Source organism: Lathyrus oleraceus, chromosome 2 (assembly GCF_024323335.1).
Source record: "Lathyrus oleraceus cultivar Zhongwan6 chromosome 2, CAAS_Psat_ZW6_1.0, whole genome shotgun sequence".
Classification (NCBI taxonomy): Eukaryota; Viridiplantae; Streptophyta; class Magnoliopsida; order Fabales; family Fabaceae; genus Lathyrus; species Lathyrus oleraceus.
Genome location: NC_066580.1, coordinates 113,562,457 through 113,634,545, shown reverse-complemented (window position 1 = coordinate 113,634,545; position 72,089 = coordinate 113,562,457). Strand labels below are relative to the sequence as shown.

Sequence of the window (72,089 nt, the reverse complement as noted above, 5' to 3'; positions counted from 1 at the left end):
TATTGTTTCATCCATATTTAATCCGTGTAGTGTGAACTGTCCAAGGATTCGGAGGAGTTCATTGAATTGTTCCATGACAGACCTTGATTCAACCATTTTGTAGTTGTTGAAATCAGTCACCAGAAACTTTTTACTGGATGAGTCCTCTGCCATGTACTTGGATTCGAGACAATCCCACAATTCCTTTGCAGATTCTATGTTTTGGTAAATATCAAATAAGGGATCAGACATACCGTTAAGAATGTGCCCTCTGCATATGTAGTCGTCGTTCTCCCACTTTGATCTGCGTCTCAGATTTTCAACTGTGTCATCTTCCCGAATTTCTGGAATCGGTGTAGATAGGACATGCACCACCTTCAACGTTGTCAACATGAAATGCATCTTCTTCTGCCAACGCCTGAAATCTTGTCCTTGAAACTTGTCCAATTTTCCGAAATTTCTGGTCATCTCCTTGACGGTGTTTCCTCCAGCCATGATTATCAGATGAATACTTTGTTCGTTTGTTAGATAATTAATTGATAATCCTGGATAATCTTCGAAGAATCGTGTTCGTTCACTTTCCGAACAAAGTATTTCGACCCTATTTATGCCTGGGTTCACGAAATCTTTGTGGGGATAATTCTTGAAGAAAGAATGTTTCTGGCAAAAGAAAGATTCTGGAACGTAGAATCGTTTTTGTGTGTAACCCTAAACCGAGGCCAGATTTCCCCCTTTTATAGGAGAACGAAAACTGAAAACGAAAAGTCATACCTTTTCAAGAAAAACGGTAATAACGGTTGGGAAGGTTCAAACGTTCAAAAGTCATACCTTTTCAAGAAAACGGTAATAACGGTTGGGAAGGTTCAAACGTTCAAAAGTCATACCTTTTCAAGAAAACGGTAATAACGGCTTCGCCCCTTGGAACCCAGTTTTCAATTACTTGCAGTCAATTACACGTTGGCTCTACGAGCGTGCACTCCGCACTACTCCTAACTCGTTTCCAAGCTTTAACGCATGATTGCATCGGCCTAGAGTAAATCTCATTACTACTAAAATCATGGGTGATACTAAAATCACCAACATATTTGTCTTTCCCATCTTCAAACTCAAATCCCAATTATATACTTCTTCTCCGCCCCAAACTCAAATGGTGATAAATAAATAAATTCAAAATTTATTCCAATTAGATTCGGGTAATCCGGTTTTGTCCCATCATCACATCGAAATTAATTTTTTAAATTGAAATAATCAACAGTAATTTGTCCTCAACTCTAACAAACATTAAAAATGATAAATTAAAACAATCGTGAATTTTTTTTAATATACATTTCAAATATTAACCATAATATCGATGTATTGACCAAACACTTATTATTATACATTATCAAAATGAAATATTACAAATTATTGATAGAGCGGATTCAAAGATAAATTTGGTGTGGGTACTAGCGAGCCCAACCTTCACTCCATATCCATATTTTAAAATCCAAGAAAATCCAGATTAGAAAACTTGGAAGGAAAATGGTAATTTGCATATAACTCCATTGGCTCCTACCTTCATGCCCATCTAAATTAGTTCTATTTACTTTTGAATTAAAAATAAAAAGTATGTGTTAATAGACACAAACAAATTTATGTGTGTTTTGTTTTGCTAGTCAATCACAAGCCTTCATCGTAATGATTAGGCAAGTGATTTGAATTTTATTTTTTATTAGAAAATAAAGTACGAGACACTAAAATGCAATGTAATTAAAATTGGATTAAACCGGTCGATTGAACAGGAAGCCAAGCCTCCATCTGGTCTAAAGATGCAACAAAACCGCTCAAACTCAAAACTGGTATGCAAACCAGAAAACCAACATGAAATCGATAAAAACTAGAACACCAGTGTTTATGCAATAAGAGAGGTTGGATCACATTTTTAATTTTTAAATAAACAAAAAATATTTTACCCTCATTAAAAAAAGGATTTGTGTGTAGTTGCAGAAGCATTCTGGAAAGGTAAACATTTGAGGAGAAGGAGATGAAGTGCAACAAATATTTTTCTTCATTATCTTAAAATAAAAAATTTGTGTATTGAATAAAAGATGAAGATTTTATTGTTTAGTGGAAATGAATTAAAAATAGAATAGGGGGAATATATTTTGATGGGCGACACTTCAAGCTTGAAATGAGTTGCAATATACTTCACTACTAGGGTGTTTATTGGCTTACAAATATGGGTACATATAATCTTCTTTGATAATTTAAGGTTTACACATAGATGGGCTTTGAAAAAAAATTAGAAATGAGGCTTATAATGTCTATATTCTTTTTTATTAGAAGTTTTTGTATACGCTATTAGAACTCTTTTATCCAAGAAACTAGAAAATGACTCATATGTTTGCATGGAACAGTGCAGAAATGAGAATTAGATCGTAAACATCTTGACGAAAGTTGTGTAGGTCGAATTCTTCAAGAGATTAAGAACTATGATGAATGCATATAGCTTAGACATAATGAATTAGGTGATGTAATAAATATGTAATTTTTTGTGTTAAGCATTCGACATAGTCGAAGTAGATAGTTGTCGAAGGAGTTAACCTCGACAAAGTCAAAACATAGTATTTGTTAGTTGAATTAATTAGAGATTACTTGGTGTGCAAGTAATCTCATATATAAATAGGAAGGTATAGTAAGAATAATGACAGAGAGAAACTCTGTAGAATTGGATCCATCTTCTTTCCCTTTATCCCAAAACTCTCATTTCTCTTTCTTTCTCAATTCACTTTCACGAATTTCTTTTCTTCTCAAATCATTGTGCGGCGGAGTCATCTTACCATTTAAGAGTGGTTGAATCACTCGAATGAAGAGTGAAGAACGAAATAAACGATCAATCAAAAAGACTGATTCTCATTCAATCAAGATTGATTCGGATTATCTTAAACTTTATTCTTTGAATTATAAGATGATAACCGTAATTAAGAATATCATAAATTATATTAATAAAAAAAGTTGGAAAATTTTCAAGTATATATTATAACTAAGAAAATGGGTGGTTGAATTGTTTACTTCTTCTATGCGATCTACCACAATTTTTTATTATATATATTATAATACTAACAAGTAATATTTGTACAAATTCCATATACTATATATGATTTTGCGGTGAGCTCTATCTATGCATCAATGTCCAGGAAACTACCATGTTTACAAGTCAGAATTGGCGTCTCCTGTGCAGTGAACAGAACCTACTACTACTAATTGTTTTACATGCTGCTCAAGTTTCTGACCCTTGAGACGATTTACTAGTCTCTCTAATGCTTCTTTCATCCACCACTGTTGACAAACTTCCCTTGCTTCCGAAACGTTCACCTATATCAAAAAACATACTTAGAAAATTCAAACACTGCTCTATCATTAACCATCATCATTTGGAAAAAGGACAAGTTCAAACCATATGTGTTCCATGCACGCATGCCGGTTTCTTCCAAAAATAATTAAATATTTAAGCATTTGTTCTACGTAACGTACCCATTTTCTTTGACGAAAGTTTTGCTCTGGCCAAATCTCTAATTGTTCTTGAACAAGTAGAGGAAACATGTAGCCTTCATATGAAGAACCATGGTTTTTACTCTTGAACCTCCACTTACCTAGTTTACCCTGCACCAACCCCATCAATATATCAACAAAAAGAAAACTTCAACTTCAACGATTAGTTTTATTTATTTATTCTACTTCACCTCTACAGTGCCTCTTACTCCGGCTTCCTCCATGGTTTCTCGCAAAGCTGCCTCTTTTTTTGATTCGTCAATTTCCCATCCTCCCTATTGTTTTTAACAATATTTGCAAATCAAAATAACATGCAATTGTTTGTTGAAGACTAGCTAGCTTTATTGACAAATATACGCACATGCTTACCTTAGGAAATAACATCCTTTTTCCTTTCTTAGAAGTAATAACCAAAACTTCTAATTCTTCATTTTCCTCTAAAGAAGCTTGGTCAACACTTATGTATCTGTATGGTATGCATCTACACCAACAGTGGCATTTTAGTAGAAAAAAAACAAAAAAGAATGAATATATATATATATATATATATATATATATATATATATATATATATATATATATATATATATATATATATATATATATATATATATATATATGTTGGAGTGAAGAGACAAACCCGACAACTTGACGACGACCTTTACGGTAGCGCTGCAACTCCCTGCCAGTACGAGAAACCAATGTAACAACGTTTTCTTGGGATACAGAAGTTGTCATTGTTTTGTTTTGTTTCGTTTTTAATTTTGGCCTTCGATGCGAGGAGAATATTTTGGAAGAAGAAAAAAAGAGAGAAGAAAGAGGAAATTGATAGTACAAAGTGAATTGTGATTGTTGGTGAATGATGGGATGATATATAGAATAAGGAAGATGGATCATATTAAATACTATTAATAATAGTATTATGGTAATGTTAGTTTGGGATAAGGGCAGGCAAGGACAAACGAGAAGGGCACAAATTTTGACTTACCTTTTTTAAAGAGAGAATTAGGGTGTGTTGGAAAGTTCATTTAATCTTTGATATATATATATTTGATATATTGATGGTTTATAGTAAATGATTTGACGAATTAAAAGTAATAATAATATCACAATGTAAAAAAAAGACTAACTATTTTTTTTTTATAAGCAAAACTTATATTAATGAGAAAGTGTATTAGGGATACTCAATCCTTAAACTAAACCAATAATCTAATCTGATTTGCAAGGCAAAACAACGGATTGGTGCACTAATTGGCCCAACAACAATCAACCGATACTTTGCTTCTAGCTACAGATCAATCCAAAGACAACATTTTGGTACTATTCACCAAATCCTTTACCAGAAAAGAAGTGTCCTTGAAAATCATTTCATTTATGCTAATCCAAATTGACTAACAAACCGCCAACCAAACGAGAAATCAAAGTTGTTTGTTCATCCTACCTTTTATGAAGACAAGAATCAACTAAAGTTTGTGTTTGAAATATCCAACTGATTTTGAAAAGATATATCCAACCATACAAATATCTTTTCCCATACTAACGACACCTTCCTAAATTCAACAAAAAGATTAGCAATGGATTTGTCTTCGACCAAACAAAAAGAACATACCATATAATGCGTTTTGGAGATGATTCCTCTTCTAGCCAACGCTACTCTAGATTATTCAACAATAATCTCCAACCGAAAATCTGGATTTTACTCGGTGCATTTGTGTTAGCTCATAATTTCAACCTCCACTTTAGAATTACCAAAAGGGAAATCCCATGGGAAGATGTTTCGACCAAGTGAAGATGTTTCAACCGAATATGATATTAGGGAGATCCATTCGAAAGTCCCTGGGTGATAAGGGTCAGCGTGCAGTTAGGACTTAGAACTATTTCTTTAAATGTTTTGAAGACAGTTTCAAACTGGAGATTCGAAATTCAAATAAAGGAGGGAACTTTGCTCTTAGCTGAAACTGCTGAAGGTACACGTGGAGCATAATGGATAGTTGCATCCATGCAGAGCTCCATGTGTCTCGATGTGATTGAAGGGTCGTTAGAAATAGTTATTTCGATTTAGTATAAATAGAGGGTCTTAGTGTTAGGATCAGTGTATGTCAAAGTGTGTATAGAGTCTGTAAAATTTACCAAGTACCTGTGTGAAGAGGAACCGTAAATTAAGAAATATACGTTTGTTTACACCATTGTCAGTTATTTTAAAGCAATACAATATACCTTTTACTTTTCCAGAAATACTTCTTTATTTCAAACAGTCTTAATACTTCTTTATTTCAAACATTTGCCTTTGCTATTTGGTTATCATCAATTCTTTTACAGTTTTTCTCTTTAATTCATATTGGTCTTTTATTGTCTGAATTTTACTAGAATTTACTTTAAAACAATTAGCACATGTCCTAGGATCAATATGATTGATCCTATGAATAACCAAATTTAGTAATTTGAAAGATCAACGGTTGTTTACCAATTTTCATGGTAAACAAATTAGCACGCCCAGTGGGACAGTGCTAACGTTTTTTTAGAAAATTGGAGTTGTTTTTATTTCTGGTTGTTAATTCATTTTTCTCCTTTTTCAAAAATAATTCGTTGTATGTTATTAAGGAGTGGTAAAGTAGCCATAAACAACGAACAATGACCAAGGAGAGAATCCACTACGAGGATGGAGAATTCAAATGCGCCAGATAACCAAAATTCTCAAAATCCATCAACCAACAACATAACACCCTTTTCTCCTTCGATAGGGGCGAACACGACCACAATGCACGTGTCTGAAACAATTCCATCTATGGCGAGTTCGATGTCAACGCATTCAATCTCCCATACTCAACCGATTTTAACTTACATTGGGCCTAGGGGGCCTCCACATACTTCCCCCCAATTGGAAATGTTTCAAACATGCCTTTGGTACCTCCTGGTTTCTCGATACCATTTGTTGGTCTAGAACAACCATATGGAATGCCAACTTCAGTGATGGCAAGTTTACATAATGCTGGTTCGACTTTCTCAGAACCAGTGGTTAACATAGACTCTCCAGTAAAAGGGTCTGGGGTTAACATGGTTCGAAATAACCAATCTTCAGGTTTGAGACACCAGACACAACTACCTAGTCTTACCAATAATGATGCAGTAGTGTGGAGACAACAAATGAACGAAAGCAACCATGAGATGGTCCAAATGTTGATCCAAACATTGACCCCCGTATTAAATCTTCTGATTCAAAATATGGATAAGTTGAATCAACAGATGACAATACTGGTGGCGCGAATGTTTGAATTCCTGGGTATACGACAACCCCAGCGACACCCTCATAGGGATTAGATAAGAGAAAACTAGGGGGCAACCTTCGATGAAGACCTTACTATCAACCAGATCCCACAAAATCAACAGCAACCAGAGATGGTGAATCAGGAAGTAGGAGTCAGACCCCCTAGGATCAAACCACAAATACCCAGAGAAAGGGAGCCAAAGGTAGTAATGGTAAATAGAAACCAAAACGCCGATAAAATCATACGGCAAGTTCGACATGACGATTTAGCAGCAGATAATAATCTAGTAGCCATGGTCGAGAGGATTATGGTTTGAAATGGGGTAAACTTTGGCTTTCGAAGGCTGAATTATACATCACCTTTATTAGAGTATATCTTACAGGAAGAAGCACCCTCTAGAACAAAAATCCCCAAATTCACTAAGTTTTCTAGGGATACTACTGAATCCACTGTCGAACACGTGGCTAGATATTTAATTGAGGAAGGAGACATGTCAGACAATGAGAACCTTAGGATAAAGCTTTTCCCAAGTTCTCTCATAAAGAATGCCTTCACATGGTTCACTACCTTGCCACAAAGTTCGATCCATACTTGGATTCAACTAGAGAGAATGTTCCATAAGCAGTTTTACATGGGACAAACGAAGATAAGTCTGAAGGAATTAGCTAGTATCAAACGAAAGTTTACTGAGTCAATTGATGACTATCTGAATAGGTTTTGATTACTCAAAGCTAGGTGTTTTACACAAGTGCCAGAGCATGAACTAGTCGAAATGGCCGCTGGGGGCCTTGACTATTCGATTAGGAAGAAATTAGATACTCAGTATCTGAGAGATATGGCCTAACTGGCTTATAGGGTTCGACAGTTAGAATGCTTGAAGGAAGAAAAGGCTAGAGCAAATAAAAATAAAAGGGTAGCCTATGTCGATTTCAGAAATGATGATGAAGGTTCTTGTAACGTGCTTTCAGACTTCGACGAAAATGAGATCGACCTTGCTGAATTGAAGCAAGGGCCACCTTATGCGTGTAAAGTTTTGGCCCCTTCGAATGGTAAAAACCCTATCGAACCAGAAAAGAATGATAAATTTCCCAAGAAAACTTATACTTTCGACGTTACAAAATGTGATGAAATTTTCAATTTGTTAGTTAAGGATGGTCAAATGATAGTACCACCGGGTGCTAAAGTACCTCCTTTAGAACAAAGAAAGAAAAAAGGGTTTTATAAATACCATGGTTTTCTGGGTCATAAAATATCTCAATGTTTTCTTTTCAGGGATCTTATGCAGAATTCCATCCAAGAAGGGAGACTCAAATTTGGAGACAAAACTCAGAGCCAGATGAAGATCGACTCTGATCCTCTACAAGTGGCTGATGCCCATTATACGGAGCTAGAGGAAGTGAACCTAGTCGAAGTCACTGATGATTTCGACATGACTGAAGTCACTGAAGACTTTGTCAATGAACCTGTTATGGCTAAGGTTTCTGAACGTCTTAATCAGGAATCTCTTAATGACTTCATTCAAAAAGTTATGGGAGATTCCACCAACAAGAACGATGATGTCTCTGACGCTGGAATCACAGACGCTTCCAATCTGATGATAGTCACTAAGGAAACCATTGATGGTTTCGTGCAGATAGATAAGGACACTGAGGGCCTTCAATTACTATTCTAAAAGTTGGACATCACTGAAGATGTCAACATGGAGGTTAACATGGTCGAGATATCCTAGGAGACCTCCATGGAAGTTGACGATGAGTGTCAACAGGAAGAATATAACAAAATCACCTTCCCTAAAGAGGACGAAACACTGTTTAACTTCCTCCGAAGGTTCCAGAAGAAGCAATTGGAATTCATATTGTGCCCTCGGTGCAGTGCTATGTTCGACAAGAAGGTGGCCCAAAATATCGAGGGGGTAAGGAGGGAGAATTACCAAGGAGGTCACAAAGCTTTTCAAAGTCAACCAATTTTTCAGCCCATAAGGGCTTTTGACCCAAGGAGATACCGTGATCCAAGACAGTCGATGGTGACACTTGGTGAAACAAAGCGAAAAGGTGCTGCTACTAAACCCATTTCTTTCAAACCTAGTGCGGGAGTTTCAAATGGGAGGTAGGTAAAGCCAATATATGGCTGGAAACACGATCAAGGGAAATGGCAGAGCTTCGAGGTTGAAAGAGGTTTGTCATTAGCTTACCGTAGGGAATTTCAGGCCAACAAGAGAACCTCCCATGTCTCTAAGAATTATAAGGGAAAAAACCCTATGACAAGGTCTCAATGGAGAAGGGAGAAGAGGAGAAGGAAAGCCCAGAGGGATGTTGGTGAAAAAGACAAAGCTGAGTCTAGCACCAATGTGTCTGCGAGACAAAGGGAAAACTCAAGCTTCGACAAAAGGAAATTTAATGATCCAGCAGAGGTGGCCAGAGAAAGATATAATCAAACGGATGCTGAAGATGCGATGTTGGCTGATAATTTCGACTTAGGATCTGAGGCTTCCCTAAATATCTTAGTCGGTGCGGTGTCTGTGATGCCCAGGGAGTTCGACCGGATCACTGAGGTCGAAGATACCGACAACATTACGGAAAGAGAGATGGCTGCTCATAAGTCAGTATGTTACTACGTGATGAATAATAGTTGCGCCGAAGAGGAAAATGCCTTTTTTGAGAGACCCAACGAGGCTATGAAGAATCACATTAAGCCTCTCTTTATTACTGGAAAGGTCGAAGATCTCCCCATTAATTAAATCTTCGTGGACTATAGCGCGACCGTAAATTTGATTCCTCATCACATGCTGAGGAGAATTGGCAAGCATGACGCTGATGCTAAACCTCATAATATGGTGCTTACCAACTCCGAAGGTAAAGTGAGATCCATCCTTGGTGTCATCCAAGTCGAGTTAACCGTAGAAACGGTCACAAGATCCATAATGTTTATGATTGTGGAAATGAAGGCCAACTATAATTTGTTACTTGTAAGGGAGTGGATACATGAAGTCGGAGTTGTCCCATCCTCAATGCATCAGAGGATCATTATATGGCGTCTATATGGTATCGTGGAAAATATAGAGGTAGATCAAGGGTATTCCAAAACCCCTATCAACCATACCGACAGACGCCAGTTCGACAATCATCTGGCCAATATCGCTCCTTGTGATTTGGCCGATTTTGCATTCACTCCTGATGATAACGCTTACTGTTCCCTGTCGTTGCACCCTTACAATGGCTTTCGTTGGGACAAAGAAGTATTAGGCGAAGACGACTTTGGATACTTAGGAGCGTCTGGAATTGAACCCACAGGTTAGGGAAGTGAATTCAATGTCGATGACTGAGTTCGCAGCATTAAAAAGGATTTCGGTTTACATAGCCGAAAACAAGCAACAATTGGCCTTAGAGGCCGAAGTAAAAAACATGGATGTCAAAGCCAGTGAATTTATTCATCCAATAGGTCCTGGTAACGATTTTTACCCAATGCCACCTGACAAGGCTCAAAACAAAGAGCAAGGCTAGAGGATCGACGCTATCTATGATGATGAGCCTTTGGGTTCTGAGAAGGATCCGCTAGCAATAAATGTTAAAATGTTGGCTCAGGATCCACTAGAGGAAATAGACTTGGGAGATGGATTGATAAAGAGGCCAACTTACATTAGCGCCAATATCCACCCTCAACTAAAAGTCGAAGTGGTCCAGTTATTGAAAGAGTTCAAAGACTGTTTCGTATGGGACTATGACGAGATGCCTGGTTTGAGTAGAGATCTGGTCGAGTTGAAGCTGCCAATCAAGCCTGGAAAGAAGCCCATCAAGCAGAAACCAAGGAAATTTGCACCAACAATACTCTCGAAGATCATAGAAGAGGTCGAAAGGCTCATTCGCTGTAACTTCATTCGCACAGCCAGGTATGTCGAATGGTTAGCTAATATTGTGCCTGCTATAAAAAAGAATGGTACGTTGAGGGTTTGCATAGATTTTAGAGATTTAAATATGCAACCCCAAAGGATGAAAAATGAATTCAATCTTCCATGATTTTATAGAGACTTTTATGCAAATCTACATAGATGATATTGTCATTAAGTCTGTTTCAGGGAAGAGCCATATAGACCATCTTCAAATATCCTTTGAAAGGATGAGAAAGCATGGTCTAAAAATGAATCCTCTCAAATGCGCTTTTTTTTTGTGCAGGCTAGGGATTTCTTAGGCTTTGTGGTCCACAAAAAGGGAATTGAAATAAACCAGAATAAGACCAAGGCTATAATGGAGGCGAAAATGCCATCAACAAAGAAAGAATTGCAGTCACTACTGGGCAAGATCAATTTCCTGCGGAGATTCATCTCAAACCTTAGTGGGAAGACACAAGCTTTTTCACCATTTTTTCGACTAAACAAGGAAGGGTTCGAATGGGGGAAGACTCAACAAGAAGCATTCGATAAGATTAAAGAATACTTGAGTCATCCACCAATCCCGACGCCACCTTATAGAAATAAGAGTATGAGATTGTACATATTTGCATTTGACAAGACTTTAGGGAGCATATTGGCTCAAGAGGATGATAATGGCGTCGAAAGAGCCATCTACTACCTCAGTTGGGTCTTAAATGATGCAAAAACTAGGTATAACATAGTTGAAAAATTGTGTTTATGCTTGTATTTCTCTTGTACAAAGTTGAAGTATTATATAAAACCTATTGATGTTTATGTTTCATCTCATTTCGATATTATTAAACATATGTTGTCCAAACCGATTTTGCATAGTCGAGTTGGGAAGTGGGCATTAGCATTAACCGAATATTCTTTAGCGTACATTCCATTAAAGGTTGTTAAAGGACAAGTGGTAGCAGAATATATATTCGACCACTCCATAGATGCGAATGCACTGGACTATCTTGAGTTAGAACCTTGGAAGTTATATTTCGATGGGTCTAGTCACAAGGATGGAACATGCATATGAGTGCTAATTATTTCTCCTAATAAAATTCCAACAAGACTCAAGTACAGAGTAGAGGGTCTCTGTTCGAACAATGAAGCCGAATATGAAGCCCTCATAGCCGGACTTGAAATATTATTGGAATTGGGGGCAACTCGAGTCGAAATAATGGGTGACTTCGAGTTAGTCATAAAACAAATCACAAAAGAATACATATCTATTAAGGAGAATTTAATTATGTACTTCATAATAGCCAGTCGATTGCTAAAAAGATTCGAGATGGCTAATATTCAACATATACCTCGATTGGAAAATCAAGTGGCTAATGATTTGGCTCAAACTGCATCTGGGTATAAAATTTCAAAAGAAAAATTGCAAAAAGTCATCGAAGTCAGAGGAAAAGTTGTGTCAACCAGATTAACCCCTTTAGACTTTGAAAAGACAAAGCTGGGATATACTAATGATGCAAACTTCAAAATCTTGGCAATAGACAATCTGACAGATGAAGATTGGAGGAAACCAATAGTGGAATATCTACGAAATGCAACGACGTCTTCTGATCGAAAAACCAGGTATCGAGCGTTAAGTTATGTTCTTTTGGGTTCGGAGTTGTTTAAGAAGTCTCCTGAGGGAGTTTTGCTTAAGTGCCTCAGCGAGTCAGAGGCATATTTATCCCTTTCGACTATCCATAGTGGGGGCGTGTGGGGCACACCAAGTTGGCCATAAGATGAAATGGCTTTTATTTCTCCAAGGGATGTATTGGCCTACTATGTTGAAGGATTGCATCTAATTTGCAAAAGGATGCCAAGAATGTCAGGTACATGCAGATATACAACATGTTCCCGCGAGAGAATTGCACTCTATCATCAAGCCTTGTCCATTCAGAGGTTGGGCTTTAGATTTAATTAGGGAAATTCGACCACCATCATCTAAGAGTCAAATATATATCCTGGTGGGCATTGATTATTTACGAAATGGATCGAAGTTATACCTCTACCAAACGTAAATCAGGAAGATGTGATCGATTTTATCCATAAGCATATTATTTATAGATTTGGAATCCCAGAGACCGTCACAACAGATCAAGGGTCAGTATTCACTGGTCAAAATATGCAAGAATTTGCTAAAGAAATGGGTTTCAAACTGTTAACTTCGACGCCATATTATGCTCAGGCCAATGGACACACACTAGGATCGGGAGTCGGTTATGCGAAGGGAAGGTATTAGCACCCCTACGCATCCGTCGTACTCGACGGGATCCACGCACAAAAGGAAGGAAAAAGGTTGCTAAACGCTGCTCAAATAAACACACACTGGCTGAAAGAGACACAAGAAAACAAAGAAACTAACTCGGCAGGATATCGCATCCTGGGCCTACATAGTCTATCAGGCATAGACATCAGAGTCGACGTAGTTCGTGACTGGGGGAAAACATGCTCGCTAGGATGTCGCATCCTATGCATACGTATCTCCTCGGACTAAGAAGAATCAGAGCATTCGTAGCTCGGCTGACGCACGCCAAACAAAACCACACAGGAAACCGATTGCCAATCGCTGGACTTATGTCAGACTCCAACAAGCAAACAAAACACAGGAAACCGACTGCCAATCGCTGGACTTACGTCAGACTCCAGACAAACACAAGAAGAAGAAGGGTCTCGATTGCAACCAGGGCAAGAGAAAGGGAAGGTCTCAATTGCAACGAGGGCGAGAGAAAAGAGTTAGTGTTAGTTGTTAGTCAAACTCGACAAGACATCGCATCTCGTGCCTACGTATCTCATCTGGACATGAGAATCAGAGTTGCCGTAGTTCGGCTAAACTATTCTTGTTGGTTTGTGTTTTTTAAGTGGACGACGTCACTACGCAATCTACCGGACGCTCAACCTTTGGAGACTTACTCACCTGTAGTAGAAGGAGTTGACGTATCCTTAAGAGGGGATAATGTTTGTTTGTGTTTTTAGGAAAGCTCACGCAAGAAAGGAAGTCCTATACGAAGGAACCGTGCTACCTTAATTGACATGCAAACGAGACTACGCAGAGTCTAGCAAACCTAGGGGATACAATCATACCACACAAACACATACATCATGAAGTAAACACACCAGCAAGAGGCTCAAACATCAAGGCTAGGCTTTAGTCGAGGGGTCATGTCAACCTCGACAAACAAGCCACTGTATCAGGGTGATGTTAGCTCTTAACCCTAACATTGAGAGTTAGGGTGAAGCAGATGAAATATGAAGTGAGGGGTGTGCCTCACAGCTCTTATCCCTGACCTGGGAGAGCTTCAGACAGATGAAGTGTGGGTTCAGAAAGTGGGAACCCTTCTACACTTATGACACTGACTCAACTGTACAACTGTACAAGGATCTTGGGTTACTATCCACAATGCATCAACACAGTGGTGTGAGCAAAGGGATGACTCAACTGACTAGCAGAAGATGGATTGCACATCTCTTGTATCTGCCAATTGCCTTATCAAAGGTCTTTTCCTGCTTGGGGACAAAGATAAACAAGCACAAGCATTGCCTCTTAAGGAGGACTTCAGACAGGTGCCTGGCCAAGTAACAGGCCAGGTCTTCCAGACTACATGGAGTTAGAGTCATTATACCTCAATGCTCAAGCTATCAAGCAAAGCAAAAGCAAGTTCACAATGAACTATAGCAACTAAGGTACCTGAAAACAATCCAACATAATCAGTACACAATTCAAAAAAGAAAGTCAACAGACAACAGACAGTCAACTGTACACAAGCAATGCATTAAGCAAAGCACAAGCTCAACTCAAAGGAGCTAATCCACCTACAAAACAACTTAATGTTAATCAACATCAATCAAATGAGTCAACTCAAACCAATGCATCAATTCCTCAAGGCCATATGCTTTTTGTCCTAAAATCACAACTCAAACATAAGCACTAACCACTAGGACATGGCCTAGGGTAAAAGGGGGAGAAATAATTCAAAACAGAACATGAAAATTGGTAAGAATCAAGATTAATCCAATAAGAACAAAATCCAAGTGGTCTCATATCAACAGCATCAACCAATTTCATTTCATAAAGCATTTAGTGCAAAGCATGCAATTTGAAGCTCATAGAACCAAACAGAAAGATTCAATTCAAACCAACTCAAAAATAGTTCAATAAATCCCCAGAAAAATCATGGCTAAACAGCATTCAACAAAGGGTCATAACACCAAAATTCAAGTCATTTGGACAAAGGGAAGCATGTCATTTAAATTCATCACGTCAAAGCATGTTCAAACAAGCTCATACAAGGCACCAAATCATACATCAACTTCAAGCACGCATAAAACAGAATTCAAACATGATAAATGTGTCAAACCAAAGCCATGGAAAACTTCAAGATGTCTAGAATACATATACAAAATTTCAAGTTCATCCAATAAACAACAAGAATTTCACAAATCATATAAGATCATGACTCACAAAAAGTCCACAATTGGTCAGACAGAAGAGAAATTCTCAAACAAATTGGAAATGCACTCAAAAATTCTACAATAATTCACACTCAAACTTAACATCCAGAAGAATCAACATGCAAAAATTCAGGTCATTTCAAGTTCATATGGAATGGTAAATAAATTCCACCAGTTGGACAAGAAATGGTGTGACACAAATTGTCACACCCATATTGATCATAGCATATATCACAAACCAGGAATGCAAAAATCACAAACTTAATGCCAAAATGCTCCTAAAGATGTCTAGTTTATGCATACAAAATTTCAGCTCCATTGAACTAAGCATCAGGATTTCACAAAAGAAATGGAAAGCAATGTGCAAGGAATGACATGCAAGAACAAACCCTAGCCAAAATAAAAATCTACACGTGCACAATTTTTGCAAAAATCACCATAAAATAGTAGACATGGCAAGGATCATGGCACAAAAAATCTCATATTAATTGGATTAATATTTTGTGAGATATGAATTTTTTAACATGGAGAAAAATTAAAAAATGATGAATGGAGACATGTGAGCATGGATGAAGGCAATGTAATAGAATGCTAAAGCCAAAATTGAAAATGCTATCGCCCGGAATCGATCCACTGGCGAGTTTAAAATGAGCGCGCGCCTAATGAAACTATGTGTTTCATTAAAGGAGGTGGTGCGCTGCTATTGGCTGCATGGGCGAGAAACAAAGAAAACATGCACACACACGGCCAGGCGGATCAAACGAGTTTCTGGAATCAAATTCTTAGGGTTCATGTGACATTCATCATGTTCATCATCCATTTTCCAGCTCAAGAATGAAACATCACCAAAATTAAAAATGAACACATCAATAGCTTCATCTTTCCAAGCACAACAACATGCTAACATCCATTAAGCTTAATTCTAACTAATATGGACGGATCAAATCAAAGAAGTTTCACACATCAATTTTAAAATCAGCATAACTCAACCAATTATTGATGAAATTCGATGGTTCAAAGCGCAAATTACTCTACAATCAAAGATCTATAGAATGCACATCATGATTTCAGCAATTGCAATGATCGAATTCTAACCTTTATGAAGGTGCAGAACTGGAATCGTGGTTGTTTGGCCTTGTAGTATTCAAACAGAACTTCTTTGATGCTCCAGTAGATGAATGAGTGAAGATCCAATGCTCAATGATGCTTGATGTAGCTCAAAAATGCAACTGCCATGGAAGATGCTTGATGTAACAGTTCCAAGAAACAACACGAAATTGATGAATCCTTGCTTGCAGAACCTTCAATATTGCTTGTGGATGATGGCACAATGAAGAACTAGGCAAGGTTTTTGGAGAATTCGCAGAAAAATGAGAGAAAAAGTTTTGAGAGAATTTGCAATTTTTGATCTAGATCTGAGATGAATGAATGTTAATCCGAAATTCTGTTAGCATTAGCCTTATATATGTGCTGTTAATCAACTTCCTAATCTCACTTAGCCAAAAATGCAAGGATTAAGGGAAATGCAAGTTTATGTGCAAATTGATCAAACACCCCTCATGTGCATGGAACCTGCTACAGTGCACGAGTTATTAGCCAAACACCCTCTAAATATTGTTTTAGATCAAATGCAAGTGAAATTATGTGTGGAAAATGCATATTTTTGAAAGTCACCTTTTTCCCTCCCTTTTTTAAAATTCAAATCAAGTGAAAAATGCAATTTTTGTGTGATGAGTTTTGATGAAATGTAATGAATGATTATGATAGAGCATGTTAAAAGGAGATTGTAGCAAAAAACCCCACATGATTTGGCCAATTGGTGTGAAAGTTATGCAAGCTTGAACTTCAAAATATCCTGACAATGATTTGATCATAACTTGCCAACCATACATGAGAAATGGATGTTCTTGGACTTTTTGGAAAGGTGAGAGCAAGATATTCAACTTTCATGTTGGACAAAATTCCATTTGAAGCTTTCTTGGACATGTAAATTTGAGGAGAAGACCTTTCCATTTTTGGCAGTTTGAAATTACAGGTCACTTACTATTTTTGGAAACTTTTCATCTGACCTCAAATTCTTCAATCTTGATCTTTGAAATGTCAAATGAGACTTGTATGGACATGAATGAGGCCTTTCAAACCATTTCCCACCTTCAAATCCATGGTTTCATGCACAGTTGACCACAGTTGACTTTTTAGGGTTTCAGATGAAATTCAGCTTGACTGTTGAGCTTTGATCATCCAATCTTTGGCCAAACCACTTCAAAATGATCCCTAGGTCATATGAACTTGTTGAACCAACCTCAGGGCTTTGCTCCAATAGAGAATGCACTTGCTTGCTTGCTTGACTGGATCTCCTGACCAGTTAACTGACGACTTGCACTTGGGCAAAGGACAATGCAATGCTATGCAGTGGACTATGTAATGTTAATGACCTAATGATGAAAATGAATGTACAAAATGGTAGGTGCAAATTTGAGGTGCTACACAAAGAAGCCACTAATTTGACCCCTTTTCGGCTGACCTTTGGTCATGATGCTGTTCTACTAATAGAGATTCACCTACAGTCCACAAGAATTCAAATGCATCATGAAATTCTAGCAGAATCATATTGGAGCATGATGCTGGATGAATTAGTTGATCTAAATGAAGAAAGGTAAAATGCCTTGGAATTATTAAAACGGAAGAAGAAGAGAGTAGAGAACTCTTATAACAAGAAGGTGAAAATCAAAAGTTTTTCTCCTAAAGACTTGGTCTAGAAAGTGATCCTTCCAACGGATCGAAAGGATATGACCTTAGGGAAGTGGTCTCCAAAATGGGAAGGCTCTTTTCAGATTTTGCGAGTATTTTCTAATGGTGCCTATGAAATTGAGGAGCTTAATGAAGACAAGAGGATCTTGAGAGTAAATGGGAAATATTAAAAAAAGTATAGACCAATACTCCAAGAGATAAAAATAAGAGACAAATAGTTATATATAAGTTAATCAGAGGCAATATGATAAAAGTGCCAAAATGGTTTGCATTTGATTTGAAGGCTCAAAGGGCTAATATTCGTTACAATTAAAACTTATATCTCATTACATCAAAAATAAGAAAAATGGAAAGGAGACTAAAATTAGAAAGGAAGGTTGGCCTTGATCTGAAGGTACTTTGCTTTAAGAAGTTCCAGACATTTCTCGCATAAAAATCTCTTCGACCGAAGAAGTTTGATGTAAGACTCAAGTTTCCGAGCCTGTTCAATGAACTCCATGCAAAATTCTATCTCTTTAGCCATTAAGGCATCATCAAACTCTAAAAGTTCACTTTTACTTCTTTCGGCTTCAGAGATCTTTGCTTGAATTTCTTCTATTTGCTTCCTCCAAGAAGCAATATCACGATCATGGCTTTCGATATTTTATTTATTCTTTTGTTTAGATTGCTCCAATTCCATCACATTGTTAGTTGACTCGGTGGTAGCATCCCAGGCAGCTACTTCAGAACCAACTTTCTTTTCGATTTCCCCTGTTAGCTGAGGTAGCAGCTTATGATTTGCGACAACTTGGTCGATCATAGTGCCTATCTCCATTATAACATTGTCAAATTCATGGGAAGTTTCTAGCAGGTAGACTTGATTAAGAAGAGCCTTGAAGGTTAAGGGGGCTGAAGGATCAGCCAACAACAGTAGGAACAAGTCACCCTTAAAGATCTTGTCCTTAATCTTGGAAAACCCATCTGTAGGGGTGCTCGAAGGTTGATCTTCAGACACCGAAGTAGTGCTAAGGATTTTTTCATAAGAACTTTCCCTACAGCTTAACATAGCCTTCAAATATTCAAGGGTTGGCTTCATTTCAGAATAGCCAGTCCTTATGCAGAGAGGCCCCTAATACTACTTGTCGAAACTCTGCCTGTCGGGATAACTGCAATAGTTGGAGTGACAAGAGTTTGGCTCTGAGCCTGCATTTCGCCTGTATCAGCCTCCCTCTCTTCGGAGCCTTCACCATCGTCACCAACAGGGACTGGGGTATGGTTACCTTTGTTCTCTTCCTCCATCACCGTATCTTCGCCGTTGCCACCTTCCTCCTGGGGATTGACTGTTCCTTTGACATTGTATGAATCGTCTCCAGGATTGTCTCCAGCTTGAACTCCTTCATCCACCACCATGGTATCTGGGTTCACTCCAACCTCATCTTCTTCGATCAAAGCAGTTTCATGATCGGAGTCGTTGGTGTGGGAATGTTGAGTAGCAGTCTTTGATGGTGAAGTATCAAGGCCACCAGAAAGAGGCTGATTGATCTTACTCATGGAGTTTTTTTCAGATGATGGTCGATAAGTGGGTTCACCATCACTATTTAAGACATCCGCTATAGAAGCTGGCGGGGAGGAAGTTATGGCTTTGGTTCGAATGAAGGTACTTGGGCCACCCTGAAATCAACACAATCGAAACAATGAGTGGTGAAAGACAATAAATGAACTAAGTAAGGAAGAATGAAGTTTGTTTTACCTTGTCACCTTCGATCCCAGGGCTGGAGTTATCACTCTCACTTTGGGCCGCCGCTATCTTTGCCATTTCTTCAGGAGTAGGCTCTTGGATAATAAGTGTAGAAGGCCTTTTCTTCGGGAGTTTTGTTGGAGGCTGGCTCAAAGCGTCGCTGATATTTGGTTGCTGCTTCCTCTTCCTGGAAGTTAGGTCGAGCACTGGCGACAAATCCTTTTTGTTATATTCTATTATGACGGGGTCTCTGTGGGTTTTTGGATTTTGATGGGAGTTAGAGGAGGTTTTCGAGCAGCCTGAATTAAGAATTAGAATGTCATCATTAAACATAACAAAAAAAAACAAAAAAGAAGGCAAAAGTATACCTTTGTAGGCTTTCTACCTCCCTCAGTCTTTGATTCGACTGGTCTTCTGATGGTGGGTTTCTTAGGAGGAACCCTGATGGTTAAAAGAAAATAACATAAAACAATTAGTGTCAGCTAAGAGTAAATAGCCTAAAAAGGGGGTTTGCTTCGAGGAAAACCTCTTGTATCACACTTTCATATATGTCTGATTCGATGCGAACATCTTTGATCCCTATATGAAGATGCCCTTTGAAACTGTCTAGAGTATGCTTAGTCGCGACCATCCGCTGAGCTTTTTTATGGGACTGTTGTTGAAGTATGTTAATAAAGTCCCCATAAATAAACCAGTCTGGAAATGGAGGGGCAAAGGCCACTCCAAAGTCAGCATTAGGCAGTGGAGGGAATTTTAGGGGAAACAGTTCGAAAGTCATTTCGTAGCGTTTCTCATGAGGAACGTACGAAGGAATTTTTAGACTTTCCATTTTCTTTGAGCGTGATAGCTGCTTCACGGATGGTTCGACTAAGATCATCAGGCCTATAGGCAGTTTCAAAGTAATTTTAAAAAGCTTGTATTTCTTTGATAAGCGTGTAAGTACCTTTTTGGTCTTTTCCTACAAAAGAAGAAAAGCTTTGTCAAAGAGTTGGATAAAGGAAGAGACATCACAAAACTCTTCAATGTAGTATTTGGTCCACCATCTCCCAAACTCTCGAGTGCAGAGGAAGTTAGACTCGAAGTTAAAAGGAGTGAGTTGGGTCCTAGAAGTATATCTGGCTATCTGCTTGAGGGTAGTGGCTTTATTGTGGACTGTATTGTAGAGAAGGAGGCTGCTCTTTTTATCATACAGGCACTTTGGAAGAGCCTAAATTAACCCAAACTATCCATCGACAAGGTTGGGTTGATAGGTGATCAAAGTGACCTAAGTCTTTGAGGGATTAAATTGAAGGGTTAAGATCTTAGGGGTCAAAAAGGCTTCCAAAATCAGTAAAGATTTTGTCTCTCGTTTCTTGGATGGAGATAGGAAAGTCCTGGTAAACCATTCCGGACCATACTTTCTGGAAGCAAACGAGGCCATACTCGAAGTGAAACCATGGCGCTTGGAGAACATCATTATGTAGCCCATGAAAGTTGGTTGAAGGGTTTATCCTTCGTCACTAGGAGTCAGCTGGTCTAGTCGAATGCCTTCGATCCTTGTGTTTTTAACCTCCTCAGCTTCTTCATCAACAAGGTCTTTATTCGGTAGACTAGCCTGGAACGTGGCATTAAGCCAGAGTTATAATAGCCAAAAGGGGCCATAGAGAAGAAGATTCCTTTTTTTCCCCAAATTCTTCAATTGAGCGAATCCATCGCTCAATGACTCATAGAGACTTGCCAGTATCATCTCATTTAGGAAAACATCATGTCCAACATGTAGTTAATTTGCCAAGGTGAGATATTTTTTAGCAACTTGGAGAGACTTTGAGCAGAAGATAGAATGAGACAACTACAGGGCCAAGAAAGCTATGTGCTCCACGTCGGAGACGCTGTCAGTGTCTTTGTCATGATAATGGGCGACATGAGCCGAATATGCTGCTCGAGAGGTCGAAAAGGCTATGGTGTCTTCAGCATCAATCTTAGGGTCGTATGTATGTCCAGTAGGTTTTAGCCCTGTGATAGCGGCTAAGTCGAAGAGTGTTAGTGTGGCCATGCCACATGGGAGGTGAAAGGTATAGTGTGTACTATCCCAAAAGTACAATGAATAAACCAACATGGAAGCACTATACTCCAATCATATCTTCGACAACATGATCAGGTCATAAATTCGCATGTCTTTCCAGTTCTGGGATTTAGTTTTCTCTATTTTCTTTAACCAATCCAAATAATTTGTTGGGTCTTTGAATGTGGGGGTAGCACAGAAAACTATAAATCCATTGTTCATGAACCTTAAATCTATGGTTTCACTAGCATTTGGGTTTTTAGTGGCGGTTATTCTATCCCTAGGATTTTTTGCTTTCCCTATAGGCTTGCATTTATAATAATAGGGGAAATACTCTCTAAGCTTGCTAGAATCAGTGTCTAAATCAGTTAGAGGTCCAGATAATGCATAATTTTTTTCCATAAACAGAAACAGGGATGAGTATCTGAGAAGCATAGATTATGCGTTGTTCCTCCGTTTTGGGTTCTGGGATATATTGTTGGTTACCCACCGTTATTTGAGCAGACAATGTAGTTAAAGGAGGAAGCTCCAAAATCTTCTTGGGAGCTTTTATTTTAGCAGTTGTGGTCTTGGTAGCTATGCTCACTTCTTTAGGGGCTTTGCTTGAAGTTGCCATTTTTGTTGAAAATTGGAAGAGAGAAATCAGGGGTTTATGATTCAAGATTGTTTGAAGAGGAATATCTAGAGTGGTTGGAAGTTCAGAAAGCGTAAAATGTGAAATAAGCAAGTTTGTGGTTTTTATAGGCGTGCTTGGAAGAGCCTATGTGTATCATATTTTACGTAGTGAGAAGGAACACTACTACGGAAAACCTCTTTAACCATGGTTGTAAAAGGTATCCCATCATGCGTGATCAGCCATGGTGAAGTAGGGTGTGGTTGTAAGTTCGTTATTAATTACCACGGGCGTGTAACCATTGTGATATACTAGGTAGTTCGCTACCTATCATCACAGTTATTCTAAATAACCGTTGTTAAATACTTTTAGGTCATGAGTTTGATTCCCATCATTTGTATGGTATATTATATTTGACGCTTTATATATTACCACGGTCCTTTGAATCAACCCTGGTGAAATAAATTTTTAAAAACTTTTTTTATATTATTCCATATATACCCCTTATTTTTGTGTACCTGTATTTTTTTTTACCTAAATATTATTTAAATCAAAAGCCAAAAATGTCATTTACATCAAACCGAAGAAATATTATTTACATCTATCACAAAAATATATCAAACATATATTACAAAATCATGTTTGATCACCCTTTGGCTTAAGATAATTGAAGCAAAACACCCAACGTTTATGTAAGACCCCAATTTTGACCCTAAGATCCCTCATGCTATCTCATCATATGCATTGACTTTGGGATCACACCTTGGCATCCTCCTTACCCCTCATTTATTGGGTTTTCATTGAGAGAGATCACCAAGCATATTTTATTTTTATCATACTTTGTTTTTCTTTGTTTACTAACCAAAATACCAAAAATATGTCCATTTATAGCTTTGTTTCTTTTGAAGGTAGTGTGCGCATCCACCAATGCCTCATCAAGCTCACAACTAAGGTTTGAGACCCTCGGGGCAAGGAGATCAATCAAGAGATGGTTCACAATGGTTATAGGAATCATATATGGATCCCCATGTTCTTTATTTATCATTTGGATCAAGAAATCATCAAGAATTTGAAGCTTGTTGGTCTTGGAAACTCTAATTCATCTGGGTATCTTGTGTGACTTCCTCAATAAGTTTCTTTAACAATTGGTCTAGTATATCAAGTTATACTTCATTTCACATAATATTATACATATATGATCCTCCATGAGTCCCAAATATCAAGAGAACTACAAGTTTGCAAGTAGGTCAAAAGAAGTTGACCAGAGAAAGTCAACTGGCCAAAATTGGGGTTCCCTAGACCATATCTCCTAAACTTTTTGTCATATGAAAATGATTAGAAGAGAAAAGTTACTCATTATGACATTACAAATAACTTTAATGTTGAGGTCAAGAGCTATTTTGGCTTAGAAAGTCATTTTTTATGGTGAAAGATTATAGGTCATTTTGTTTGTGCCCTAGTTAGGAGGTCAACTTCCAAGGACCATAACTTGCTAAATATTTATGAGATGAAGGCCATAAAAGTTTCATGATCAATTTTAAGATGTCCTATACAACTTTTATTCTTTGATAAACGTCAAAATCAACTTGTAAGGGCATGTGCAAAGAGGAAACATTATAGGTCATTTTGGGCCATTACCATTGAACAAGCAATTTTCCTCAACTTCTAAAATGCATAACTCCTTCATGCCTAATCCAAATTAGGTCAAATTTGTGACCAAATTGAATAGTATTGAAAGGGCTACAACATTCATGAAGTAATGTTTTCCATATGAAGCTCATAGGAAAAGTTATTCAAGGTGGAAGTAGTGGATATTTGACTTGGTTATTAGAAAAGTTTCAATTATGTTTGATTTCTCAAACTACCACCTCAAAATTCATCATGATCCAAGCTTCAAATGGAAAAATGTTAAACACTAAAGTTGTTCCCCTTGATGTCACTTTTCCAAAAAGTCCAAAATTACTTCATATGGACAAGGTTTGAATGGCTTGCGCATGGTTACTCTTCATGGTTCCATTTGGATGAATCTCATGATCACTTCTAAATTACAAATGCATGGCCTCATGTTAGACTTTCAGCATTACTCATGATTATTTTTGGACTCAGTTACATCATCTCATGGGCCTATCACACGCTCATGCAAGCATGCACATCACCTTTCCAATTTTGCCCAATTTTTGAAGTGTGTGAAAAGCAATGAACATGATTATAAATACATGACCCTGGTGATCAGAATATGGATCCTCTTGCCCAAGCTTCGACCCCCTTCTTCCCCAAACAGCATTGAAAGGATAATCTTGAAGATTTCTTGAGAAATCGAGTTTCAATTCTTATTCTGCTTTGGAATTGAAGCTCCAAGTGTCCAAGCTTTTTAACCATCAAAATCATCTCATGCAAGCTTCTAGAGTCAAGCCAAGTCAAATTGGAAGCAAGATCAAGTTGATTTGAAGCTCCCCGAAGGTGAGATTTTAGAAACTTCTCTTATCTGATTCTCCTTCATTTCTCATTTATTTTGATTGATTGTTGGTTTGCTGAAGTCCTACCAATGTAGGCAACAAGATTGAGCTGCTTTAAGGTCAAACCAAAGCAACTCAGTTCATGATCCTCAAAATTCAAATCCCTGTATCTTTCAATATACTTGGAATTGGAGAAAATTGAGGCCAGATTCGAGCTCCTGAGCATTTTTTCTTTAAAACCATGTCCTTGTTTTTCATTTTGGTGAGGGTTAGTGGTCATCCAGTCTGGTGAGGTTCACCGGAGCCCTAGCTCCGGTGGTGTGTTGGCGTGTTCCCAACCCTTTGATCCATTCAAAACGTTTTAATCTTGTCCCTTGGTTCTGATTACCACTCATGCAGCGCGTTTTACTAGTGTTTTTGATGGACACCATACGCGTGGCCATCAGATCTGCCACCTCAATTAATGAGGGAGATCTGATGGCCCTTTCTTTTTTTGCATTTTCTGATTTTTCATTTAATTGCTTTATTTTGTTTAATTCATAATAAATCCATTTCTAATCCAAAAAATACGGGACTTTCACCAAAAAAATTTAAATATTTTTCTCTTCCATATTCTAATTTAAAATTATTTTTTTGGATTGATTGTGGTATTTTTCATGAATTAAGTGTTTTTATGCATATTTTTAATTGTTTAAAAATACTTCTGACTTTTTAAAAATCATGAAATTTTTTGTCTAAGGTCCTTTGACCTTGTTTGACCTAGGATAAACCCCTTAGCCATTTATTTGGTGTTTTGAAGGGATTTTAGGTTTTGACCAGATAAAAATGAATTTTAATTCATTTTTAATGTGATTTTTAATTGATTAAATGTTTAAAAATATTTTTGAGCCATTTTTATGGTATTGTGATGTTTGACTTTCTGTTTGGGCATTGGTCATGATTGATTTGACTTTTTTTGGATCAAAACCATTGGATTTAGGGGATTGATGAAATGTACATTTCATCTCCCAAAATGAATGGATGGTTTTGGTTTGATGAAATTCCTCTCATGATCAATTTGTGTTTCTATCTTCCCCTCCCTCTTCATCTTCATCCCTATTCTTTCCCATTCCCTAATTTGAACAATGAAATCTCTAAGGTCTAAATGCTAATTGATTCATCAATGACCTTGTGTCAGATGAATCAATACAAGCATGACTAAGATATGACCCTCCCATTTTCTTTTAGTGTGTGGTATATTTTAGGAGTTTGGTTCTATGTACCAAATCTCTAACATGAATTAACACCTGTAATTTTATTTCCCGTCCTCAGATAGTTGTGACTTCTACATTAAGTCTAATTATGATTGCTTAACATAGAGCTAAATTTGACCCTCAAGGCATATCATTCTATTAAGTGAGATTGTAAGTCTCCCATTCTTCATGGCATTGTGTGGAGACTTGACCTTTTTTCCTTTCATGAGAGCTAGTGGCATACTTGTTGAATTATCCAAGTTGGAGCCCTTCTCATGGATGATGTCTTGGTTCACGGATCCGTACTTGTGAGTGAATGGTCAGATCTTTTCAACTCTTAACTTTTAAGTTTTTCCTTAGGATAGTCTCTTCATCTCCTCCCACTTCTTAAATTTAAAAATCTCTCTCTCCTTTCAAAAACTTTATTTGCTTGTCATTTCAAACATAGACATGTTTTAATAATTAGAAACTTTGGCCTTATGCCAATAAATTTTAAAAATATTTTCTTAATCAAACTTGTGAATGAACTTAACCATATTGACTTAAATTTTAAAAGACAAAGAATTAACAACCCCATTCAAACCTTTGGCCTTTTTGTGCCTTTTTACTTAAACTTTTGTTAAAATCAACTCACCCACTCCTTTGAAATTTTTACCACGAACTCCGAGGTTTTGATCCCTCATTTTTATGTTGGTACGTAGGCACAAGTCTGAAGGTCTTGTCAAACATAAAAATATAATCAATGAATTCTTTTCTCACCCCCACACTCTATTTTTTCTCAAACATCTTTTATACCAAAACATATGCACACATAAAAAGGGCTCCCTAGGAGTACCTAAGACACTTTGGGTGCTAACACCTTCCCTCTGTGTAACAGATACGTCTCGTGACTGTATATAAAATATAGTCTATCAGGTACTTGACTGCAAGTGCACAGTCCAGTCGTTTTAGTTTTAAAAGATATCGAACCCACAGGGACCGATGGTCAAACTAATGCTATTGACGTTACTATGTTTAGCTAAGGAGATGAATTTTAGAGGTTTGGTTGAACAAAAATTAAATCTAAAGGAAGTTAAGTTTTAAGAAAATATTAATAGAGGGATATCAGTATGCAACGCATTAATCGTCAGGGATTCGATAAGTCACCGGTGTGTATTTTAAGTACCAAATATCTTTCAGTAGAAAATACTTATTTAAAAGGCTTTATCTCACACTCTCGTGATTGTTGACTCAGACTATACTTTTAAGTCAGAATGTACGCTCTCGCTGTCCCATTTGAATTTAAAACTAATTTTTGCAAATAAATAAGTTCTAATTGCTTTTAAAGTGCTCTCGCTGTTTTTAAAATCAATGCCTAGTTTTTTAATCCAGTTCGACCCTCACGCTCTCGCGATTGTCGGTTCTCACCCTAGTTAATTTCCCACTCTCGTGGCAAAACCGTATTAAATAGCTTCTCACTCTCATGACAAAGTTAATTAAATTTAAATTAAAACCACATCCAGAAAGATTGTTTGAGAAAAAAAGTTTTCACCGATTATTACTAAATCCCGTCTAATTAAATTGTTTGCATACCGATACCGGTAGTTTAGTCGGACATGTTAAATAACGCAAACACAGACGAGCATAAACAGATTAACAATACAACAAACATAATTATAATAATAATAAAGCAATAACAATAATAATTGAATAAAAACCTGGAAATTGGATTAATCGAATATGCCGAATCTTGAAGTACTTGAGCAGTCCTCCACATGTCGGTAGGATTCTGCTTCTTCAAAATAATTGCTTAAACTAAATTAAATAAATTGCAGTAGTTCCACAGTGTAGGAAACTACTACTTTGGCTAAATGAAAAACGGAAAGGGAAAGGGAAAATCAAAGCTCTGAACGGAACGATAAATAAATGGTGGTAAAAGAAAACAATCTGCTGAAGAAAAATACATAGAAAAACAGAATTGCTGTGGAAAATAAATGCAGAGAAAAATCTCAAAAGCTGGCTTCAGGGAGGAAAGTTAAGTGTCTCCGTAGGTTTCCAACTTCCATCCTTTTATATTCTCCATTTGGTCTTGGCAGTTGAGAGAAATAAGAGTGACTTGGTTGAGTGAGAAATTCACGGGAAAGTGGGCTGAGGAACAAGAAATATGGGTGTGTGGATCACTTCTGTTGACAAATTTAATACGCTGCTTTTGGCCTTGTGACGGTCGTGGTGGGCCTGTGACGGTCGTGACACCCAGGGCGTGACGATCATGACAGGGTTTGTGACGGTCGTCACATGCACATGATTTGTATTTTCTGCTTTTCTACTGTTTTCTCTTCTGTTTCTTCTTCTTTTCCTTCCTTTTCTATACTTTTCTCATTTAAACATGGGAATTGAAATACCTGCAAAAATAACTCGAACACTTGCGGAATAATCGGAATATAAATGAAAGTGGTACGATTTTTTAGTGTAAATCAAGGCAAATATACAATGTATTTTCGCGTTATCAAACTCCCCTAAACTTGAATCTTTGCTTGTCCTCAAGCAAATAATCAGTATAAAATTTGAAAACACTAGTTAAGCGCGAATACATAACACATTTCCAAATCGTACGTGGTTGTTAGGTACTTCGTTAAGATGACAGATACTCAAGTAGAACACTAAAGATACAGTGACGACACAAGCAATAAGCATTAACATAAATCTCTCCTTTGTACAAACCAGTTTGAATCATGCTATTATAGCTAAACCTAATGCTTCTCGTTCCTATTTCACTCGGTTTCATTCTAGCGCAATCACATTAAGCCCTTTGCCTTTACACGCACTTAGTGAAGTAGCCGGTTAGTGGCTTTGATCCTTTTTTAGCATGGAGTCTGGTACACTAGTGTGGTAACCTTTTATATATCCCATTTGAAGGTTGTAGGGGATCGAACCGTAGTTCTCCCTACCGACTCCAGTACCAGGTACCTCTGAACCAACCAGCAACAAGTTTTTCTTTCCTTTTGTATATCTTGCAACCGTTTGTATGGTGCATTTTCAATTTCTCGATAGCAAAAGTATGAAGGATCTTCTTAATTCGTAGGCATCAATTACTTATATTCATCGGCTCTTCACATGGTTTATGTTTAAGACGATGCTGACTGCTAGTATAAACTACTAGGGGTTAATCTAGAACGGAGACTTAAGGTATCGGTTTAATGGGTATTCAAACTGATCTCGCAAAAGTGAGAGATCTAAGGTGTCCGGACGATATTAATATTGTTAGATTTTTCTCATTTTCCTAACAGAACCTCTGTAAGACAACCTATATACTCATAGGGTATTAATTTAACTTAAAAACAAAAAAATAATTGTTATGGCAAATTAGATAGAAATAAATGAACGATTAGATACGAAAAACAAAATTTTTGTTATGGCTAAAAATAGAATCAAATAAAGGAAAGACAAGGATTCCCTCCCCACACTTAAACAAAGCATTATCCTCAATGCGACAATATAAAGAATGAAAAGGGAAGAAACATGAAGGATCACTACTCCTCGTCACGGCATTGGGCTCCGCGCGCTCTAACTCTTGCTCGTGCACGCTCACTTCTACCGTGCTTGGTAGGGTCCAACCCCACATGCTGAGTGTACTCCTGGATGGCATCAACACGATATGTCAGGGCACTCATCTCTTCGGAAAGTTCCGCCATCCCCTAGTCATGCCATTTCGCATTGTCATGCTGATCCCTCTGTATCTGCTGGATCGTTTGCATCATTTTCGTCTGGTGCTCCTCAATCCTCTGGTTATGTCGCAACATCTCAGCATATATGTCTTCCATGGTGGTGGGTCGACACTCATTTCTTCGCTGGCCTCGGGAAGATGTCTCTGCAGCATACTCAGGAGGTGGTTGTGGCATTTGTCGGTCAAGTTCCTCCTCAATTTCATCCGCTCCATTATCAGGATCTCCTTCATTGGGCTCAGGAGCGTTTAGATCAAAAATCCAATTCACCGTATTCTGCGGATCTGTATGGTTCCTGTTGGGCATAATGATGCATCGAACTATCTTGTTCTGAACCACATGGTGGTACTTTCCGTCGTCTCTGACCTTGATGAGGTGCGAGGAACGACAATAGTCGATATTGAGGAACTCGACCGACAAGGCAGGTAAGTTGGCGAGCCTATCCCCCAGATTCAGGCCTAATGCTATGGAGGTGATGATTCCTCCAAAAACAGAACACTGTGTTGCCTCTCATGTAGGCAGCCTATACGTTGGCCAACAAGAATGGGGTGGCATTGAACGCCACCGGAGTGAACACACAGTGAAGAAAGAAGAGCTCCTTAGAGTTTACCTTGTGATTGTTGACTCTTCCAAAAACTGTGTGCCCTAAGACTTAGTGGAAATATCTTATAGCCGGGTTGTGGATGTATGTTGCGTTGAGCGCATCCCAGCTTGTGACGTTCACGTTGGTGAGGCTGCGCCACACTCCAAATGCTATTTCTAACCAACCGTCCGGGATACAGCAGTGAACTCCATCTCCATGTCGAAAACCAAGTATTCGATCTATTTGAGTTTGGGTTAGGGAATACTCGGTACCGAACATTCTAAATGTGGCTGCTCCGGTGAGAAACTGAGTTGCACCAAGAGGGGTAATATAGGAGAACGAACTCAGGAATTCCAGGGTCAGCGCCTCATAAGTTAGTTGCGGGTTGGTGCAGAGCTGCGTCAAACCAGATGTGTTCAACATCCATTCCACACCCTCTGAAAGCCCCAACTCCGTCAGACAGTCATTATCCACGTACCTCATAGCTTGGACTGAACGTTGATAGAACCTGAGGTAGTTGTCTCTCTGTCGCTCGCCGACTTCTCCCTCTCTGGAGATATTTGAAAGGTTGGGAGCAGCTCTCTCTTGACGAGCCATTGAGTGTGCGAATTTGCAAATATAGGTTTTGGAGGAAGAGATGGATTTCGTGAGTTATAGGGAACTCACTCATTTCTTGCTTAAGATAGGATGTGATGGAAGGGTTAATGTAGAAAAAAAGTGGTGTGAGTGGGATGGTTAAGAAAATCAGAAGGATTAGATGAGGAAGAAGAAGAGAAAACGATCGTCACAGGGCTGTTACGGTCGTCACACGTAACGATCTTGCATAACGGTCACATGCAACGGTCGTGTGTAACGGTCATATACTTCATGTGTGATGGGCGTTGCGTTTCTGTGACGGGCGTCACGCCCCTGTGACGGGCGTAACACTGCATGTAACGACCGTCACATGCAACAGTCACAACTTTTGCAAAAAGGCCAAAAAATATAAAAAATTTAACAGCAGTAACACAGTAGTAACGATAGTAGAAACACAGTACGTCAGCAATATAAAATAAAATAAGAGCAGTATGGAATTAACAGCAGTAAAAATAATAAAATTAAACTGACAGAGGTAAATTAGATTGATCATAGAAGCAAAAAGAAATAAAAATGTTATTTAAATTAAATTAAAAGACTAAAGTTAAATGTAATATTAAGCATTAAAAGAAATAATAGCAATAAAAGTGCTCCCTCCCCACACTAAAACATATCAATGTCCTTATTGCTTTAATGTGAGTAGGAGAATTCAACGGTCGATGTAATCAGCCACGGTTCTGTCCCAAAGCAGCTACAACCTGGTTCAAGTGATGAAACTGTTCGACGGCGACATCCATTAAGCCTAATACATCAAGGCGCATGCTCTTTATTTCATCTTTCACATTAGTAATGTCAGTGTGGAAACCATCCAAACGGGTAAGGATTATTGCCAGATTTTCGGAATAGGATGGAATTTCCGGTTCATCTAGGTTTTAGTAGTTTGTAGGGGTTTCAGGGTCAGATTCATCAACAGAGATAGGGTCATCTAAATACTCATAAATAGGCGGTGTCTTAGGAGGTGATGGTGGAGCAATGTGGTGTTCATCTAAATCATAAAGCCAGTTATTTCAGTTATGAACACTTGTTCTCTCATGGTTCGGTAAGGTAAATAGTTGGACAACTTCATTATTGATTAGGTAGTCAATAGTATCTGATCCAAGGTTTCCTATGATTCTTCGGTCGAAGCAAAATTCAATATCCATGGGTCGGATGTGTCCAAAAGGTGCATGCTCGTAAAGTGGGCATCTAAGTCCAATGGCATCAGCTATCATGGTTACTAGGCCGCCTATTATGATTGGGGCGCGATTGTTCTTTGCAAGGTGAACAAATATTTCCATCATAAATGTCACAACATTGACATATCGACCTTGGTCGACATAGAGTAAGATGAAAAGTTCATCCCGTGACACTAAGGCGTTGTTCGCTTCTTTTCCAAATAGGGTGTGGGCTAGTATTTTGTGGAAGTAGCGGATAGCAGGATTGTGTATCATTTGGGAGTGCATCTCGTGTGGGTCAGGGTGGTAGTCTCCAGTTAAACTACCCCAAAAGTAATCTAGGTCGATGTCATCGATTAATTCCTCCCGGCGGATAGTGAAAACAAATGGGCCACTAGGAAATCCTAGGAGGTCAGCAAGGTCTCTACGGTTATAAGTGAAATCCATACTAAACAGCCTAAAGGAAATCAAACCTTTGTTGAGTCTGTAACCATGCTCGGGGTTGTAAACTAGGGAGCTAAGGAATTCTAGGGTAAGCTCACGGTATGTGACAAACCTTCTCTTAATAGCAGCATTCTCTCAACCTAGCTGGTTAAACATAAACAAGATGCTATCTCAGATACCTAACCTATCCATGACAGGTCCATCATAATATATGGATAAAGCCATATCCTTCTGAGCTAAATAATCATAGCACCTTCTCTGAACTCTGCCTCTGAAAACTGTATCTACTGGTTGCATGATGAAAGTTAGTTACTAACTAGTTATAAATTCGCCTGTTAATCAGTATCCAATATTGTTAAGTTAGTAACGAGAAGCAACAAGTACATTACTGCATAGAATCAAGGAAATGAAGCAAAATAAAAGTAAAAGTCAAAGAAGAGAAACGCTTAAAAACAAAAACAACAAATTAAAAAGAGGTGGGTTGTCTCCCACTAATCACTTTGTTTAATGTCGTAAGTTCGACAGTAACGTTGCGATATACTAGTTTTGGGGTTGAGCGGGCAGCTCTATAAGTCTTAGACTATTTGAATAGTCTCTATTGTCAATATTATGATAATGTTTTAATCGCTGCCCGCTTACCATAAACGGTTCTCTATTTCTACCTTTGATTTCTATCGCACCGCTTTTAAAATCTTTTGTAATTTCGAAAGAGCCTGACCACCTAGATTTAAGTTTTCCCAGAAAAAGCTTAAGTCTTTAATCAACTAGTAGCACTATGTCGCCGACATTAAACTCTTTCCTACATATACGTTTATCGTGCCATTTTTTGGTTCGTTCTTTGTATATCTTGGCATTCTCATAGGCGTCTAGTCGAAGTTCTTCCAATTCGTGAATGTCTAAAATCCGCTTCTCGTCTGCGGAAGTATAATTTAAATTTAGGGTCTTAATTGCCCAATAAGCTTTGTGTTCTAATTCCATAGGGAGATGACATAATTTACGATAGACTAATTTAAAGGGTATGGTCCCTATTGGGTCTTGTAGGTTGTCCTATAGGCCCACAGAGCTTCATTTAGTTTAGATGACCAGTCTTTTCTAGATATTCCGATAGTCTTTTCTAGAATTTGTTTGATCTCTCTATTCGAAACATCGACTTGCCTACTGGTTTGTGGGTGATAAGGTGTTGCTACACGGTGTCGGACTCCATACTTCAGAAGAAGTTTTCCAAAGATATTTGATATGAAATGGGAGCCACCGTCACTAACGACTAGTTTTGGCACACCGAATCTAGGAAAGATTATGTTCTTGAACAACTTAATCACTACTCGTGTTTCATTTGTCGGAGAAGCTACAGCCTTGATCCATTTTGAAATGTAATCGACAGCTACGAGTATGTACTTATTACCAAAAGAAGACGGAAATGGTCCCATGAAGTCAATCCCCTACACATCAAAGATTTCCACTTCTAAGATGCTTGTTTGTGGCATTTTGTCGCGTCTTGAAATGTTACCTGTGCGTTGGCACCGGTCGCAATTTATAACCACATTATGGACATCTTTCCATAGAGTAGGCCAAAAGAGGCCCGATTGTAAGATCTTATCACAAGTTTTTGAAGGGCTTGCATGCCCACCATAGGGAGCGGAATGGCAATGAGAGATTATATCGTCTATTTCATCCTCAGGAACACATCGATGGAAAATACCGTCGGTACCTCTTTTGAAAAGCAGAGGTTCATCCCAGTAGTATTGTTTTAGATCATGAAAGAATTTCTTCTTTTGTTGGTATGATAGGTCCGGTGGAAGTACTCCAATAGCTAGGTAGTTGACAAAATCAGCATACCATGGCAGAGTTGCATTCGCATGAATTTCTTCCACGGATTCTTCTATTTCGGTATCATTTAAGGTTAGTTCAGACATGTCGCTTTCCATTTGGGCTATAAGTCATTCGTAAGGGAAATTATCATTGATTGGAATTTGTTCAGGCTTATTCCCTTCGATTTGTGATAAGTGGTCTGCTACTACGCTTTCAGTACCCTTCTTATCTTTTATCTCTAAGTGAAATTCTTGTAAGAGTAGGATCCATCTTAAGAGTCTTGGTTTGGCATCCTTCTTACTTAGCAAATATCTAATAGCAGCGTGATCAGTATAAATGATGATTTTCGCTCTTACTAAGTAAGAACGGAATTTGTCTAAAGCGAACACGACGGCTAGAAGTTCCTTTTCAGTGGTGGCATAGTTCCTTTGGGCAGGATCTAATGTTCTACTTGCGTAGTATATAGCATGAAGTTTTTTATCCTTTCTTTGTCCTAGCACTGTGCCTACGGCATAGTCACTCGCATCACACATGATTTCGAATGGTAATCTCCAGTCAGGTGGTTGCATGATAGGTGCGGTGATTAAAGATGTTTTTAATTGCTCAAACGCTGTTAGACATTTCTCATCAAAGATAAAGTCAACGTCTTTCATTAATAAACCAGTAAGTGGTTTGGTAATTTTCGAGAAATCCTTGATAAAGCGTCGGTAGAAACCGGCATGTCCTAAAAAGCTTCGTATTTCTCGTACGATTTTCGGAGGTTAAAGATTCTCTATAATTTCGATCTTAGCTTTGTCTACTTCAATTCCTTTATCAGATACTATGTGTCCTAACACGATTCCTTGTTGGACCATGAAATGGCATTTCTCCCAGTTCAAGACGAGATTCACCTTTACGCATCTTTTAAGTATCATTTCAAGGTTTGATAGACATCCTTCGAAGCTCTGCCCACAAACAGAAAAATCGTCCATAAAGACTTCCATAATTTCGTCTATAAAGTCGGCAAAGATTGACATCATGCATCTTTGGAATGTTGAGGGAGCGTTGCATAGTCCAAATGGCATTCGTCGATAAACAAATGTACCATAAGGGCATGTGAAGGTTGTTTTTTCTTGGTCGTCAGGATGGATAGGAATTTGAAAGAATCCTGAATAACAGTCTAGATAGCAGAAGTGGGAATGCTTAGCCAATCGTTCGAGCATTTGATCAATGAAAGGCAGAGGAAAATGATCCTTTCGAGTTGCTTTGTTTAGTTTCCTATAATCGATGCACATTCTACTTCCGGTCACAACTCTTTGTGTTATAGATTCACCTTTTTTGTTCTTAACAACTATAACACCCCCTTTCTTGGGTACTACATGAACGAGGCTAACCCATTGACTATCGGAGATCGAGTATATGATTCCTACATCTAATAACTTCTTTACTTCATCCTTAACTATGGTACTTAAGATTGGGTTGATCCTTCTCTGGTGTTCTCTAGAGGTTTTACAATCTTCCTCTAGCATAATGTGATGCATACAGATAGAAGGACTTATTCCTTTTATGTTAGCGATGCTGTAGCATAAGGCAATTGGATATTTTCTTAAAACATCTAGTAACTTTTCAGTTTCAATCTGTCCTAAGTCTGCGTTGACTATTACTGGTCTTTTGAGGTCAGTGTCTAGGAATTTGTATCTTAGGTTCTTTGGTAGTGTTTTTAATTCTAAGTCTGGTTTCTTCGGGCATGGCATGTGGTTGGGTGTAAGTGCTAAGCATTCGCTTAGACTGTCATTTTGGTATGGTTCACGCCAATTATCATCTTCAAAGATTGGAGGGATTTGGATTTTTCATTATATCATAATATGTGGTTTCTTGCATCTCCATCTCTCTTACGCACTCGTCTATGACATCAAGTAGGTAACGGGTATCGTCTATAGCCGGCGCTTGTAACAATTGTGTCAAGATGAATTCAACCTTTTCTTCTCCAACTTCGAATGTTAGCTTACCTCTTTTCACGTCTATTATGGCTCTGGCGGTAGCTAAGAATGGCCTTCCTAATATAATAGGTGTACTGGCATCTTCTTTGATGTCCATGATTATGAAGTCTGTAGGAATGTAGAATTGTCCTACACGTACTGGGACATTCTCTAGTATACCAACATGATATTTCATTGAGCGGTCAACTAGGTGAACAAACATCTTGGTTGGTCTTAGTTCTCCCATGTTGAGCCTTTTACAAATGGTTAAGGGCATTACACTAATGTTGGCTCCTAAGTCGCATAGAGCTTTGTCTATGACGAACTTTCCAATGACACAGGGTATGGAGAAACTACCTGGGTCTTTTAGTTTGGGAGGCATGTTATTTTGGATTATTGCGCTACACTCAGCAGTAAGTGTAACTGTTTTGTTATCCTCGATCTTTTTCTTATTGGATAGGATCTCTTTAAGAAATTTGGCATATGAGGGCATTTGTGTGATGGCTTTTGTAAAGGGAATTGTAATATTCAGTTGCTTCAGAAGTTCAACAAATTTCCTAAATTGCCATACAGTTTTAGAATTTGCGAGTCTTTAAGGATACGGAATGGGTGGTTTATAAGGTGGTGGAGGCACATAAGGTTTTGCTTTCTCTTCGGCCTCTTGGGTATTATCTTCCTTCTCCTTCGGTTCACTTACCTTCTCAGTTGTTGTTTTGTCAGGTTTTTGGTACATGGCAGGATTTTGGAGTCTTGGATCTACGGGTCCGTCTAGTTCTTTTCCACTCCTCAATATAACGACATTTGCATGTCCTTTTGGATTAGGTTGCGGTTGTCCAGGAAATGTGCCAGCGGGAGCAGCAGTAGGTGCTTGTTGTTGAGCCACTTGTGAAATCTGTGTTTCAAGCATTTTGTTGTGGGTGGCTAAGGCGTCTACTTTGCTCGTTAATTGTTTAAGTTGCTCAGTAGTATGTATATTTTGGTTCAAGAAGTCTTTGTTTGTTTGAGCTTGGGTAGCTATGAAGCTTTCCATCATTAGTTCAAGGTTGGACTTCCTAGGCATGTTAGGAGCATTAGTAGCTGGGTTTTGATATCCAGGCGGAACAACGGGTGCTTGGCCAGGTGCATACAGGGCATTGTTATTCTTATACGAAAAGTTAGGATGATTTTTCCAACCTGGGTTGTATGTATTCGAATAAGGATTTCCTTGTGCATAATTTACTTGATCGGTGGGGACTCATGCCAATATTTGACATTCTGGTGCAGTGTGTCCAGGAGTTCCACATAAATCACAGTTTGGAGTCACGGCAACCACGGTGGCTGCGGGTGGTATGGTCAAGTTGTCTAACTTTTGAACAAGGGCATCTACCTTTGCATGGACGTGGGCAAGGCTACCGATTTCGTACATTCCACTCTTTGTTTGGGACTTTTCTATTGGAGTTCTTTCACCTCCCCATTGACAATGGTTTTGGGTCATGTTTTCAATGAGTTGATAGGCTTCGTTGTATGGCTTATCCATAAGTACACCGCCTGCGGCAGCGTCTACTGTCAGTCTTATGTTATACAGAAACCCATTGTAAAATATGTGAATGATCACCCAGTCTTCGAGACCGTGATGTGGACATATCCTTATCATGTCTTTGTATCTCTCCCATGCATAGTAGAGAGATTCTACATCTTTTTGTCGAAATCCATTGATTTGAGCTCTCAGCATAGTAGTTTTGCTTGACGGAAAATATCGGGATAAGAAAACGTTCTTCAGTTCTTTCCATGTAGTAACTGAGTTGGATGACAAGGATTGCAACCAAGCCCAAGCTCTGTCTCGTAGAGAGAAAGGAAAAAGGCGTAGTCTTATCGCATCTTGAGATACATCATTCGCCTTCACAGTGTCTACGTACTACACAAACTTGGTCAAATGTGCATTAGGTCGTCCCTAGGATTTCCAGCAAATTGATGTTGTTGGACATCGGATAACAATGAGGGTTTTAACTCGAAATCATTTCGATTGATAGCAGGGGAAGCAATGCTGCTATGAGGTTCTTGTTGGGATGGGGTAGCGTAGAACTTAAGAAGACGATTTTGTCGTTCCACTGTAGCCATGGTTGGTGATAACATGAAACTATATCACATTTTTAGACTTGATTTAATTAAATTATATCGTTATTTGATTCAATGTATTTTATATTATTCAATATTACTCGGCATTTTCTTATTATTTATTTCACGTATCATTATTTAAAGCACATGTGAAAAAGAAAGAAAAGGGGTGCAAAAAGAAGATTTTCTAGATAAAGCAGCAAGCTGAAGCACCAAAGCCCAGCCCACGTTTGGAACAAAGAAAATTGTTGTCACGACCGCAACAAGCACGTGCCGACCGCCACGTCCTAAGACCTAGTGTTACGACCGTAACACATAGTGTGACGGACGTCACACATTCCACTCCTACATTTTAGGCTTTACGTGCGTAACGGAGTGAACGGTTTCCCCTAAATTCTCTCATGCACTCGGACACGCTTTGAACGATACTGAAGGCACATTCTAGGATACGGTTATCTTGGGAGGTTAATATAAATAAACCTCACAAAAGCCAATTGAGGCTCTCTCTTCTCCGTACAATTTTTCCAGCATTCTAATTTTGCAAGCAATTTATTTCTTTTTTTTTTCTAGTTTAATTTCTGAAGCAGACAATTTACTTTCTCTCGACAGTTTCTACACCGGAAACTATTGTGTAATTTTTACTGGATATAACCTTACGTTAGACCATAGTATTTTATTTCCTTGTTTTTACTTTCCTATCTGATCGAGAATTATGAAGAACAAATCCAACCGACTTGTGATGGAGTGTTCGAGCATCGAAGCGTAGGAGATAAAATCCAGATTTCTAGTATTTTTCCAGGTTCATTAATTAATTGATTTATCGTTTTAATTTACATATGCTTTGTTCCGCTGTTTATATATGTTGTTTGTTTGATATGGCCGTATTTATGCATGATTATTGTTTATGCATGTTCATCATGTCTGGCTAATTAATTTAGATATCGGTATGTAAAGTAAGCGGAATAAAGGAATCAAAGTTGAGTTGGTTTAAATTTATTTCAGAATATAGTCACTCTTTTTCTGGTCTCAATTTACAAAGTTAATACCAAGGTTTTTGTACGAGAGTAAAAGACATAAAGAAGTTAAAATCAATAGAACGACGGTTTGAGTTTTTAACTGGACAGTGTAAATTGAACATTAACTTTAAATCAGGGCGAAAACAATTTTTAAGGTTAATTAAATTCTAATTATTTTCAAAAATTATTTTTAAAAGTTAAATGTGAGGACGAGAGTTAAGCATTTAAGTTTAATCATATAATCTAAGTCAACAGAGCGAGAGTTTGAGACGAGGGCGTTTAAACGGTTAGTATTTTCTCAAAAGGAGTTTCTATAGATTCTATTATTTTCAAAAGTGATTTTAGACTTAACGAAATAGTGAGAGCGTACGTTAAAATATAAAGTCATAGTCTGATTCAACAGAGCGAGAGTTTGAGGAAAAGACTTTTAATTAATAGTGTATACCGAAAATACTTATTTTAAAATTAAGAAAAAGACCAACGAAGATTTGATTCCCCAAATACGACGAACTACATACTGATATCCATATTATTTGATATTTTATCTAGATCCAAATTTAGTTTTATTTTTTCCCCTAATCATTAAAGTATCATCCGCCTTAGCTTTACGCAGTAACCCTAGAATAAACGGTAGAATCGATTCATTAAGTCCCCGTGGGATCGATATCTTTTAAAACTGCGCGATTAGAATGTGCACTTGCAGTTAGTACCCCAATAGACTCATAAAGTCGCGATCAAGTTTTTGGCGCCGTTGCCGGGGACTTTTATTTAGTCGATATCGTAACTCTTCTGTTACGCTGTAGAGACTAAGGCAATTTTTATTTTTTTCCTTTTCCGTTGATTTGTATGCCACACACTCGCTCACAAGGCGAGCCATACTACTTACGAATCAACGACGTCGAACGATATCTCCGATTATTACGACGAATTCGGGAGTATCGTGCTAGAAACAATCTTCCTCCAATCGAAGTTCCTGATCTCAAAAATCTCCTTCCTTTAACGATACCAGCGATGGCCGAACCAGCTCGTGCTCTTCGAGATTACGCTGCTCCATCGCAGGATGAGCCGCATTCGAGTATTGCTCCACCCGCAATCGAAGCGAACAACTTCGAACTTAAACCTTCGTTGTTGCGGGCAGAGCAACATAATCAATTTTCTGGAAATCCTACCGAGGATCCAAACCTTCATTTATCCGTATTTGTCCAATACGCTGACACTGTTAAAGCTAATGGTGTCACTTCAGAGGCAATTTGACTTTGTCTATTTCCTTTCTCGTTAAGAGATAAAGCTAGAAGATGGCTTCAGTCTCTTCCTTCCAACTCAGTCACCACATGGAATAAGTTGAAGAAAGTCTTTCTTGCCCGATATTTTCCTCCAAGCAAAACAACTATGTTGAGAGCCCAGATAAATGGATTTAAGCAAAAAGATAACGAATCTCTTTTCGAAGCATGGGAAAGATACAAGGACATGATGAGACTTTGCCCACACCATGGTTTAGAGGACTGGTTAGTAATTCACACCTTCTACAATGGTCTCTTGTACAACACAAGGTTAACAATAGACGCCACCGCCGGTGGTGCGCTTATGGATAAACCTTACACCGACGCTTATCAACTTATCGAGAGCATGGCCCAAAATCATTATCAGTGGGGAAGCGACCGAACAGTGGTAGAAAAACCTCAAACAAAAGGTGGCATGTACGAGATAAGTAGCCTTGATCATGTTAATGCAAAAGTGGATGCTCTTGCCCAGAAAATTGAAAGTTTAAATGTATCACCTTCAGCCACCGTGGTTGCCGTAACTCAAAATTGCGAGGTCTGTGGAATTCAAGGTCACACTCCTACAGATTGTCAACTCCTAACAGGAATTCAAACAGAACAGGTGAACTATGCTCAAGGAAATCCTTACTCGAATACCTATAACTCAAACTGGAAGAACCATCCTAATTTCTCGTATAAAAGTAACAACGATTTATACGCACCAAGTCAAGCTCCAGTTGTACCACCTGGATATCAAAAGCCGACTCCATCTACACCTAAAATAACGTTCCTAGGAAATCCAACTTGGAAATCATGATGGAGAACTTCATAGCTTCTCAACAGCAAACCAATAAAGAGTTCTTAAACCAGAATGTACACACTAGCGAACAGATTAAACAACTAGCAAGTAAAGTAGATGCCCTGGCTACCCATGACAAAATGCTTGAAACACAAATCTCGCAAGTAGCTCAACAACAAGCGTCTACTGCTGCCCCAACTGGTACATTTCCTGGACAGCCACAACCTAATCCGAAAGGCTACGCTCATGCAATTATATTACGAAGTGGTACAGAGGTAGAAGGACCATCTGACCCAAGGATTGAGAACCAAAACTCTAAAAAGTCAACTGAGGAAGAAGGTAAACCTAAGGAAAAGGAAGAGTGTAATGAGGAAACCGTAGAAAAAAAAGAACCTTATGTACCTCCACCACCTTACAAACCACCTATCCCTTATCCTCAAAGGCTAATTAAAACCAAAAACGCGAACAATTAAACATCACAATTCCTTTTACAGAAGCTATTACACAAATGCCCTCATATGCTAAGTTCTTAAAATAAATTTTATCTAATAAAAAGAAACTTGAAGATAATGAAACTGTTACACTCACTTCTGAGTGTAGCACAATAATCCAAAATATGCCTCCTAAACTTAAAGATCCTGGTAGTTTTTCTATACCCTGTTGTAAGACCCCAATTTTGTCCCTAAGATCCCTCATGGCATCATATCATATCATCACATTGCCCCAAGGATCATTGTGCACCTTGCTTCCTTCCCTGTGGGTGGGTTATTTTTTGAGAGTGATTCTTGATCACCAAGCATGTTTTGCATTTGTATATCATTGCTTTTCCTTTTACCACTAACCAAAAGTACAAAAATATGTCATCTAACCCTTGTCTTGCAGATGAAGCAATCACAAGTCAAGACAATCAAAGGCAGTCATTGAGCAATAGATGGTGGCCATTCTTTAGAATTTGGACCCCATAATCATTCAAAAGAGTTCATATGAACCATGATGTCATTTTGAATCAAAATCCCAAGTGGTAGAGGTTTGAATTTCATTAGAACATTGCCAGGTCAACTGAAAGCCTAGAAAGTCAACTGCCAAGTCAACTGTGGATTTGGAGGTGGGAAGTGATTAGAAATACTTCATTCATGTTCAAACAAGTCTCATTTGACATTTCAAACATCAACATTGAAGAAAATAAAGTCAGGTCAAAACTTTCCAAAAATAGAAAGTGACCTATAATTCAAACTTGCCAAAAATGGAAAGGTTTTAACCTAACTTCAACTTCAAATTACATCATCAAGAAAGCTTCAAATTAAATTTTGTTGAACATGAAAGTTATAGATCTTTCTCTCCCATTTCCAAAAAGTCCAAGATCATCAATTTCTGATGTGTGGTTAAGGAGATATGATCAAAACATGGAAAAGTGTGTATGAAGATTCAAATGGACATAACTTCTCAACCAAAGCTCCAATTCAAGTGGTTCTTTTTGCTAAATTCTCATTTTGACCTCTAGTTTCCAAAACATACATTGCATTGCACAAATTGTCATCACATAATCATTTGCAAATTCTTGAATTTTTGGAGGGAAATTTCAATATTCAAAATTGGTGCATTATTTAAACATTTTGCCTTCACCAATGATTTTAAAATGCATTTTAGGGGAAAAATAAATAAAATTCGTGTACTGTTCATTCATGATTTTCATGCATAAGGGTGAAAGACCAATTTGCACCAACACCTCCAAACTTAATCAATCTCATTAGCATTTGGTTTAAGCCTAATTAAACATGTTTAGGAAGAGGTATATAACACAAAACCTAACTGTTTTTCATAAGAACAATCACAATTTCAGATCTAGATCAAAACACCAAAAAATTTCTCTCACTTTTTTCTTGCATTTTCTTCACATTCAATCCATTCTTCTTGCTTGATTCGTGTTGCTAAGTTGTTCTTGAGCAGATTCACACGTGGAACTGAAGCAAATAGTGCAAGGTTGAAGCATTCTTGAAGCTTGAAGCAACAATGGTGAATCAAGATTTTGGTGAAATCATGCACAATTGAGCTGCGTTTTCTTCTCCAATCACTTGCACAAGCATCATAGAAGAACTGTTGAGCATCACAAGGCCTTGAACTACACGAATTCCAGATCTGCTCTTCAAGAGGTTACAAATCAACTCTCTTGTTTTTGATTTTCCTTGCCATGATATTATAGATCTTAGTATGCTGAACATTTTGAGCTTTGAATCATGAAAATCCATGCTGTTTTGAGTGAGATACGATAGTTTGAAGTCTTGATGATGAACTTTTGATTTCTTCGATCCATGCGTGTTTTGACGTTTTTACATGAAATAATTATGGATCCTTGATGTATATGACATGCTGATTCGAATGCTATGCTTGATTGAGATTTCTGGACATGTTTGAGATTTTCTGGAAAATCCAGATGAAGATCATGATGATCTTCATCTTCAACTTTGAATGTTCATGCGTTTCCAGATTAGCCACGGCCTTGCTTCCATTTTGCTACGAATTTTGAATTTAGCTACGAAATACATTGGCGCGCTAGGGTTTGAGTGGAAACGGCATCGTTTCAAGGCGCGCGCATATTTGAATGTTCCCTGGCTTCGATTCCTGGCCACTTTTTTTTTTCAAATGCCTTCACATATTTTCCATTTTCCCTCCTTATTTCATTACATGCTTCTCATCTTTTTTTTTTTATTTTTCATCATCTTACAAAATTCATATCTAATTGAATAATCATCCAAAAATTATGAGGTTTTTTGCATTGCATTCCTTATCTTGTCTATTATTTTTTTATCATTTTTCCATAAACTGTGCTTGGCTGGATTTTGTTTTGTGCTAGGGAATTTGAACATGTATGCATTTTGTACCTTGCCTTGCTATATCATTTGTGAAATGCTGGTTTTTAATCCAATGAATCTGAAAATTTGCATGATGAAACTAGACTCTTTGATTGACATTTTGGTGTTGATTTGGTATTTTTACCATTTATCATTTCTGTTTTATGATCATGTTAAGATGGTGTGACAATTTGTGTCATACCTTTGCTTGTTCAACTTATGTGATGTGTTTTCCTTGCCAAATGATCTCCATTTGTCCTGATTTTTTATGTGATGCATGTTATGTCTGTTGTGATTGCTCATGAATTTTGTTGGAATTATTTGAATCATTTCTGATTTAATTGAGATTTTTCATTCTGGTTGATCACATTTGAGCTTTAAAATTGCCTTGAACTTCAATTGATCATGAAATGCTTTTGGTTAATGATATTGATGTGAGACCTTTTGGATTGTTTCAAGATGTGTTTGAAGTTGATTCATGTTAATTTTCAGCTTCTGTTTTGAATTTTTTCTCCATCTTTGACCCTAGGCTTTGACCTAGTGGTTTGCCTCTCACATTTGAGCTTTGATTTCAGGTTGAACATCCAAGTTACATGGTTGTTGATGCTCCATCATTTGAGCATTGATGTTTGCCTTTGATTACTAATCTTTGTGTGTTTTGTAGGTTGATGTTGACTCATTTTAGTTTTTTCTTTGGCTTACACATTGTGAACTTTGTCTGTTTGTCTGATATTAACTGTTGATTGTTTGTCTGTATAGTTGTACTGATTTGTTTGATGTTTCCACAGGTACATTAGTTGCTTTAAGTTCACTTTGAACTTGCTTTTTCTTGGTTGCTTAACCACTTAGGTATAACCTCTCTTCTTCATGTAGTCTGGAAGACCTGTCCTGTTATGTGGGCAGGCATCTGTCTGAAGTCCTCCTTAAGAGGCAATGCTTGTGATTGTTTATTCTTTGTGCCAAGCAGGAAAAGTCCTCTTATGAGGTAATTGGTAGATAAAAGAGATGTGTAATCCATCTCCTACTATTCAGTGTGTCATCCACTTTGCTCACATAACATGTTGATGCATTGTGGATATTAACCCAAGATCTTATAGAGTCAAATCACTTGTGGAGAAGAGTTCCAACTTTCTGAACTACCACACATTCTATTGTTTAAAGCTCTCCCTGACCAGGGATAAGAGCTATGAGGCACACCCCTCATCTCCATTTCATCTGCTTCACCCTAACTCTCAATGTTAGGGTTAAGAGCTCATATTACCCCATTCCAGTTGACTGTAAAGTCTAACCTTATTTGAGCCTAATTGGTTGTATATAGTGTATGCTAACTGACTTGATTGTTTGCTTACTTGATTCATCTGTGCATATTTGCTTGAGTGTTCCTTTGTGCATTTTTCATCATCATGTGTATGTCATTTCATAAACTTTGATTTGTAGCATTTTGCTTTGTCCATGGAGGAGACAAGCATAAGTCCATTACTTGGCAGTTGTTCCTATGATATGGTGGGAGACTAGTATAAGTCCATTGATTGGCATCTGGTATCATTGTTTTATTTTAGGAGATTGGTGTAAATCCATTGGTTGGTATCCGGTATCCTTGTTATTTTGTTTTGTGAGACTAGTATAAGTCCATTGATTGGCATCTGGTATCATTGTTTTTGTTTAGGAGATTGGTGTAAATCCATTGATTGGTATCCGGTATCCATGTTTGTTTGTGAGATTGGTATAAGTCCATTGATTGGCATCCGGTATCATTGTTTCGTTTTAGGAGATTGGTGTAAGTCCATTGATTGGCATCTGGTATCCATTTTTCATTTGCTTACTTGCATTGTTGCCTTATTCCAAAGGAATCACTTGAATCATCTACATATGATTTCAAGAGGTGAACATCTAAGAAGTTTTACGCTTCCTCACCCTCCCACCTTTTGGTTCTTTAAACCTCCATCTTTGCATGCTAATCCAAAAACCTGAAAACTATTGTGCAAACATTTTCACTTCTTTCCAAATTAGAAACCTAGGCTTTAGGCCTTTGATTTTTTCAAACTCCATTTCATAATACTTCTTTGAATTGAATTCTAATCATACTTTGACCATTTTTGTAAATAAATTCTAATTGGTTAATTTCACTCATTCAATTGTTTTGTGGCTTTGTCCATTCTTGATAAGTTTTCATACATTAGCCATAGGTTTGATTTATCCTAGTTGGTTGATGTTAATCTCACCTTCTGTCCTTAGTGATTGAATTGTAAGACTTCCTTGCTTATTATAGGGTTAACCCCTCACTAGCAAGTTGAAGCTTTTCTCACATGGTGGACTTGTTGTTTGTATAAGGTTGAGTTTTCTCCCGTGGATAACGAAAGACCTTAGGGCTTTTGTTTAAAATGAATCCACTCATATTTTGGAAATCTTTTAGCCGAACTACGGCGTTTTGATCCTTACCTTCCATGGAAAGGTACGTAGGCAACGGGTTCATCCGTTCAAACACAAAAATAATAACTTGTATATTCTATTCTCATCCCTTCAATCCATGTTTGCACAATAAATATTTCATAAACAAATAACATTTTTGTACAACAAGTGTGAAAAGGGCTCCCTAGGAGTACCTAGGACGTTTTGGGTGCCTAACACCTTCCCATTGCGTAATTAACCCCTTACCCAGATCTCTGATCTTTTCATTAGTTTTCTATGTGTAAAACTTCTTAGACTTTTGTTCGCTTTTTAGCCATTCCTTTGGATAAATAAAAGTGCGGTGGCGACTCGATTCTTTGTATGCTTTGCTTTTGGTTTAATCAATAAATCATAAAGTGACGAATACACCGCTACACCTGTCATATAGGAAAATTTGTCATAGACAAAGCTTTATGCGATTTAGGAGCCGATATTAGTGTTATGCCCTTGTCCATATGCAAGAAACTTGAAATGGGAGAATTAAGACCAACTAAAATGTCTGTGCAATTAGCAGATCGTTCCGTTAAATATCCCGTAGGAATTCTTGAAAACGTTCCCGTACGCATAGGTCAATTCTACATTCCCATCGATTTTATAATTATGGACATAAGAGAAGATGAAGTTACCCCCATTATATTGGGAAGACCCTTCTTAGCAACTGCCGGTGCTATCATTGACGTAAAACGAGGACGACTCACTTTCGAAGTAGGAGAAGAGAAAATTGAGTTTATTCTTTCCCAATTTTTGAAAGCACCTGCGATAGAAGACACATGTTACTTAATGGATATCATCGATGAATGCATAAAAGAAACAGAATTCGAAAATGACGATTTGTGCGACTATCGTGTAGAAGACAGACTGAACCAATGTTTAGCAATAACATCAGATCCTACGTAATGCCTTAAGAAACCAACCCTCGACCTGAAAACACTTCCCAAAAATCTGAGATATGAATTCCTAGACTTAGAACTTGAACGACCAGTAATAGTCAATGCAGACCTAGGAAAAATTGAAACCGAAAAACTCCTACATATCTTAAGAAAATATCCAACCGCATTAGGATACAACATCACCGATCTTAAAGGGATAAGTCCTTCTATTTGTATGCACCGCATCATGCTAGAAGAAGACTATAAGACTTCTAGGGAACATCAGAGGAGACTAAACCCGATCATGAGTGAGGTAGTGAAGAAGGAAGTAACGAAGTTATTAGAGGCAAGTATCATATATCCTATATCCGATAGCAAATGGGTTAGTCCTGTACAGGTAGTACCAAAGAAAGGAGGTATAACAGTGATCGAAAATGAAAAAGGAGAAACTATAACCAAACGAATTGAATCGGGATGGAGAATGTGCATTGATTATAGAAAGCTAAACAAAGCAACCCGAAAAGATCATTTTCCTTTACCATTCATAGACCAGATGTTAGAACGACTAGCCAAGCATTCTCATTTCTGCTATCTGGACGGTTACTCGGGTTTCTTTCAAATACCGATTCATCCTGATGACCAAGAAAAGACAACATTCACATGTCCTTTTGGTACCTTCGCTTATAGACGAATGTCGTTTGGCTTGTGCAATGCTCCTGCAACTTTCCAAAGGTGCATGATGGCAATATTCTCCGATTTTCTCGAAAACATCATGGAAGTCTTTATGGATGACTTTTCCGTATGCGGGCAAAGTTTCGAAGAATGTCTCGAAAACCTAGAAAGAGTTCTAGAACGATGTGCAAAAGTAAACCTAGTACTTAATTGGGAAAAATGTCACTTTATGGTACAAGAAGGAATTGTTTTAGGACACATCATATCAAATAGAGGAATTGAAGTAGACAAAGCCAAAATAGAAGTAATCGAAAACCTTCAACCTCCGAAACTCGTGAGGGAAATACGAAGCTTCTTAGGACATGCCGGTTTTTACCGACGATTTAGTAAAGATTTCTCTAAAATAACTAAACCTTTAACCGAATTATTAATGAAAGACACTGAATTCATCTTCGACAATAAATGTTTAGAAGCATTTCAAACACTTAAACAAGCATTGATCTCCGCGCCCATAATGCAGACCCCGGATTGGAATGAACCTTTTGAAATAATGTGTGACACAAGTGACTACGCCGTAGGCGCTGTTCTAGGACAACGAAAGGATAAAAAACTTCACGTCATATATTATGCGAGTAGAACTCTAGATGAAGCACAAATGAATTACGCCACAACCGAGAAAGAACTTTTAGCAGTAGTATTTGCACTAGATAAATTTCGTTCCTACTTGGTCGGAGCTAAAATAATCGTTTACACTGATCACGCTGCCATTAAGTACCTCTTAACAAAAAAGGACGCTAAACCTAGACTCCTAAGGTGGATCTTGTTGCTACAAGAATTTGATTTGGAAATCAAAGATAAAAGAGGAACTGAAAACGTAGTAGCTGATCACCTCTAAAGACTCGAAAACCTGGAACCGGAAAGAACATCGATCAACGATGATTTCTCGTACGATAAACTTATAGCTAATTTGGAAGAAAATAGAGCTGATAAACAGGTAGAGACCACCTTGGTTGTATGCGTTACACCATGGTACGCTGATTTTGTCAATTATTTAGCCGCCGGAGTGGTTCCACTTGATTTATCCTACCAACAAAAGAAACGATTCTTCCATGACATAAAACATTATTACTGGGACGACCCTTTACTTTTCAAAAGAGGCTCCGATGGTATTTTCCGTCGCTGTATACCTGAAGAAGAGGTAGAAAGTATAATCCAACATTGTCATTCCGCTCCTTATGATGGACATGCAAGTACATCCAAAACCTGCTCTAAAATCCTACAAGCCGGTCTTTATTGGCCAAACATATGGAAGGATGTACATACCGCTGTCAAGAAATGCGATAGGTGTCAACGCACAGGAAACATATCTAGACGTGACAAAATGCCACAAAAAGGCATTTTGGAAGTAGAAATTTTCGATGTGTGGGGAATAGATTTCATGGGACCTTTTCCACCTTCTTTTGGTAACAAGTACATACTCGTAGCGGTTGACTACGTATCAAAATGAATTAAGGCTATAGCTTCTCCAACAAACGACACACGAGTAGTAATTAAACTCTTTAAGAATATAATATTTCCAAGATTTGGTGTCCCAAGAATAGTCATCAGTGACGGTGGATCTCATTTCATATCTAAAATACTCGAAAAATTATTGTTTAAGTATGGTGTAAAACATCGAATAACAACACCTTACCATCCTCAAACTAGTGGACAAGTGGAAGTGTCTAATAGAGAAATTAAACAGATATTGGAAAAAACTGTCGCTACATCGAGGAAAGACTGGTCATCAAAATTACCCGAAGCTTTATGGGCATATCGAACCGCTTACAAAACTCCCATAGGAACAACCCCATTTAAGCTTATTTATGGTAAATCGTGTCACCTCCCAGTGGAGTTAGAACATAAGGCTTATTGGGCTATTAAAAATTTAAATTTAAACTATAAGGCCGCCGGTGAAAAGCGAATTCTAGATATAAACGAATTAGAGGAACTTAGACAAGATGCATACGAAAATGCTAAAATCTACAAGGAAAGAACGAAAAAATGGCATGATAAACGTATATCAAGGAAAACTTTCAAACAAGGCGATGTAGTCCTATTGTTTAATTCTAGACTTAAGTTATTCCCAGGAAAACTACGCTCTAGGTGGTCTGGCCCTTTCAAAGTCACTAATGTCTTTTCTAGTGGGGCTGTAGAAATTAAAGGAAAATCTATTGAATCATTTATCGTAAACGGGCAGCGTCTAAAACATTGTCATTATGCTGAAAACAATGAAGACTCGCAAGTCCTGCACTTAGACGTATTGTCTCCAAAATTAATAGATTAACATTTAATAGTTTTCTGTCGAGCTTGAGACATTAAATAAAGCGCTTCGTGGGAGACAACCCACAAATTTTTATTTTTCTTTGATTATTCTTTTGATTTTATTCAGTTTTCATTCTTCATTTTCTTTATTTTATTAAATTTTTCTTCTTTTCTTCTTTCGGCATCTGGCCAAATCCTGACTAAAATTCTTGTTTTTCTTTTCATTAGTTAACACTGACCTGATGGCACATATTGATCACATGGGTATTAATTTCCGAGGAAGATCTCAGAGACAAAAATTTGAAGAACTTGCTGAGAGAGAGATGCACCCAAATTTTTATGCTGATGATTGTGCAATAACCGTACTTGGGCTAAGAGATAGTGTCCTATATCTGCTGAATCAAATAGGATGGGAAACCACTCCTATTCGGAGACAATTTGTTACTTACCGGAGGCTAACTCTAGAATTCCTTAGCTCCCTGATTTGTTTACCGAACCATGGAAAAGGAATAAACCGAGGTTTCATTCAATTCAGGATGTTCAATATGGAGTATCAGTATAACATTAGAGAATTTACTAACCTCTTAGGGTTCCCTACTTCTTTTGACACATTTACCATGAACCAAGAGGACCTCTTTGAATATCGAGATCTTGAGCATTTTTGGGGAAGTTTGACGGGAAATGACGAACCTGAGGAACATGAGTTTCTTTCTGGAAACATACATAACCCAGCCTTTCGTTATTTCCACAAGATCCTAGCACACACTCTTTTTGGGAAAAGTTCAAACATTACCACAGTATCACGTGATGAACTTTTCATAATATTTTGTGCTTCCCAGAATCGTCCAGTGAATGGTGCCACTTATATGTTGGCAAGTTTTGACCTCCTTATTCAAGATGACCGTGCACCGATTCAAATAGGGGGATTGATAACTATGATTGCTAATGCTATTGGATTGCGCCAACCCATGCTTGATTTGAACCCTTTTTGCGGTATTCAGCCTATGAATATAAATTTCGTTTTCAACACTATGTTTATAGGAAACCTTGGACCTGAAGAGTTTGAACTATTAATTAACAACCAAGCTTTTTACCTATTCACCATGCCTAGCCCGATGACTAGTGTCCATAACCGAAATAATTGGCTCTACAACCTGGATGGAATGCCTTCTCCTGTTAGATCTGTTGAAACCATCCAAGATTATGAGATTCTTGACAGCCAGATTCCTAATGCTGAGTTTGATCCGCAGACACCAACTGGTTACCATGATGCTGCCTCTCCACCTCATCCTATCCCGTCCGCAGAATCGGCAGTACCTGATTTTAGACATCATATGCCCGGAACTGATTATAATACCGCTATTCAAGCTTTGATGTCAGAACAAGATGCCATTAGAGAAGAGTTAACTATGATGGGACATGAATTTATGAAACACATGAGTAGAATGACAAATCAATTTCACGAGTTGCTACACCGTGTCAATTCCTTTGCTCCTCCGACGAGAGATTCTACAAGTGGCTAGAAGAACTGCAGTTAACTAGTTTTAGTCTTAGGAAATTTATAGTTTCGTTTGACAATATTTTTAATCTTAGGATTTTCTTTCGCATGTTTTATTTTATCTTCAGTCAAATATTACATTATGTTTATTTTTATGAAGCTACTGGCATTATTGGTTAAATTAAATTTCATTTTGATTTATGCACTGTCTAAAATTACCAATGCTGATATATATTGTATGCTACTACTTACATGCTAAATTTCTGATCACATACAAGTATACACTACTCCTAATATTATATACTGCCACCTGTATTTTTGCTTATTAGAGAAAAAATATATATTCTATGGTGTAGTAAAGTAGCATCCATGACACAATTTATAAAGTCAAAGTAGCATTGATATTTATGGTCATGGCAATTCAAATAAGAAAATAAAAATAAAAAATAAAAAATAAAATAAAAATATAAAAATAAATAAAATATAATAATAATAAAACAAAACTTGCCACCCTGCATCGTGACGAAATTTTTGACCGTTGCAAACTCAGAGGTGTGACGAGCGTCACGCATGCTATCACGGTCACAACACCCCCATGACGCCCGTCACGCATGCTGTCACGAATGTGACAACTTGCTTTCTCGTAAATGCTTTTGACCGTTATGCTGTCACGAACGTGACACAATGCTGTCACGAACGTGACACACTGCTGCCTCGTAACCGTGTCATGACCGTTACCCCCATTCAATTCACCTCTTTATCCCCCATTAATTTTTTTTCTCACCAATTTCTCCTCCCAATTTCAAAACTCTTTCTTAAAATACCTTCACCACATTTTTCTTCCTACACCACATCATTCCAAAAACCATTCTATACAAAAAAATTTCATCCCCTTTTTCTTTCTCCTTTTTTTTCTACCTACCAATCAAAATGGCGGAGAACGAACATCAAGAAATGCAATTTGGAAATATTATTTTCCGAAATGAAGATAGTAACTATCAATGGGAGCAGTTTGTTCGTTTCTAGCAACGCGGTGTCACATCTACCAGATACCCAGATTTCAATTGCTTACAAGAATTGGGATTACATCAAGGAGTGCAATGGCTGCTTAGGCTATCCGACTTAACCTTTCTGTGCACACAAAATCACCCAACCTACCCATCACTAACCTTGGAGTTTTTAAGCTCTTATTCATACACCACTCCAACCGGTGAGGACGAGTACTTAACCGGTGTCGCAAAATTCCGTATGTTCAACACTGAGTACGCACTATCTCAAGAACAGTTGAGTGCCATGCTACGTTTTCCTGACGGAGACGACGTCCACCCAAGAATCCCTCCAAACTCAGAGTGGAACACAATCGCATTCGAACTTTTTGGAAAAATATCCGGTGTGGTAACCACCAATTGGGATGCATTACTTGCTTCACACATACACAACCCCACTATCCGGTATTTTATCCGTATTTTGCAAAACACCATCTTTGGAAGAGCCAACAACAACAAAGTTAACGCGAAAGAATTATTCTTCCTACACTGCATCTTTTCAACAAATACAAGGGTCAACGCCGCCTCTTTCTTACTTCACCATATTCGTACCCTTTGTGCTCGAGGCAATCAACCTTTTGTGATTGGAGGCTTAATAACCACCATTGCACTCGGTTTAAATTTAGGGGACCGACTTCAGAATTTGCAATCTTTGCCACTCCTGTTTATGGATATCGGCTACTGTCGCTCCTGCCGCTTAATCAAAAATAGGGTAGGCGGGAATTATTATCTTATGGTGAATAACCAAGAAATCCCAAGCGTCGTTTTGCCCAACATTGCACTCACCGATGTTACTAACCCCAACAGATTCATCTACGATTTGAATGCTCCCGAACCTACCATGCCTACACAAGCAAACCCGCCCCCAGACGAGTTTGATGAAATGGAGCAAGGTGATCAAGATCTTGAACAACATTCTGTCCCACATAATCCTTCCGATAATGTAGCTGGTCCAGCCTCCCGACGTCGTCGAAGAAGAAGGCCTGCAACAAATGATGACATCATGGATGCTATTGAACATCAAGGCCAATGGCTTGATGCCATGCATGCGCAGAATAACGAAGTAATGCAACTGATGCGCCAGATGCAACAACAACAACAAGAGAGGAATGCAATAACCGACCAGAGGTTCACTGACTTGCTTAACAGGTTTGATGACTTGGCAGTACGTGAACGATCACCGCGTCCGAGAACAAGAGGACGCAGGCAGAATTGAGTTTCCGTACCATCTTTTCCTTTTTTTTCGCTTTTTTGAAACATTGGGGACAATGTTTCATTTAAGTGTAGGGGGGGATAACTTTGTTTCATTCATGTTAAGATTTCCTATCAGTATGTTTATTTCCCTTTCAAGTCTGTTATTTCCCTTTCAATAATAAAATTTTTCTTCTTAAGTCAAGTCCCTAGTGTGAAATTTTTTATTATCTATTCCCCTCAATTTTCTTGAGCCATAACAAAATTCAACACACTCAATAAGTATAAAGGTTGCTTATTTTATAAAACTTGAGCGAAATTAAGACAAAATTATTACCGCCCCAACACTCTAAAAACCTCAGCATGTTAGATCAGTTTAAGTACCTATTATACCAATTCCTTGAACTTTTAGTTTTATAGTAACCCCGAGTAGTTTATACGAGAAGTCGGCACCATCTTAATAGAAAACTACGTGGAGAGCCGATGAATACAAGTGAATGATTCCCAAAACAACATATTAAAAATCAGAAAATGCACTAATTAAGTTAGGTGATCCTTACCCGATCATTTAATCCAAAGGTTGCGGACCCTACAAAAACATGGTATGAACGATCCATTGTGAGTTGGTTCAGCGGTTTCTGGTGCTGAACTTGGTAGGGCGGACTACGGTCCGATCCCCCGCAATTTGCAATAGACTAAATAAAGAAGTTATCCAACTTATGTAGCAGAACTTCTAACTAAAAGGGGATCAGAATCGCTAACCGGTTACTCCACTATGTGCGCGAAAAGATAAAGGGCTTAATGTGATTTCGCTTGAATGAAAACGGATGAAATAAGAGTAAAAGAACTAGGCTGAGCTATATTAGCATGACTCGAACTGGTTTGCATAAGGTGGGGTTATCTAGTGTTGTTACGGTAGTTTTTGATGTTAAGATTAAACTCAGGTTATTTCTAACGAGATTTACTTGCAATCTATTACGAATTGATGTGTGTTTGGAAATTTCATCTGGCTAATATTTAAAAAAAAATCGATTTCTATATTGTTTCTTGCTTGAGGACAAGCAAAAGTCTAAGTGTGGGGGAGTTTGATAACATGAAACTATATCACATTTTTAGACTTGATTTAATTAAATTATATCGTTATTTGATTCAATTTATTTTATATTATTCGATATTACTCGGCATTTTCTTATTATTTATTTCAGGTATCATTATTTAAAGCACATGTGAAAAAGAAAGAAAAGGGGTGCAAAAAGAAGATTTTCTAGGAAAAGCAGCAAACTGAAGCACCAAAGCCCAGCCCACGTTTGGAACAAAGAAAATTGCTGTCACGACCGCAACAAGCACGTGCCGACCGACACGTCCTAAGACCTAGTGTTACGACCGTAACACATAGTGTGACGGACGTCACACATTCCACTCCTATATTTTAGGCTTTACGTGCGTAACGGAGTGGACGGTTTCCCCTAAATTCTCTCATGCACTCGGAGACGCTTTGAACGATACTGAAGGCACATTCTAGGATACGGTTATCTTGGGAGGTTAATATAAATAAACCTCACAAAAGCCAATTGAGGCTCTCTCTTCTCCGTACAATTTTTCCAGCATTCTAATTTTGCAAGCAATTTTTTTTTCTAGTTTAATTTCTGAAGCATACAATTTACTTTCTCTCGACAGTTTCTATACCGAAAACTATTGTGTAATTTTTACTGGATCTAATCTTACGTTAGATCATAGTATTTTATTTCCTTGTTTTTACTTTCCTATCTGATCGAGAATTGTGAAGAACAAATCCAACCGACTTGTGGTGGAGTGTTCGAGCATCGAAGCGTAGGAGATAAAATCCAGATTTCTAGTATTTTTCCAGGTTCATTAATTAATTGATTTATCGTTTTAATTTACATATGCTTTGTTCTGCTGTTTATATATGTTGTTTGTTTGATATGGCCGTATTTATGCATGATCATTGTTTATGCATGTTCATCATGTCTGGCTAATTAATTTAGATATTGGTATGTAAAGTAAGCGGAATAAAGGAATCAAAGTTGAGTTGGTTTAAATTTATTTCAGAATATAGTCACTTTTTTTCTGGTCTCAATTTACAAAGTTAATACCAAGGTTTTTGTACGAGAGTAAAAGACATAAAGAAGTTAAAATCAATAGAACGACGGTTTGAGTTTTTAACTAGACAGTGTAAATTGAACATTAACTTTAAATCAGGTCGAAAGCAATTTTTAAGGTTAATTAATTTCTAATTATTTTCAAAAATTATTTTTAAAAGTTAAATGTGAGGACAAGAGTTAAGCATTTAAGTTTAATCATATAATCTAAGTCAACAGAGCGAGAGTTTGAGACGAGGGCGTTTAAACGGTTAGTATTTTCTCAAAAGGAGTTTCTATAGATTCTATTATTTTCAAAAGTGATTTTAGACTTAACGAAATAGTGAGAACGTACGTTAAAATATAAAGTCATAGTCTGATTCAACAGAGCGAGAGTTTGAGGAAAAGACTTTTAATTAATAGTGTCTACCGAAAAGACTTATTTTAAAATTAAGAAAAAGACCAACGAAGATTTGATTCCCCAAATACGACGAACTACATACTAATATCCATATTATTTGATATTTTATCTAGATCCAAATTTAGTTTTATTTTTTCCCCTAATCATTAAAGTATCATCTGCCTTAGCTTTACGCAGTAACCCTAGAAAAACGGTAGAATCGATTCATTAAGTCCCTGTGGGATCGATATCTTTTAAAACTACTCGATCAGACTGTGCACTTGCAGTTAGTACCCCAATAGACTCATAAAGTCGCGATCAGTTGGTTTTTCAACTGGTTCAGCAGTAGGAAAGAAGATATCGGGAATATCATACCTTCGTTGGTCGTCTAGTATTTGACGTCTTAAATATAAGAAACACTCTAATTCTGTGATTGGTGTACAATCGGGGAAATAAGGGAAAGGAAATTAGTTTTTACCTTAGTCTATACTGCCCAACGAAAGATTCACACTATTTGACTAAATCAGGTCTCCGGCAACGGCGCCAAAAACTTGATATGTCTCGTGACTGTATATAAAATATAGTCTATCGGGTACTTGATTGCAAGTGCACAGTCCAGTCGTTTTAGTTTTAAAAGATATCAAACCCACAGGGACCGATGGTCAAACTAATGCTATCGGCGTTACTATGTTTAGCTAAGGAGATGATTTTTAGAGGTTTAGTTGAACAAAAATTAAATCTAAAGGAAGTTAAGTTTTAAGAAAATATTAATAAAGGGATATTAGTATGCAACACATTAATTGTCAGGGATTCGATAAGTCACCGATGTGTATATTAAGTACCAAATATCTTTCAGTAGAAAATACTTATTTAAAAGGCTTTATCTCACACTCTCGTGATTGTTGACTCAGACTATACTTTTAAGTCAGAATGTACGCTCTCGCTGTCCCATTTGAAGTTAAAAATACTTTTTTCAAATAAATAAGTTCTAATTGCTTTTAAAGTGCTCTCGCTGTTTTTAAAATCAATGCCTAGTTTTTACTATCCAGTTCGAATCTCACGCTCTCGCGATTGTCGATTCTCACCTTAGTTAATTTCTCACTCTCGTGGCAAAACCATATTAAATAGCTTCTCACTCTCGTGACAAAGTTAATTAAATTTAAATTAAAAACCACAACTAGAAAGATTGTTTGAGAAAAGAAGTTTTACACCGATTATTATTAAATGCCGTCTAATTAAATTGTTTGCATACCGATACCGGTAGTTTAGCCGGACATGTTAAATAACGCAAACACAGACGAGCATAAACAAATTAACAATACAACAAGCATAATTATAATAATAATAAAGAAATAACAATAATAATTGAATAAAACCTGGAAATTGGATTAATCGAATATGCCGAATCTTGAAGTACTTGAGCAATCCTCCACAGGTTGGTAGGATTCTACTTCTTCAAAATAATTGCTTAAACTAAATTAAATAACTTGCAGTAGTTCCCCAGTGTAGGAAACTACTACTTTGGCTAAATTAAAAACGAAAAGGGAAAATCAAAGCTCTGAACGGAACGGTAAATAAATGGTGTTAAAAGAAAACAATGTTGCTGAAGAAAAATAAATAGAAAAAAATTGTTGTGGAAAATAAATGCAGAGAAAAATCATGAAAGCTAGCTTCAGGGAGGAAAATCAAGCGTCCCCATAGGTTTCCAACTTCCATCCTTTTATATTCTCCATTTGATCTTGGCAGTTGAGAGAAATAAGGGTGACTTGGTTGAGTGAGAAATTGACGGGAAAGTGGGCTGAGGAACGAGAAAAATGGGTGTGTGGATCACTTCTGTTGACAAATTTAATACGCTGCTTTTGGCGTTGTGACGGTCGTGGTGGGCCTGTGACGGTCATGACACCCAGGGCGTGACGGTCGTGACAGGGTTTGTGACGGTCGTCACATGCACATGATTTGTATTTTCTGCTTTTCTGCTATTTTCTCTTCTGTTTCTTCTTCTTTTCCTTCCTTTTCTATACTTTGCTCATTTAAGCATGAGAATTGAAATACCTGCAAAAATAACTCGAACACTTGCGGAATAATCGGAATATAAATGAAAGTGGTATGATTTTTGAGTGTAAGTCAAGGCAAATATACGATGTATTTTTGCGTTATCAGTAACCAACCCCATTACCTGTAATCTCTGGCATTTTATTAGTTTTGATTTGAAAACTTCTTATCCTTGGGTTTTGTTCGTACTTTTCTCTTTTTCTTTGGAAACAATAAAAGTGTGGTGGCGACTATGGTTATATTGACGTCAAGTTTATCCATAGCTTGATGATCATGAATTTACCGCTACAGTTTACGAAGGTGTTTAAAGTCGTGGGTGGGGAATGGTGTAGTGTTGGTAAACATCTACATAAAAATGTGCAGAAAATTGAATATCATGTGATTTGAAATAATAGCAAACTTAAACATTAATATGTTATTGTAAACATTTCATGACATATATAATATCTACCTGTTTTCAAGAATCAATAATGTCGGCAACGACAATGTTTAACATGTGTTTCATGACATAATACCCACACTTTTGTATCCCTTTGGTTACCTCCTCATCTAAAAATTTAAACACTGCATGAATATATAACCGCACATGCATGTAACTATATATAAAAATGAATTCACAAGTAATCCATTTACCTTAGGCGCGACAAATGCATGTTTTTTTCTAATATTGTTCAATTAATAATGTCGTTGCACAACCCTGAAAATGATTTAAACATATTAAGTGCTAAACTAATTACAAAGTCAAAGATAATATTACTAAAAGTCTCATAAACTTAAGCTTAACTAGAAATAATAAGTATCATTTCAGGTTCAAGTGGGTAATGTAAGGAACATAGTGTGGTTACCATATTCATCATAAGAGATAGGATGATCAATTGCCAATGATCACTGAATAAACATGAGCATATATAACTAGTATTTGCTAAAACATAGAAACTAACAATAATAGATAAACTGTAATTTCAAAATTACTCACGAATTGATAAATGATGCTAAGTAACATTCTTTTCCCCCCTCATTTCTCTGTGCTGACATGTAATATTCAATATTTTTTAGATTATTCTTTGTCCATCAAATACTAAATGGATCCAAGATGCCATAAATATTTGGTTATTTATCTGAGTAGTATGTGACTATTTCTTCAATTTGTGGGATATGTGGCATGCGACATTTGGCTAGTGCTTTATGTTCTTCGGTGGGTTCTGTTGATCTCTTCCATGAGTGTGCTTCTCCCTCAGCTCGTGGTTCCATCTTTCTCACTTTCTTCTATTACAAGCACTATAAATCATAGTTATGAATCATAGTTATAAATCTTGGTTATGAATTGTAGTTCGATGAAAGTTAATAGATTTGTTAGTGATTGAGACACTTTTAGTGAGGAGAGAAAGAGAGAATAAGGAAATAAGGATTGTATTATTGAATTGAATTGATTTATAAAACTAAATTATAAAGTGTGTATTTGTATACACCTAAGTGACTTGACTACTAAGTAAAACAACAAACTAAGTAACAAACCCTAAACCCTAATTAACTTTGGGCTTGGGCCACACAACTCAACTTGGATTATATCTAATATCTCAACATACCCCCTATAATCTAAGTTATCGAAACATACTAATCATTATCGATCTGAGCTATTCCTAATTTCTTTCTCAATGTTAGGAACCTATCGATCTTCAATCCTTTGGTGAAAATTTCGGCCAATAGTACTACACTTGAGCAATACCTTACTTCAAGTTCACCTTGATTTACCTTCTCCCTTAAGAAGTGAAATCTAGCTTCTATGTGCTTACTTCTTCGATGCAAAATTGGATTCTTCACAAGACTTATGGCTGACTTGTTGTCGATCTGCAGTACTAGAGGTCTCTTCACTTTGACCTCGATCTCTTCCAGCATAGATCTGATCCAAATTGCTTAACGCTGTAACGGTAAATTCATGATCATTAAGCTCTGGATAAGCTATACGTCAATAAAACTAGAGTCGCCACCTCACTTTTATTGTTTCCAAGGGAAAAGGGAAAAGTATGAACAAACCCCAAAGATAAGAAGTTTTCAAATCAAAACTAATAAAATGCCAGAGATTACAGGTAAGGGGGTTGGTTACACAGAGGGAAGGTGTTAGCACCCAAAGTGTCTTAGGTACTCCTAGGGAGCCCTTTCTTGTGTGCATATGTGTTTTTATACAAATGATGTTTGCAAATAAAAAGAGTGTGGGGATGATAAAAGAATTCATTAATTATATTTTTGTGTTTGACAATACTTTCGGACTTGTGCCTACGTGCCAACATAAAAATGAGGGATCAAAACCTCGTAGTTCGTGGTATCAATTTCAAAGTGAGTGTATTGCTTTTAACAAAATTTTAAGTTTAACAAAGGCCTAAAATAATTTGAATGAGTGTTAGTTCTTTTTGTATTTTGAAATTTTAAGTCAAGTATAGTTAAGTTTATTTACAAGTTTTATTTAAGAAAAAAAAAGTTTGAAAATGCAATGGCATAAGGCCAAAGTTTCTAATTTGCAATATGGTCAAAGTTTCAGCAAATAGATACAATCAAAGAAGATTTTAAAAGGGAGGAAGAGATTTTGAAATTAAAGAAGTGGGGAGGAGATGAAGAGACTAATCCTAAGCATAAATTTAAAAGTTGAGAGTTGAAAAGATCTGACCAATGGGCTGCAATCCAATAGACAAGAATGTTATATAGAAACCCAAATTTCCCTTGGACTTTTGAATCAAGCAACAAACAATGCACAAAATAGCAAGTTGAAGAGCAAGGAATCAAATAAAGATAGCCACATCCAAGCTTAGCAACTCCATGATCTTCTTCAAAATTACCCATGTATTAGATAGGTTCAAAAGATGGCATAACTCACAGGTTCAAAATAACAGTTTCACAATGATCATGTTGCAGATGAACTCAAATGGATCTTCAAAGTTGCATTAGATGAATGTTTACTTTATAAGCACTTGGTTACATGAAAGTTGGCATTGGCCAAATCCTTTGCATAAGGAATGTTTTCTAAATTCTAAGTCCAATAGTATCAGATCAAACCAACAATCCACACAAGATGTTTTTTTTATGGTTTTTGTTCTTATTATGTACATTAAGGTCAAAAGACCACACAATCAAACAAGTGTATACAAAAATAATATATCACAAAATATGGTCCAAGTGGAAAAAATGAAAATAACATAAAAGTAAATAACTTGAATGGTATGAATAATGGCAAATGAATAAGGATTAAAAATTAAAGTGCATTAAAAATAAATGACTTGAAATTAAATGTTAGTTGTTAGTGAATTAGAGGTTAGTATTGCTTTTGCTTTGCTTTTGTTTAAGTCATTCTTTGGAGAACACTCAACCCACTTATCACAAGCATGGATCTTTGAACCAAGACGTCTTCCAAAAGAAGGAAAAAAGGTCAAGTTTCAACACAATACCATGAAAGAGGAGAGACTTACAATCTGACTAACTAGAATACTATGCCTTTTGTGTCAAAATTTAGCGCTATGTTAAGCAATCATAATTGGACTTATGTAGAATTCACAACTATTTAAGGTCGGGTAATAGAATTTTGGTGTTAATGCATTTTAGAGATATAGTATAATGGACCATGCTCATGAAATATACCACACACAAAAAGAATATGCAAAGTGGGGGACCTAATCTCATCCATACTTTATGTTGATTTTGCAATCAACTAGCCTTAGGATATAGAGATATCATAGTTCTAATGACATGAATGGATAAAGAAGGGAAATAAGATGAAGAGGAAGGGGGAATGGATCAAACACAAATTGGTCAAAGGAGGACTTTCACCAAATTAAGATCATTCATTCATTTTGGAAGATGGAATTTACATTCCATCAATCCCCTAAATTCAATGATCTTAACCTAGCAAAGTCAAATCAACCTTGACCAAGGCCCAACAACACATGTCAAACTCACAAAGTCAATTAAAATGGCTCTACACAATTAATTTGGCATTTAAACAATTAAATATAATAAAAATATGCATTAAATTAGATTATGGTTGGTCAATTTCCTAAAACCTCATCAAAGCACCAAAGAAATGACCATGAGATTTATCATAGGTCAAACAAGGTCAAAGAACCTTGGAGAAAATTTCTCAGAATTTTTGGAAACTTAAAAGTATTTTTAAACAATTAAAAATATTCACAAAATCGATTAAATCATTAAAAATATTAATAATGATCCAAAAAATAATTTTAATTTAGAAAACGGAAGAGGATTTTATTTTAATTTTTTTTTTGTGAAACTCTCATATTTTTTGGATCAATATTAAATTTAATATGAATTAATGAAAATAAGACAAATAAAATGAGAATCAATTAATCAGAAAAAACGTGGACCACTTGATCTCCCTCATTAATTGAGGTGACATATCAAATGGCCTGAAACGCGTGTTCCACCAAACACATGATTCAACGCACTACACCAATGGTAATCACAAAGAGCGCTCAAGATTAAAACAATTTGAAATGATCAAATGGCTCAGAACGTGTCCAGCACATCGCCGGAGCAAATCACCGGTCATCTTCTCAGGTGACCATGGTCGGACTGGTTCTTTCATCACCATCACAAAAATGAAAAAGAAGGACATGATCTTGAAGAAAAAATGGCACTGATCACGAATCTGACCTCAATTCAAACTAACTCCAAGTATATTGAGAAATACATGGAGTTGAATTTTGAGGTGTATGAACTGAGTTGCTTCGATTTGACCTCAAAGCAACTCAATCTTCTTGCCTACATTGGTAGGACTTCAGACAACCAAGGATCCAAGAGAATTTATGAGAATTGAGAGAGAATCGAAGAGAAGAAAAATCTGGAAAAATACCTTCAATGTTGTGCAGAACTTGATCTCTCTTGCTTCAGTTCGTGTTTAATCTTGCTCAAGAAGCTTGCAGAAGTAGCTTAGGATTGGTACAAGGCATTGGATCCTGGAGTTTTTGAATCTCCAAACATTGAGATTCAAACTCAAATTTCCAATGAAATTTCTCAGATTTTCCTTTCAATTGTGAGGGTTTCAAATGTGGGAGGCAAAGCTGGCGCGCAAGGGTCCTCCATTCTGATGCAATGGACCTCTAACTTGCAATTCTCTTGACTTTTTGGATTTCTAGAGATCATATATGCATAGGATGATGAAATTTGAGATGCCCCTTGAAATATTTGATAAATTGGTGAAGAAGCTTGTTGAAGAAGTTACACAAGATACCCAGATGAACTAGGGTTTCCAAGGCAAATTAATCCCCAACTCTTGAAGAAATCTTGATCAGAATAACATGTAAAGATCATGGGGACTCATATATGATGCCTAAAGACTTTGAGGAGCATTCCTTGGTTGAGCTCTCAGCAATGAGGGTCTTAAACCATAGGTGTGAACTTGATGGATCAAAGGTGATCATGTGCCTTACCTACAAAAGAAGTAGAGAAATGCAAAGACATATTTTTGGTATTTTGGTTAGTAAATGATAAAATAACAAGTATGATACAAACACATGGTATTTGGTGATCTCTCCCAAAATAAACCCAATGAGTAAGGGGTAATGAGGATGCCAAGGTATGATCCCAATGTCAATGCATATGATGAGATAACATGAGGGATCTTAGGGTCAAAATTGGGGTCTTACAGCTGCCCCTATTTAAGGACATTCTAACTGAGGAGGAGAAGGTTAAAATCTTTGTTTCGACTCAGTAGAATGGGCTTAAATAACAACATAGAGAAACAAATTTTGGTCCCTAAGAGACCTCATGATGCATATGATATGAATATAAAAATAAATCTCTGTGGGGAAATATTGCCACAAAGGAAAAGAAATCAGAGAGACCGAAAATCCGCAGGAGTGTAATGCATTCCATAATCAAAAACTGGCTGTGGAAATAGAGACTTTGGGGGGATAAAGGGTTATGCGTAGGCCAGGCTACGACTTAAAAACTGCTGGGGGACTAGAGGAATTCCATGAAAATGGAAAGACTCAGCCGGGAAACAAAAGGAACGTCTGCAGGGGAATAGGTAGATCAGAATAAAACTGAAATACTCGAACCATGCAGGAAAAACGATTTCACTAAGGAAATATGCACTCAACTCAACTGGGGAAGGAATAAACTTTAACACAGGAGGAGCATAAATCTATTATCCACTACCTGTTACTGTGTAAGGGGATAATAAAAATCTGTTAGAGAGGATATCCGTTACCGGTTAGGGTAAACATATCAATGATGACTCACTGAGGGTCACTAGGAGGTGAATTCATTACCGGTTACCGGGTAAGAATAGACTTGTGGGGAAAAGCTGAAATTAGGAGTTACAACTATCGATTACTGGGCAGAAGATCAAAGGGAGAGAATATCCGTCATTGGTTAAAGTGAACATATCAAGGATAGACTCAAAGGAAAGAAAATCCGTCATCGATTAAGATGAACATATCAAGGATATTCTTGTCTGGGGATGTTAAGGAGGATACCCGTCATCGATTAAGATGAACATATCAAGGATAAACCACCTGAACAACAAAAATAGGAGTTACATCTATCGGATACCGGATTGGATATCATCAAAGAGATTATTTGTCACCGGTCAGGATGAACATATCAAGGATAGACTCCGAGGGGAGAAAAGCAGGATTTACAACTACCGGTTACTGGGCAGAAGACCACAAAGAGGAGAAAACCCGTCATCGGTTAGGATGAACGTATCAAGGATTAACTCTCTGGGAAATAAAATAGGGATTGCAACTACCTTTTTACTAGGTAGAATACCAGAGATGAGAATATCCGTCATCGGTTAAGATGAACATATCAAGGATAGACTCAGAGCAAGGGAAGAAAATATCTGTCACCGGTTAGGATGAACATATCAAGGATATACTTCCTGGGGAAACGTAAAAACGAAACGCTGGGGATAAAAAGGAGTTACTTTTGCCGGGTATTGGGCAAGAAATAACAAATTGCCAACTAAGAAGAATACTACCAGTTACTAGGTAATAAACTCTTAGGGGATCAAAAGTATCTATCTAGGTAAGATCTAGAAAGAAACGGTCAAACAAGACTCAACCCAATGAGGGTATAACTCAAGGGGAGTAGTTCCATCTAGATAATCAACTGAGGAGGAAGCTGAAATAATAATCATCCATGAGGAAATAACTCAGTGGGGAAAGGAGAAAGGTTAAAATCTTTCTGCTTAGGGGGATGACACTCTAAAATTGAAGAAGTAAAAACTCACCAAATCTGTACGGGGATAAAGTACCATCATAACAGAGAATAAGAATTACAAGAATGAGTTAGCAAGTGCAAAAATGAAGTTATATGAATGCATATATGTGTATGTATATGTATATATGGTGATTATGCTGACAAAACAGTCTCAAAGGATACAAAGACGCAGATTTGAATCATCGATACAAATTTCAGCCAATCCACAAAAGACGGAAACAACTGCTGGAGAAAAGAGAGATCAACACCCTAAAGGCTCAACCCTAGCTGGGGAAGGAGGAGATCTGCTGAGGAAAATGTTACCAATTCTGTGGGGAATTTTAGGTCAACACCACATCAAAGGGGAGACAACCCTGCAGGAGATAAACACAAATAGCTACTCAGAAACCAGGAAGAAACTCTGATTGGGAGTGAATCTGATTGCGACTAGCGGGGAAACCAAAATCCTGTCGGAACCATGTGAACTACTGTAACAAAATGTCCACATTCCACTGAAGAAAAAATATAAACTCGATTGGGGAATAAAACCAACTCATCTGGGGACAACGGAGAATTAACCGCCTGGAGAAATCAACAAACACCGGGTGCTGAACAATGCTGCTGGGGATGAAAGAGAAATCGCGCCTACTGCTTGGGGAGAACCAATAATGTTCCACACTTAGGGCTTTACTGCTTTCGAATCACTATTGATAATCCTTTTAAATGAAATCGATTGCTTAAAGCTAATGCTTTTATATGTTTAAGAAAATATGATTTTGATTAAAATTTTAATTTTCAAAATGATCATAATAAAATTTAAAACTATTTGGCTGAATTAAATAAGAGTAGAAATAATTGGATAAAAGCTCAACTTTATTTAATAGAATGGTAGTCCGTCAATTACAAAACTCCATAGATTTTTACAAAGTTGAAAATGGTAATTTACATGGAAAAAGGTTACATTGAATACAATGATCACTAATCCTTCTACCAACTCCTGATATCCACTGTGCTCTTGACCGCTACTAGGGATGAAATAATCAAAACGACAGTTATGCTCAAGAACGCCTTCAAAATGGAAGATCAGCAGGATGCAGTTACTTGCCTTAATCCCCAATTTTTGCATAAATTGCCCCAAGGTGGGGTACTAAATTTATCGGGAGAATTCTTTTTATTTTATGTCTCTAATTTTTGCCTGGACCGCCCTTTCGGGTTTTCAATCCACCGAGACGCTATTTTTTGCCTAAGCCACTCTTTCGGGTTTTCAACTTAGCGAGCTATTCTTTTCTTTTTTAGGCGAATTATATCTTGACTGCATCGGCATTCACAGGATGCTTGAACTCTTCACCATCCATAGTTGTAAGAATCAAAGCACCTCCTGAAAGGCTCTCTTAACAACATATGAGCCTTAATAATTAGGAGTCCATTTGCCCCTAGAATCTGGTTTGAAAGATAGGATTTTCTTGAGCACAAGGTCACCTTCTCTAAACATGTGAGGTCTGACCTTCTTATCAAAAGCCTTCTTCATCCTCTGCTGGTATAAATGACCATGACACATGGCAGTCAACCTCTTCTCTTCAATCAAATTCAGTTGATCACACCTGGTTTGACACCATTCAGCCTCAGTCAACTTGGCTTCCATGAGCACACGCAATGATGGGATCTCAACCTCTACGGGGAGTACAACTTCCATGCCATATACAGGAGAGAAAGGGGTTTCCCCTGTTAAAGTGCGGATGGATGTACGATACCCGTGCAAAGCAAATGGTAGAATCTCATGCCAATCCTTATATGTTACAACCATCTTCTGGATGATCTTCTTAACGTCCTTATTTGCAGCTTCAATAACCCGATTCATCTTAGGTCTTTAGGGAGAAGAATTATGATGTGCGATCTTGAAGTCCTTGCAAAGAGCTTCCACCATATTGTTATTCAAGTTCGATCCATTATCAATAATGATCTTACTTGGCGCACCATATCGGCATATAATTTGGTTCTTGATAAACCTCACAACAACTTTCTTGGTCGATTTGCATATGATGCCGCTTCAATCCACTTTGTGAAGTAATCAATAACCACCAGAATAAAACGATGTCTGTTCGAAGCTTTGGGCTCAATCATACCAATCATATCAATTCCCCACATGGAGAAGGGCCATGGGGAGGAAATGACATTTAAGAGTGTCGGAGGAACATGAATCTTATCTGCATAGATTTGACACTTGTGGCATTTCTTCACAAACTTGCAACAGTCAGATTCCATTATCAGCCAATAATAACCTGTTCTCAACATCTTTTTCGCCATTGCATTGGAATGAGTACCAAAGGAACCTTCATGGACTTCAGCCATCAACAGGTCTGCTTCGTGTCTATCCACGCATTTGAGCAAAACCATATCGAAGTTTCTCTTGTATAACACATCACCATTCAGGTAGAAGTTGCCTGCTAATCTTCTCAAAATCCTCTTATCTTTCAAAGATGCCCCAGACGGGTAAATCTGACTTTGGAGGAAACGCTTGATGTCGTAATACCACGACTTTTCGTCTTTGATCTCTTCAACAACGAACATATGAGATGGCCTATCAAGACACATCACGGCCAAATTGGGAACCTCATTCCAATATTTTACCACGATCATTGAAGCCAATGTTGCAAGAGCATCTGCCATTCGGTTCTCATCTCGAGGGATGTGATGAAACTCAACCTTTGTAAAGAAAGTTGAAATCCTCCTCGCGTAATCTCTTTATGGTATCAAACCGGGTTGATTCATCTCCCATTCACCTTTGATTTGATTCACAACCAAAGCTGAATCTCCATAGACGTCTAAATATTTGATTCTGAGATCAATGGCCTCTTCAAGCCCCATAATGCAAGCTTCATATTCTGCCATATTATTTGTACACTTGAAAGTTAATCTAGCTGTAAACGGAAAATGCGTGCCTTGAGGAGTAATAATCACTGCCCTAATGCCATTACCATACTGATTAACATCTCCATCAAATACCATGCCCCAACGGGAACCAGGCTCTGGCCCTTCTTTAAGCAACGATTCATCACAATCTTTCATTTTCAGGTACAATATCTCTTCATCAGGAAAATCATATTGCACTGACTGGTAATCTTCAATTGGTTGGTGAGCCAAATGGTCAGCCAAGACACTACCTTTGATCACTTTCTAAGATCAGTATTCGATATCATACTCTGATAACAACATCTGCTAACAGGCAATCCTCCCAGTTAAAGCATGCTTCTAAAATATATACTTGATTGGATCCATTTTGGATATCAACCAAGTGGTATGATTCAACCTATACTGGCGCAGACGCTTAGCAGCCCAAGCCAATGCGCAACAAGTTTTCTCAAGCATAGAATACCGAGTCTCACAATCGGTGAACTTCTTACTGAGGTAGTAAATTGCAAATTCTTTCTTTCCAGTCTCATCTTGATGACCTAGAACACAACCCATACTCTCATAAAGCACAGTCAAATACATGATCAATGGTCTTCCTTCAACATGTGGAGACAGAATCGAAGGCTCAAGCAGATACTCTTTGATACTATCAAAAGCTTTCTGGTAATCTTTGGTCCAATCACAAGACTGATCTTTCCGAAGAAGCTTGAATATAGGCGCACATGTGGCAGTCATGTGTGAAATGAACCTTGAGATATAATTCAAGCGGCCGAGAAAACCTCTGACTTGCTTCTCAATTTTTGGCACATGCATCTCTTGTATTGCTTTGAGCTTGGAAGGATCAACTTCAATACCCTTCTTGCTGACAATAAACCCCATCAATATACCAGAACGAACACTAAATGTACACTTATTGGGATTCAAGCAGAGTTTATATTTCCTTAAATGCTGGAATAGCTTCATAAAATGCTCAACATGTTCCTCTTCATCAATGGATTTAGCAATCATATCATCAACATAGACTTCGATCTCTTTATGCATCATATCATGAAAAAGAGTAGTCATTGCTCTCTGGTAACGTGCACCAGCATTCTTCAAACCGAAAGGCATCACTCTATAACAGAATGTTCCCCAAGGTGTAATGAATATGAGAAATACATGGAGTTGAAAAAATGGCACTGATCACGAATCTGACCTTAATTCAAACTAACCCCGAGTATATTGAGATATACATGGAGTTGAATTTTGAGGTGTATGAACTGTGTTGCTTCGATTTGACCTCAAAGCAACTCAATCTTCTTGCCTACATTGATAGGACTTCAGACAACCAAGGATCCAAGAGAATTGATGAGAATTGAGAGAGAATCGAAGAGAAGAAAAATCTAGAAAAATACCTTCAATGTTGTATAGAACTTGATCTTTTCTGCTTCAATTCGTGTTTGATCTTGCTCAAGAATCTTGCAGAAGTAGCTTAGGATTGGTACAAGGCTTTGGATCCTGGAGTTTTTGAATCTCCAAACAGTGAGATTCAAACTCAAATTTCTAGTGAAATTTCTCAGGTTTTCCTTTCAATTATGTGGGTTTCAAATGTGGGAGGCAAAGCTGACGTGCAAGGGTCCTCCATTCTGATGCAATGGACCTCTATTTATAGCCAATGCAAGTGATATTTGAACCTTTCAAAATACTTCCAAATTTGGCAAAGTGAAGTGCATGCTTGCATGGGCGTGCACAGGCCCATGAAGCAACTCAATTAAGTCCAAATGCAAGTGAGATTGAGTCTGAATGTGGATTGTGATGCAAGGCAAAAGTGTATTGATGTTTGAAGATTGACCCTTGCCAATTGATGCAGCCCTGTTCAGACCACGCGCAGACCCTTCAAACCTTATCCAAAATGAATGAATTTGGACTCTTTGGAAAGGATAGATCAAGAGGAACAACTCTTATGTTTGAACACTTTTACATTTGGAGCTTGTATCATGATGAATTTTGAGGTGGAAGTTTGGAAATTTCAACATGTCAATTTTTTTTAAGTGTTAAACCATATGTTCAATTATTCCACCTTGGCTAACTTTCTATGTGAGCTCCAAATGAGAAAAGTGTCTTAATCAAAGTTGTATCTATTTAAAAAAACATTAAAAATGGTCACAAATTTGACCTCATTTGAATTTGGGATGAATGAGTTATGCATTTTTGAAGTTGAGGAAAATCACTTGTTCAATGGTACTGGTCCAACATGACCTATAATTTATCCTTATATCACATACTCATAAAAGTTGAATTAGCTCTTCCTACAAACATCAAAGTTGAAGTAGGCACACTGAATTTCATTGTGCAACTTGTAAATCTTTCATATCATAAAATTTGAGCAATTTATGGCCTTGGGAAGTTGACTTTCAAATTAGGGTTTAGACAAAATAACCTATAATCTTTCAACATAAAAAATGAATTTCCAAGAAAACATAGCTCTAGATATCAACATGAAAGTTGTTTTTAATGTAATTTAGAGTAACTTTGATCTTGGAATCATTTTAATATGATGAAAATTGTAGGAGGTAGGGTCTAGGGGAACCCAGTTTTGACCAGTTAACTACCTTTGGTCAACTACCATGAACCATCTTGCTAACTTGCAATTATATTGACTTTTTAGATTCTTGGGAGATCATATATGCATAGGATGATGAAATTTGAGATTCCCCTTTAAATATTTGATCAATTGGTGAAGAAGCTTGTTGAAGAAGTTACACAAGATACCCAGATGAACTAGGGTTTCCAAGGCAAACCAATCCCCAGCTCTTGAAGAAATCGTTATCAAAATAACATGTAAAGATCATGGGGACTCATATATGATTCCTAAAGCCTTTGTGGAGCATTCCTTGGTTGAGCTTTTAGCAATGAGGGTCTTAAACCCTAGGTGTGAACTTGATGGATCAAAGGTGATCATGTGCCTTACCTGCAAAAGAAGTAGAGAAATGCAAAGACATATTTTTGGTATTTTGGTTAGTAAATGATAAAATAAAAAGTATGATACAAACACATGGTATTTGGTGATCTCTCCCAAAACAAACCCAATGAGTAAGGGGTAAGGAGGATGCCAAGGTATGATCCCAATGCCAATGCATATGATGAGATAACATGAGGGATCTTAGAGTCAAA

General features: G+C 37.5%; 2 protein-coding genes and 2 non-coding genes across 4 annotated transcripts; 1 reads left to right on the top strand and 3 right to left on the bottom strand.

Annotated features, from left to right (window-relative positions):
- Positions 1 to 3,035: 3,035 nt before the first annotated feature.
- Positions 3,036 to 4,388, bottom strand: LOC127121208 (nudix hydrolase 18, mitochondrial). The gene is made up of 5 exons (XM_051051780.1): positions 4,151 to 4,388; positions 3,880 to 3,991; positions 3,702 to 3,785; positions 3,493 to 3,621; positions 3,036 to 3,333 (listed from the first exon to the last, which is right to left on the bottom strand). Exons 1-5 carry the CDS (start codon positions 4,246 to 4,248, stop codon positions 3,169 to 3,171), a joined length of 588 nt encoding a protein of 195 aa, XP_050907737.1. The 5' UTR covers positions 4,249 to 4,388; the 3' UTR covers positions 3,036 to 3,168.
- A 14,578-nt stretch (positions 4,389 to 18,966) lies between these two features.
- Positions 18,967 to 22,248, bottom strand: LOC127122149 (uncharacterized). The gene is made up of 5 exons (XM_051052534.1): positions 22,123 to 22,248; positions 20,284 to 20,549; positions 19,977 to 20,032; positions 19,604 to 19,890; positions 18,967 to 19,524 (listed from the first exon to the last, which is right to left on the bottom strand). The coding sequence occupies exons 1-5, from the start codon at positions 22,246 to 22,248 to the stop codon at positions 18,967 to 18,969; spliced, it is 1,293 nt and encodes a 430-aa protein (XP_050908491.1).
- A 15,574-nt stretch (positions 22,249 to 37,822) lies between these two features.
- Positions 37,823 to 37,929, top strand: LOC127124986 (small nucleolar RNA R71). The gene has a single exon (XR_007804455.1). It is a non-coding gene; the product is annotated as a small nucleolar RNA R71 (small nucleolar RNA).
- A 2,788-nt stretch (positions 37,930 to 40,717) lies between these two features.
- LOC127124934 (small nucleolar RNA R71) lies at positions 40,718 to 40,824 on the bottom strand. Its single transcript, XR_007804409.1, has one exon. It is a non-coding gene; the product is annotated as a small nucleolar RNA R71 (small nucleolar RNA).
- Between the last annotated feature and the right edge of the window lie 31,265 nt (positions 40,825 to 72,089).

What these genes read in the sequence shown, in the direction of transcription:
- LOC127121208 (XM_051051780.1), bottom strand. Translation starts at nt 4,248, where the DNA reads ATGACAACTTCTGTATCCCAAGAAAACGTTGTTACATTGGTTTCTCGT. An exon ending in GGTCGTCGTCAAGTTGTCGG is followed by an intron (nt 3,992 to 4,150) that starts GTTTGTCTCTTC and finishes CTGTTGGTGTAG; the next exon opens with ATGCATACCATACAGATACA. An exon ending in ACTTTCGTCAAAGAAAATGG is followed by an intron (nt 3,334 to 3,492) that starts GTACGTTACGTA and finishes TTTTTGATATAG; the next exon opens with GTGAACGTTTCGGAAGCAAG.
- LOC127122149 (XM_051052534.1), bottom strand. Translation starts at nt 22,248, where the DNA reads ATGGCAACTTCAAGCAAAGCCCCTAAAGAAGTGAGCATAGCTACCAAG. An exon ending in CATTGTCTGCTCAAATAACG is followed by an intron (nt 20,550 to 22,122) that starts GTGGGTAACCAA and finishes CTTCTTTTGTAG; the next exon opens with GAAAAGACCAAAAAGGTACT. An exon ending in CTGGGATCGAAGGTGACAAG is followed by an intron (nt 19,525 to 19,603) that starts GTAAAACAAACT and finishes TGTTGATTTCAG; the next exon opens with GGTGGCCCAAGTACCTTCAT.